The 72089-nt window shown below is 37.9% G+C and overlaps 2 protein-coding genes across 3 annotated transcripts in view; one reads left to right on the top strand and one right to left on the bottom strand.

Moving 5' to 3' along the window:
- Window positions 1-3019, top strand: part of MRPL19 (mitochondrial ribosomal protein L19) — a 7837-nt gene extending 4818 nt beyond the window's left edge. Inside the window, exons 5-6 of the mRNA XM_021699194.2 lie at window positions 2317-2498; window positions 2630-3019. Of these exons, the coding sequence (XP_021554869.1) occupies window positions 2317-2498; window positions 2630-2851 (404 nt within the window). The 3' untranslated portion in view covers window positions 2852-3019. The remainder of the gene's footprint in view (window positions 1-2316; window positions 2499-2629) is intronic.
- Window positions 3020-25159: 22140 nt separating this feature from the next.
- GCFC2 (GC-rich sequence DNA-binding factor 2) lies at window positions 25160-71602 on the bottom strand. 2 transcript variants are annotated; one of them, XM_021699053.1, is made up of 17 exons: window positions 71274-71602; window positions 67318-67443; window positions 62844-63068; window positions 61423-61520; window positions 56391-56506; window positions 51030-51216; window positions 48729-48852; window positions 47695-47776; window positions 47101-47213; window positions 45952-46151; window positions 43991-44141; window positions 39089-39210; window positions 34053-34129; window positions 31779-31845; window positions 29816-29962; window positions 26456-26580; window positions 25160-25777 (listed from the first exon to the last, which is right to left on the bottom strand). In XM_021699053.1, exons 1-17 carry the CDS (start codon window positions 71545-71547, stop codon window positions 25660-25662), a joined length of 2352 nt encoding a protein of 783 aa, XP_021554728.1. In that variant the 5' UTR covers window positions 71548-71602; the 3' UTR covers window positions 25160-25659. The 2 variants fall into 2 exon arrangements, with proteins under 2 accessions (XP_021554728.1, XP_044774454.1); XM_044918519.1 differs by having other exon boundaries at window positions 71283-71602.
- Between the last annotated feature and the right edge of the window lie 487 nt (window positions 71603-72089).

Raw genomic sequence — 72089 nt, 5'->3', positions numbered from 1 at the left:
CATGTGCTCGGGGAAGTTTGTAATAGAAAGACATGAGCACACGTGTGAATTAGACCTTAGTTTGATCTTTCTTAAAATTGAGATAATAGTAGTTTCTGCCTCCCAGGGTTGTGGTCAGCTGTGTGTGATACTATATATGAGGTACCGGACATTGAAGCCTCCAGAGATGGTCACTCCCTGTTGCCCTCCCCTCAAGTATTGTGGGGGGACAACAACAAAAAATAAAGTACTTTGACTACTGCAACCTGCCTTGACCTTCCCCCTTGATACTCCTTTCTTTGGTGGTTCTTTTCAGTCCATTGGCTTTAAATACCATCCATATGACGATAAGCCCCAAATCTGTAACTCAGGAACTGACCCTTTCCAAGTTCCAGATTTGCACATACAACTAGCTTTTTGACATTTCCAACTGGATGTCTTTTAAGCATGAAACAAGTTCGGAATAGAATTCTGTGTCCCCTCACAGTGTGTTCCTCTCTGTTTTGTCTTTCCCTTTTTTTTTTTAAAGATTTTATTTATTTATTTGACAGAGAGAGAGAGCAAGCAGGGGGAGCGGCTGGCACAGGGAGAGGGAGAAGCAGGCTTCCCATGGAGCAGGGAGCCTGATGCGGGGCTCCATCCCAGGATCCTGGGATCATGACCTGAGCTGAAGGCAGATGCTTAACTGACTGAGCCAGCCACCCAGGTGCCGCCCTCTGTTTTTTCTATGTCCAGAAACGGCCTCACTGCCCACCCATTTACTGAAACCGAAAATTTAGGAGCTATAAATACAGCTTATTAATAGCTTATAAATAGTTTGTTTATTCTCTTTCCCACATCCAGTCAATCAGTTTTTCTTGACTTAATCTCCAAAAAATATGTCCCAGTTTTGTTTCTCCATTGCCATGGCCACCACTCCCGTCCATGCCACCACCTCCCCCTGCCAGCAGCCGTGCTGTATTTCAGGTTTACTCTCCTGGCCCACTAACTTACTAGGCTCCAGCCAGAAGGACCTTTTTCTGTTTTTTCCCCAGTATGGCAAATTGGTTAAGACCCCAGGGCCTTTACATTTGCTGTCCTTTCTGCCTGGAGCTCTCTTGGCTATTTATAGTGTCCGTTTATTTATTTATTTTTTAAAGATTTTTAAATCTCTCAACCCCCCCCAATGTGGGGCTCTAACCTAAAACCCGGAGCAAGAGTCGCATGTTCTACTGACTGAGCCAGCCAGGCGCCCCTGTCACGTCAGTTTAGATCATCTTCAGAGAGGCTTTCCCTGACTCTACTACTTACATACTACTTATTCCCCAGCCACATGTCATCACTGTTTGTCTTGACTCTATGAAATTACCTGAAATTATGAATTGTAAATGAAATTATGGTGTGTTTATTGTTTGTCATCCACTAGAATGTAAGCTTTATGAGAGGAGAAGGATCTTAACCTATTTTGAGTTTGCTATAGGTACAGTTCCTAAATGCCTAGTACCTGGAACAGATGTGTAGTAAATCATGGATTAAATCCTGGTGTTTAATAGTAGATGTTAATGATGATCATATATATTTGTAGTTCTCTTGGGTTTATTTCAGGAAACCTGAGAATATGCTCTTTCCCTCTAGTGTTTGAAACTACAGAGGATATATCTTAAGCTGTTCCTAGCTTGCTTCACATGGAGAGCCCCAGCACGTTTTTGGTTTTTTTTTTTAAGATTTTATTTATTTATTTGAGAGAGAGAATGAGAGACAGAGAGTATGAGAGGGAGGAGGGTCAGAGGGAGAAGCAGACTCCCTGCCGAGCAGGGAGCCCGATGCGGGACTTGATCCCGGGACTCCAGGATCATGACCTGAGCCGAAGGCTGTCGCTCAACCAACTGAGCCACCCAGGCGCCCCCCAGCACGTTTTAAAACCCAGGCCATCCTTAAGAGGGGCTTCTAACCAAAGTTAGAACTTAAAATTTTATTTACCCTTTTTACATCATCAATCCTGTTGCCCTTAATGCAGAAGAGTAAGTTTTACTTAAGTAATTGGGAAATAAATAAGAACATGACAGAAGAATTTACTCAAACTTTCTCCAAGTTCATACTATCAGAAGTGAAGAATGTATGCCTGTTTATAGAAGACATTTTTCTTTAGACTGTCATTCTAACTCAGATTTTTTTCACTCTTAAATCTATACAGACTTTGTCTTTTGATAAACTTCATCTTAAAAATGACAAATTTATGTCACATTTCCTCTGTGCAAAACTCTATGCCAGTTCCATTATGAAGTAGTTTTTACTGTTGTATGAGGCATATGCAGACAATACGGGTTCAGATTATAAGAATATATTTTCTCTTTTTAGGTGTTGAGATTTGCTTTGAACTTTATAATCCTCGAATCCAGGAGATCCAAGTGGTGAAATTAGAGAAACGGCTGGATGATAGTTTGCTATACTTACGAGATGCCCTTCCCGAGTATAGCACTTTGGATATGAATATGAAGCCGGTAGTACATGGACCTAGCCAAGACGTTCCTGTGAATCAGGTATAAGTTGTACTTTTGGAACTGAAAGTTCTCTATACAATAAGAAAGAGTCATCTTAACGAAAGCTTTGAGAAGAATTTTTGCTTGTGACTATCAGCCTAAATTATTATTTTTTTTTATATCTTCCGTAGCTGAAAGTAAAAATGAAGCCTAAACCCTGGTCCAAACGCTGGGAACGTCCAAAATTTAATATTAAAGGCATCAGATTTGATCTCTGTTTAACTGAAGAGCAAATTAAAGAAGCTCAGAAGTGGAGTCAGCCGTGGCTTGAGTTTGATATGATGAGGGAATATGATACCTCAAAAATTGAAGCTGCAATATGGGATGAAATTGAAGCATCGAAAAAGTCCTGATTCTGAGAATCAGTTTGGTTATTTGCAGAGGAGATACTGACTCCCGGAGGATTTATTTAAAGACCAATTTAATTTCATATATGAGGACATAGTCATTAAATCAACTAAATGTTCATTAGTTTATGAGTACTGTTGTAAAAAGATAAATAAAATGAGCACACCAGTTTATTACTTTAGAGTTTAATCATTACCAAAATGCTCTTCATTGAGCCTGGATCCTGAACACAGAAGTGGTAGGATGATTTTTTAAGTTTGTGAAATAAATTATAAATACAAGAAAGTGGATGGTATGAAGAGTAGTAATAAAGTGAACATTGATGTGCCCACCTCAGGGTAAGAGGTAGAAGATTTAGTAATCTCTAAAAAGGTTAAGAAATAGAACATTTACTCAGATTTGAGTAGACCCTTGTATGTCTGCAATTACACCCTTCTCCCCTCCCTCAGATATAAGCACTATCCTGACTGTGTCAATCATTCTCTTGCATTTCTTTTAGTTTATTACGTACATATACATTCTAAAACAATGTACCTAGTTTTGGGAAATCTACTGGCAGATACAAAAGGACAACATCATTATTACGTGAAGGCTTCAGGGAGAACGTAACAGTCTTTCGGTCATAGTCTGGCTGCATTTTCCCTGAGAGCATACAAAGTCGCTTTGAGGCGGTTCATGGCCAAGGTCGTGAGTGAATCCCGCTTAAGTAGAAGGCTCACCACAGGCCATCTGGTAGGCTAGAGTGTCAGTAATTGAGGCCTGGCAGAAATGTGGTTGGAGGGAGTAGACTGCTCTATATGTTCTGGTTTTCAGCTCATGATGAATCAAACTCCAGCTCATAGGACAGGTCAAAACAATACTTCTCTAGGGTAATGTGAGTATCCTTGCTGATCCATGTAGCTGAGAATGGAGTGGAAATCTGGCATATAAGGACATGGTGAAAACCAGCCTCCGGGTAATTTGAGCTAGACTTCCCTGAGCATGTTGTTCCTCAAGTAGAAAGCGTACAGTACTAGCAGAGGTCTTGATGAGGGCAACCTGCAACCTGTCTTAAATCATGCTGTGTGTGTCTACCCTCCAGTGCTTGGCTAATTGGGGATTTGCATTCACTTCTCTCCTGTGCTGATTTATTTTCTGGATTTTTTGTTTTCCGTTTTACTGGTTACTAACTCTTTTTTGGAGCAGATCTTTTGGTAGCTTCTAGAGGAAATACGTATGGAGGTAAATCTTGAGAACTTGCATGTCATCATGTTTGATATTTTGTAGAATTCTAGGTGGGAAATAATTTTCCTTCAGGATTTTGAACACATTGCACATTGTCTTGTTTCCAGTTGTGTTGAGAAATCCAAAACTATTTTATTTCTGTTCTTTGTATGTGACTTGAAAGCTTGTAGACTATCTTGCTCCTCAAGGTAATGAAATTTCACAGTGATGGGCCTTGGCGTGGATATATATTTATCCATTATGTTGGGCATTTGATGAATCCTTTCAGTATGCTAACTTGTATCTTTCAGTTCAGGGGAATCTGTTCATTGATGATTTCTCTCTTTCCAGAGCAGTTATTTTGATGTTGGATCTCCAGGACTGGATCTCTATCCTTCCCTCCCCCAACCACATCTCTTTGTTTTTTAGCTCTTTAATTCAGTCTTCCAACTCTTCTTTGCTCTCATATTTCTAAATCTGAAGATTGCTTTTTGATTTCTGAATGTTCCTTTTCTTATATAGTGCTTTGTTCTTATTCTGTATTCTTGCCTTGGATTTGTTCCGTTACCATTGAGTATATTCATGATAATGTTTGTGTGGTGTTTTTTTTTTTTTTTTTGAAATTGTTTTTCTGCAGGATCTGTTTTCAGATTTCTTTCTGTGTGTGTGTGTGTGTGTGTGTGTGTGTTCCTGTTTTAGGCTTTTCCAGGACATTTGGCAATTCTTGGCTGTCTACTTCTGGTTGAACAGTGGACTAAAAAGCTGATTAGGAGCCTTGGACTTGTGAGAAGGGGTTGTTTTCAGGGTTGTCTGGGTGGACTTTTTTGGGGGGGGGGTCCCATCCTCCATATGAATGTCTTGGTTTGGTTAAATTCTCCAGAGTAGAGGCTTCCAGTCTCCTTCCTGGATGGTAAGGATCTGTCTGCTAGTGTTGTGGGAACCTTATGGGAGAAGAAGAATGGACTTCCTGGCATGGTACATGTATGTGGCCATCTTGTCCATCCTCCTCCCTCTTTACCAACACACTTCTGGCTTGCTACTCACAGTATCTGAAGTACAGAAAACCCTCTTTGGCCAGACAAGCCATGGTGAGGAATAGGGGAAGGGATATTAGGGATATACCCTCCAAATAGTTTTCATTAGGTTCTTATTTTAACCACTGTTAAACCCCCACTGCCGAGGTACTGGATCTGCTGACTGGACAGTTCTGAGGGGTGAATTAAGTGGATTCTCACCTTTCCCCTCTGCTGGCTTGATTGGCCTTTCTTGAGTCTGCCAATCAATCCATATGCTTTGTCAACTTTTAGAATTGTATTCTGATTGTTTCTTGTCCTGTTCTGTCCCATGGTTTTATATCTCATTTGTGTGCTTGCGGTGTTTCGTACTGCTTGTGTCTTGTCCTGTTTTCTCCTTCCTGCTTTCCCTGTGGTATATTTTAATGGTCATTTGAATAACTCATTTGACAAATTAACCTATGTAGCCCTTTTTTCAATAATAGATATCCTCTCCAAAAGAAATATTTAGGTATTAACCTTTGGGGTTCTCAACATTCAGCGCATCCTTGATCTTTTCCACAAACAGTTGTTCCGTGGCCATCTGACTGCTTTCAGAAAGCAGCGGATATACCATGTGTGTGGATTACTTGCCGAGATAGCTTCTCAGAATAAAATTTTAGCAAGAGTCTATATTTGATATTTTTCTTCTCTTTAACTTGTCAAAAGATAACCATTAAAGCCTGTTCATTTTTTACCTCGATAAACGCACTTCAACCTTGGTAGAAGAGCAGATTAATGATCCATTTCAAGATCTAAAGCTGTGTAAATATGATCCACTCATAAGTACACGTCATGCTCATAACAGCACAGCGAGTCATGGTTTTCACTCTGTAAAGTTATATATTTTTTTTTTTTTAAAGATTTTATTTATTTATTTGACAGAGACACAGCGAGAGAGGGAACACAAGCAGGGGGAGTGGGAGAGGGAGAAGCAGGCTTCCCGCAGAGCAGGGAGCCCGATGTGGGGCTCAATCCCAAGACCCTGGGATCATGACCTGAGCCGAAGGCAGACGCTTAACGACTGAGCCACCCAGGCGCCCCTGTAAAGTTATCTTTAAAGTTCTTGTGAATTTTCCTCCAGAAACAAAGCAAATCTTAATGTATTAAATGTGTATAGGATAAAAATTTTATTGTAAGATATATAACATAAAATTCGCCATTTTAACCATTTTTAGATGTACAATTTCTGTGGCATTAATTACATTCACAGTGTCGTGCAGCCATCACCACTAGCTCTAGAACTTTCTCCTCATCCCAAACAGAAACTCTGTGACCATCAAGTAATAACGCTATTTTTATCCCCCTCTCCTCCAGACTCCTGGTAAATCCCACTCAACTCTTTCTTAATTTGTCTATTCTAGATACTTCTTTTAAGTGGAATCATACAATATTTGTACTTTGTGTTTGGCTTACTTCGCTGAATATGTTTTCAAGATTGATCCATATTGTAACATACCAGAATTTCATTTCTTTTTTGGCTAAATAATATTCTGTTGTGTAATATACTTTATTTTGTTTATTCATTCACCTGTTGATGAATACTTGGGTTATTTTCACCTTTTGGTTATTGTGAGTAATGCAGTGAACGCTGACATACACATATCTCTTTGAGTGCTATTTTCATGTTCTCTTTATACTCCAGGTATATACCCTGGAATGTAATTACTGGTTCATATGTATTTAAATGTTCTTTCCAATTTCTTCTTTAACCCATTGGTGCTATTTAATTTCTACATATTTGTGAATTTTCCACTTTTCCTTTTGTTACTGATTTCAAGCATCTTTCTGCTATGGTCAGAGAAGATACTTTGTATAATTTCAATCTTTTTAAATTTACTGAAAGTTTTGTAGCCTAACATATGATCTATCCTGGAGAGTGTTCTATGTGTACTTGAGAAAAGTGTGTATTGTGTTGTTGGATGGAGTGTTTTATAAATGACTGTTAGGCCTGGTTAATTTATAGTGTTCAAGTCTTCTGTTTCCTTATTGATCTTCTCAGTGTTTTATCCATTTTTGACAGTGGAATATTGATGTTTTCAACAATTATTGTAGAACTGTCTAGTTTTCCCTTTAATTCTGTCAATGTCTGCTTCAAAGATTTTGGGGGCCTTGTTCGGTGCATAAATTATATCTTTTTGATGAATTGACATCAATATATTATATCTTGTTTCTTTTAACAATTTTGTGCTTCCAGTCTGTTTTGTCTGATATTAATAAAGCCACCTCTGCTCTTGTTGGGTTACTGTTTACGTAGAGTATCTTTCTTGGGGCGCCTGCTGGCTTAGTAGAGCATGCAACTCTTGATCTCAGGGTCCTGAGCTCAAGCCCCACACTGGGGGTAGAATTTACTGGGGGAAAAAAGGTATATATATATATATATATATATGTTTATATATATATAAGGTATATATATATAAGGTATATATATATATATACATTTATATACACACATATATGTATATATATACATCCTTTTCACTTTCAACATATTTGTGTCTTTGGTGCTATGGTGAGTTTCTTGTAGACAGCATATAGCTGGATCTTGTTTTTGTCTGCTTTTTGTTTTGACAGTCTTCTGCCTTTTGTTTGCAGAGTTTAATATGTTTACATTTAAATCAGTTAGTAAAAGGATGGACTTCTGATATTTTGTTCTTTGTTTCCTTTAAAATATACCATTTTTGTTTCTTATTTTCTCCATTACTGCCTTCTTCTGTGTTAAGTTGATTTTTTGGAGTGAACTGATTCTCTTCTCATTTCTTTATGTATATATTTGTTAAATGTTTTATCTGTAGTTACTGTGGGGATTACATTTAACATCCTAAATTTATAATAATCTAGTTTGAGTTGATACCAAGGACTTTAATAGCATATAAAATCTTCACTCCTATAAAGTTCTGTTCTCCCTTTATATTATTGATGTCACAAATTTCATCTTTCTATATTGTGTGCTCAGTAACCGATTTATAATTATTTTGTATGCATTTGTCTTTTAAATCATATAGGAGTTAAAAACAAAATACAACCCAGTATTAGCTTTTATATTTGCCCCTGAATTTACCTTTCCTGGAGTTCTTTATTTCATCAGGCAGATTCAAATTACTATCTACTGTTCTTTTATTTCTGCCTGAAGGACTCCCTTTAGCATTTCTTGTAGGGCAGGTCTCATTGCGGTGAATGCCCTTGGGTTTTGTTTATCTGGGAAAGTCTTCAATTCTCCCTCATTTTTGAAGGACAGTTCTGTCAGATACAGAATTATTGGGTGACTGTATTATTCTTTGAACATGTTAAATATGGCACCCACTGCATTCTGGCCTCTATGGTGTCGATGAGAATTGGCTGTTAATTTTATTGAGGATCTTTTGATCATGAGGAGCTGCTTCTCCTTTGCTGCTCTCAGGACTGGCACTGCCTTTGTCATTTTAGCAGTTTCATTGTACTAGGTCTTGGTGTGGGCCTCTGCCTTTATCCCACTTGGAGTTTCCATTGAGATTCTGGTATATGCAAATTCATGTCTTTCATCAAATTTTGGATGTATTTGGCCATTATTTAAATATTCTTTCTGCTCCTTCATTCTGGGACATTCATAATGCATATATTGCTGGTCTGTTTGGTGGTGTCCTACCAGTTTCTCAGGCTCTGTTCACTTTTTTTCTATTTTCTTTCTGGTCCTCAGACTTAGTCATTGTAATTGTCCTGTTTTCAAGTTTGCTGATTCTGTTTTCTTTCTGCTCCAATTAGCTTTGAACTCCACTAGTGAACTTTTAATTTCAATTATTATACTTTATAGCCTCAGAGTTTGTTTGGTTCATTTTTTTTTTTTTAAAGATTTTATTTATTTATTTGAGAGAGAGAGAGAAACAGCATGAGAGGGGAGAGGGTCAGAGGGAGAAGCAGGCTCCCCGCTGAGCTGGGAGCCCAATGTGGGACTTGATTCCAGGACTCTGGGATCATGACCTGAGCTGAAGGCAGACGCTTAACCAACTGAGCCACCCAGGTGCCCTGTTTGGTTCATTTTTATAATTTCTTTATGTTTATGGATATTCTCATTTTGTTTGTATATCCCTCTTCTGATTTCTTTCAATTGCTTGTCCATGATTCCCTTTAGCGCTTCGAGCATATTTAAGACAGTTGTTTTAAAGTTCTTGTCTATTAATTCTGATGTCTGTGCTTCTCCAGGGATGTTTTCTATTATTTTGTTTCTTTGATGGCCATACTTTCCAGTGTCTTTGAATGTCTTGTGACTTTTTTTTTGTTGAAAACTGGACATTTAAATATTATAATGTGATTCTGGAAATCAGACATTCCCTCTCCTTCCCCAGAGTTTCTTTTATTATGATTATTGGACTGTAGTCCATTTGTTTACTGATGTTTCCAAACTATTTTTGCAAAGAATTGATCCCTTATTGTGTGTGATCACCGAAGCCTATCTCTTAACTTGTGCTTAGATAGCATTTCCTTGAAAGCCAGGAGCCAGAACAGATACCTCTCCCAGTCTTTGCCAATTGTCCTCTTTTCTGTGTTGCTCCCTCAATACTTATCCAGGCTTGCACTAAGTCTAACAGCCTGAGTTGAAAGCTGAGAATATAGCTGCCATTTTCAGGACTGCTGCCACATCAAAAGGGCAAGTAAAAATGCCACAAAGCTTTCCTATCATTTTATTTTTTTCCAGTTTAATTGAAATAGAGTTGAGGGGCGCCTGGGTGGCCCAGTCGTTGGATGTCTGCCTTCGGCTCCTGGGTCATGATCCCAGGTTCCTGGGATCCAGCCCCGCATTGGGCTTCCTGCTTGGTGGGGGGCCTGCTTCTCCCTCTCCCACTCCCCCTGCTTGTGTTCCTGCTCTCACTATCTCTTTCTGTCAAATAAATAAATAAAAATCTTTAGGAAAAAAAAAAGGCCTGCTATAAAAAAAGAAATAGAGTTGACATACAGCACTATGTAAGTTTAAGGTGTACAGCATAATGATATGACTTTCATGTATTGTGAAATAATTATCACAATAAATTTAGTTAATATCAATCATTTCATACATACACCAAAAAAAAAAAAATAGGGAAAAAGTGGTTTTTTTCCTTGTGATGAGAAGTTTTACCATCTCTCAACTTTCTTTTTTTTTTTTAAATAATTTTTTTTTTAAGATTTTATTCATTTATTCATGAGAGACAGAGAGAGAGAGAGAGGCAGAGGAAGAAGCAGGCTCCCAAGGAGCAGGGAGCCTGATGCGGGACTCGATCCCAGGACGCTGGGATCATGACCTGAGCCGAAGGCAGACGTTTAACCATCTGAGCCACCCAGGCGCCCAACATCTCTCAACTTTCATATTTCAGTGTTTATAACCATTGTGTGGTACGTTATTACATCCCCAGTACTTATTTGTAACTGGAAGGTTGTACATTTGACCACCTTCATCAAATTTCCCCACCCCTCTCCACCCCCTGCCTTTGGTAACCATGAATCTGATCTCTTTATGAGTATTTGTTTTACTTCCATTTTTAAGTGAGATACAGTATTTGTCTTTCTCTGATTTTTTTTTACTTAGCATAATACTCTCAAGGTCCATCTGTATTGTCACAAATGGCAGGAAATCCTTTTCTGTGGCTGAATAATATTCTGTGTGTGATGTGAGTGTGTGTGTGTGTGTGTGTACATACATATATAACACAATTTCTTTATCCATTCATTTGCCTTGGACACTTAGTTTGTTTCCATGTCTTGGCTATTGTAAATAATGCTTCTGTAAATGTGGGGGTGCAGGAAATTCTTTGACAGCGTTTGTGTTTCCTTCAGGTATATGCCCACAAGTGGAAATGCTGGATCTTATGGTAGTTCTTCTCTAGCTTACTTTATCGGAAGAATACAGTATATATATTGTATTAAATACATGTAACATACAAAATATGTGTTGATTGACATGTTATCAGTAAGGCTTCCAGTCAATAGTAGGCTATTAAGTAAGTTACGTTTTGGGAGAGTGCAAAGTTTTATGTGGATTTTCAACTGCATAGGGGTTGGCACCCTTAACCTCTGCATTGTTAAAGGGCTATGGAGCTTTCCTGGTGTTCCAGCCAAGCTTTCTGGCCAGGTGGGATTCAGGAGCTACACTCAGCAGTGGGAAGGGCTATCAACCAGCTTCCCTGCCTGGGTAGAGTAGGAGTTTTAGCTCCAAACAGCGTCCCACGTGTTCCTGATTAGTGTTTCTACTAAGAGGGGGCCAGAAGCTACTCAGCAGTGATTGGGCCTGTGATATAGCTCCCTGCCCGGACAAAGCAGGAAAGCCAGCTCTAAGCATCCTCTCAGGTGTTTCTAGTCAGGCTGTCTGGTCAGGAGGGGCCAGGAGCTACACTCCGTGGTGTTATAAATTAGCTTCTCTGCCCTGGTGGAGCAGGGGAATTAGTTCTAAGTTTGGACAAGTAGGTTGTTTATAGTCTTGATTCAAGCCGACTTGCACCCCGAAGTCTGGCTGAGTGGTGGCACTGGCTTTGCTCTGAGGATGACCAATTCTGCCTGCTGGACTCTAGAGCCGCTGGGATATGCGACTTCCAGGTATTCTGAGCTGGCTTTTCCTGTAAGGTAAGACTGGCTGGGACTCCCAATAAGTGACCAAATGTTCTGGGGTTCGGGGAAGGCTCAGTGAAGACCTCTTGTTGGGGTGCTGCCCCAGCCGAGAGGAGGGGGCAACGTGGTGAACGTGTAGATGCTCCCCCTCTTTTAATGCAGTCTGTCTTGGTCTCTGGTGCGCGCTGGGGACGGGGGGGGGGGGGTGCGGCACCCCGCGGGCTTCAGCCTCGCGTCCATGTTCTAGGATTTTTCAGTGGTGTCTTGTCCATGAGTACTTGTTAATTCTTCTTGTGAGGAGGTGCAAAGTCTGGAATGACCTATGTTGCTATTTTAGTGACTTCTTGCCTTTATAAAGTTGCCTTTTTTTTTGATCCCATGTTTGCTTGGTTGCTATAAACGTGACTGTTTTCTAGAGTTCTGAAAAGTTGTTTTTGACCATTCCTGCTTGTTTTTTAATGTTTCTGTGGGAGGATGAGACCTTGACGCTGCCTACTCTATCATTTTGCTCAAGTGTGTGTTGTTTTTAAATCTCCCTTTAGCGTTGTGGTAGGACAATTGCTTAAAAGAAATAACTCCCTGAATCTTTTATATAATGCACAGCATTCGGACTGTTAGGTTTTTCCAATTAGAAAAAAAAATGATGTATTTAAATTTTCAGTTTTCAGGGATAGGCTAGTCTCTGACCCATTAGAAGGGCTGCCATGTTCCAGACACTGAGCAAGGCATTTCATGTCTCTTGTTCACAAAACCTTGTGAGACAGGTGCTTCTGCTCCATTTCACAAACGAGATTGCTTCAGAGAGGTAAGCAGCTTATCTAAAGTGCCACAGATAGTAGGTGGTGAGGCTAATGTTAAACCTCAGGAGTGCCTGAGTCGGAACTCTCAAAATCAGTTTTTTTTAAAAAGTCTCCAGATTATATCAGAATAGGATGAGATGGTAAGGGATGTTTTAAAAAGCTCCTGATATGATTCTAATGTACAACTAATTCTGAGAATCACTGCACTTAACATTTTGCTTCTTACAGAAAAACAGCAAAATGGAGGTGAAATTCAAGGCAGGTCATTTTGCTCTAAATTAGGCCTCTAACTAAAATGCTCGGGTCGTTTCCAATGAAGGCAGTAGAGTGACCAACTTGTCCTGGTTTGCTGGGGACTTCTCTGATTTTAGCACTGAAAGTCCTGCATCTTGAAAAACCCCTGAAGGCGCCTGGGTGGTTCAGTTGTTAAGCAACTGCCTTCGGCTCTGGTCATGGTCCCAGGGTCCTGGGATCGAGTCCCATATCGGGCTCTCTGTTCCGCGGGAAGCCTGCTTCTCCCTCTCCCACTCCCCCTGCTTGTGTTCCCTCTCTCGCTGTGTCTCTCTCTGTCAAATAAATAAATAAAATCTTTAAAAAAAAAACAACAAAAAAAAAACCCCTGAGTCCCTGGCAAACCACTATGGCTGGCCATCCTATCAGGCAGATATTTATGGAATTTAATGATCTGTATTAGTCTTTTATGATTTAAAAATCCTAGATGTTTCTGAGAATTTGAGCACAGTAGACAAGTGGTTTCCCTATGTATTTCTTTCTTTAGCTTTAAGAAGTGCCTGGCTGGTTCAGTCTAGTGCGTGTGACTCTTGATCTCAGGGTTGTAAGTTCAAGCCCCACGTTGGGTGTAGAGATTAAAAATAAAATCTTAAAAATAAGCCCAAATGTGTCTAGGAATATTCATTTTTCTATGAACAAATTCTCAGTGGTTCTTTCTTACTTAACAGAGAACTTAGTTTTTTAGAAAATTTTAAAGGGCACCCCCTAGACCAGAAGAAATACTGAGCACCATTTATTAACCATTTAGGTCCAGGTATTTAAAAAATAATACATAGGGGCACCTGGCTGGCACAGTGAGAAGAGCATGTGACTCTTGATCTCACAGTCGTGAGTTCAAGCCCCATCCATGTAGGGTGTAGAGATTACTTAAATGTTAAAAAAAAAAAAAAAAAATGCATCCTTAAATTACAATTACTAATTGGGATGTTTGTATCTGTTGGCTACTGAACAACTTATCAAACCTTGGAATCAGATTGGACACTACCACTCATTTTCTGTTCCACATGGAATTTCATGGGGTACTTGCTTTTTATCACAGTGTCAAAAGTTCAGAAATAACAGGAGTAAAACCAGTGAATCAGCAAAGTAGTAATTAGTAAAAATAGTTTGTGAACTGGGAACACTTAAGCCAAAACATGGAACGAAGCTCAGGTGTATGCTGTTATTTATTTATTTTTAAAGATTTTATTTATTTAACAGACACAGAGAGGGAACACAAGCAGGGGGAGTGGGAGAAGGAGAAGCAGGCTTCCTGCGGAGCAGGAAGCCCGATGCGGGGCTCGATCCCAGGACCCTGGGGGATCATGACCTGAGTCGAAGGCAGACGCTTAACGACTGAGCCACTCAGGCGCCCCTGTATGCTGTTATTTTTAAAGTTTATTTATTTCAGTAATGTCTACACCCATCGTGGGGCTTGAACTCACGATCCCAAGATCGAGTCGGCACACTCTTCCAACTGAATCAGCCAGGTGCCCCTCAGGTACATGTTTTTATAAACAGTTTGTATAGATAAAGCAGTGACTTTATTCTTCAGTCATTCGTTATATTAGAATTTTCTTAAATGATAGTGAATTGGTCAGTGGTGACCTTATATCAACCTGGGGAAACCGTTCAAGTTTTGCTTATGATTTCCCGAGGTGTAAACAAAAAATGGCCCAGGTCATGGCAGTCTTGCAAAATAAGCTAAATTAAGCTTTGCTTGTAGGACAAAACTGGTTTTGCCTGCTCAGGGAATTTTCAAGGCTGGTCTCCATTTGCCTTTATGAAGAGCCACCTCTGGTAACCCAGCTACCCGAATACATACTGTCTTCTAAAGTAATGTAACATGATCTAATGTTGACCCTGAACAACCTTGAGCTGGAAGCTCCAGTGGTTTGTGACTGGTGGTGAGTACTGCTCTCCTGAGTGCCCTGTGAGTTACAGCAGAGTTGGGGCATCTCAGCTCAGTTTGGGAACTGTGGGTCTATAGTTATTTAATTCTGTCTCAATACCATCTACATTTGTTATTGTACATGAAAATACTCAATTGAATAGTCAACCTTAATCCTCCTCTGACATTTAATAAAAAGCCTGGAAAACTTTATTGACATTAATTCACATTTCTCGGGACTAACTCCAGGAGCCTTGACTATTTAAGAGAATATTGTCAACATAATTCTTTGATTATTTTAGTCTTTGATTCTTTTACAGAATCTTCCTAGGGCATTTCTGGTTAGCAGATTACACTGAATCCCTAACAGGAAATCCTTCAGGGCAGTGGTTCTAAGGCATTGTTCTTGATGGAAATCTGTTCGGTTTAGGTTTGTTTCAGTAGAAAGGGCTTAAAAGCCACTAGTCTAATGGACTGTGTATGTTAAAAACAAAAATATCTCTGGATATCCCTATCCATTTTCCTCAGTTAAAGTCCACTAATGACCTTTTGAAAGTATCATGAAGAGCAATTAGTATGGTGTTCAATGGTACTCAACCCATTGATAACTGTCTGAGATTGTTCAGTATTCCAGACACTTGTCTGATCTATAAAGTATTTAAAACAATTGATGCATCACTACAACTTTCAGTAAAATACACAGATCTTAGGTTTTCCATTCAATGAGTTAAAAACAGAATACACCCATGTACCCATTATGGAAATCAAGTTATAGAGCATTTCCATCACTACCAGAAAATTCCTTGTCTATTTTCTTTTTTTTCCTTGTCTATTTTCATTCCTCCATCATTTTAGTTATGTCTGTTCTTACATTTGTTATACATTGAATCATAAGGCATGCATTCTTTTCTAACTTCTTTCATTTAATGATGTTTTGTGATTTAGTTGTTATATGCCTTGGCTCATTTCTAATGCTGAGTAGTTTTCTATTTTATGAATACACCAGTTATCCATTCTGTTTTGGGCTATTACTGAGGCTCATATCAACACTGTTATACTTACATATACTCTAATGTTTTTGTGAACATTTTTCTTTTTAAGATTTTGGTTATTTACTTGAGAGAGCGAGAGAACACACATGAATGTACAAGTCAGGGAGGGACAGAGGGAGAGGGAGAGAATCTTAAGCAGGCTCCATGCCCAGTACAGAGCCCAATGCAGGGATTAAGATTTCACGACACAGAGATCATGACCTGTGCTGAAATCAAGAGTGGGATGCTTAACTGATTGAGCCACCCAGGCACCCCAGCCTATTTTTATTTTCTTGCATAAATGCTTAGGAATGGATTTGCTGAATTGGATGGCAAATGAATGTTTAACTTTACTAAGAAACTGGTGAACAGGTGAACATATTACACTTCCAGCAGCAATGTAAGAGTGTTTCAGTGGCTTCACATTCTTGGCATTTGTGGATGTTAGTCTTTTTCAGTTATTCTAGTGGGTGTGAAATGGTGTATCATTGTGGTTTTAATTTGTACTTCTCAGAGGACCTAAGATGTTGCATAAATTTTGAATTTTGATGAAGTCTAACTTGTCCTTTTTTTTCTTTCTTGGTTAGTGCTTTCTGTGTCCAACCCAAGAAATCTTTACCTACTTCAAGATCAAAGATGAATCTTTTTTTCTACATGCTTTTTTTCTGGGTTTTACATTTAAATCCACGATTTTGTGTGTGGGGGGCGTGCACATACATAGGCACATCTGAATAGAAAAGGGTCAAGGCTTTCTATTTCATACAGATATTGTTGTTCCATCAACAGTTATACTTTCCTTTTCCCACTGAATTAACTTGGCATCTTGGTCAAAAATTGTTAATGTGGGGGCGCCTGGGTGGCTCAGTCGTTAAGCGTCTGCCTTCAGCTCAGGTCATGATCCAGGGTCCTGGGATCGAGCCCCGCATCGGGCTCCCTGCTACGCGGGAGGCCTGCTTCTCCCTCTCCCACTCCCCCTGCTTGTGTTCCCTCTCTCACTGTCCCTCTGTCAAATAAATAAATTTAAAAATCTTAAAAAAAAAATTGTTAATGTGTAGGTCTGTTTCTGTACTCTTGATTCTGATATGTTAATCTATTCTCCTAATACCAGTCTTGATTACTTAAACTTCTTTTTCTCTAAAGATTTAGTAATCTCTACACCCAATGTGGGGCTCGAGCTTACAACCTCGAGATCAAGATGGCATGCTCTTTTTTTTTTTAAATTTGTCTTTCTTTTTTTTATTATGTTAATCACCATACATTACATCATTAGTTTTTGATGTAGTGTTCCATGATTCATTGTTTGCGTATAACACCTAGTGCTCCATGCAGAACGTGCCCTCCTCAATACCCATCACCAGGCTAACCCATCCTCCCACCCCCCTCCCCTCTAGAACCCTCAGTTTGTTTTTCAGAGTCCATCGTCTCTCATGGTTCGTCTCCCCCTCTGATTTCCCCCCTTCATCCTTCCCCTCCTGCTATCTTTTTTTTTTTCTTAACATATATTGTATTATTTGTTTCAGAGGTACAGATCTGTGATTCAACAGTCTTGCACAATTCACAGTGCTCACCAAGCACATACCTTCCCAATGTCCATCACCCAGCCACCCGATCCCTCCCAACCCCCACCACTCCAGGAACCCTTGTTTCCTGAGATTAAGAATTCCTCATATCAGTGAGGTGATATGATACATGTCTTTCTCTGATTGACTTATTTTGCTTAGCATAACACTCTCCAGTTCTATCCATGTCGTTGCAAATGGCAAGATTTCATTCCTTTTGATGGCTGCATAATATTCCAGTGTGTGTGTGTGTGTGTGTGTGTATATGTATGTATATATATACATACATATATATATGTATATGTGTGTGTGTGTATATATATATATATATATATATATATATATATATATACACACACACACACCACATCTTTATCCATTCATCTGTCGATGGACATCTTGGCTCTTGCCATAGTTTGGCTATTGTGGACATTGCTGCTATAACCATCGGGGTGCATGTACCCCTTCGGATCCCTACATTTGTATCTTTGGGGTAAATACCCAATAGTGCAATTGCTGGATCATATGGTAACTCTATTTTCAACTTTTTGAAGAACCTCCATACTGTTTTCCAGAGTGGCTGCACCAGCTTGCATTCCCACCAACAGTGTAGGAGGGTTCCCCTTTCTCCGCATCCCCGCCAACATCTGTCATTTCCTGACTTGATAATTTTAGCCATTCTGACTGGTGTGAGGTGATACCTCATTGAGGTTTTGATTTGGATTTCCCTGATGCTGAGCGATGTTGAGCACTTTTTCATGTGTCTGTTGGCCATTTGGATGTCTTCTTTGGAACAATGTCTGTTCATGTCTTCTGCCCATTTCTTGATTGGATCATTTGTTCTTTGAGTGTTGAGTTTGATAAGTTCTTCACAGATTTTGGATACTAGCCCTTTATCTGATATACCATTTGCAAATATCTTCTCCCATTCTGTCAGTTGTCTTTTGGTTTTGTTGACTGTTTCCTTTGCTGTGCAAAAGCTTTTTATCTTGAAGTCCCAATAGTTCATTTTTGCCCTTGCTTCCCTTGCCTTTGGCGATGTTTCTAGGAAGAAGTTGCTGTGGCTGAGGTCGAAGAGGTTGCTGCCTGTGTTCTCCTTTAGGATTTTGATGGACTCCTGTCTCACATTCAGGTCTTTCAACCATTTGGAGTCTATTTTTGTGTGTGGTGTAAGGAAATGGTCCAGTTTCATTCTTCTGCATGTGGCTATCCAATTTTCCCAACACCATTTGTTGAAGAGACTGTCTTTTTACATTGGACATTCTTTCCTGCTTTGTCAAAGATGAGTTGACCATAGAGTTGAGGGTCCATTTCTAGGCTCTCTATTCTGTTCCATTGATCTATGTGTCTCTTTTTGTGCCAGTACCATACTGTCTTGATGATGACAGCTTTATAATAGAGCTTGAATCCGGAATTGTGATGCCGCCAGCTTTGCTTTTCTTTTTCAACATGCCTCTGGCTATTCGGGGTCTTTTCTGGTTCCATACAAATTTTAGGATTATTTGTTCCATTTCTTTGAAAAAAGTCGATGGTATTTTCATAGGGATTGCATTAAATGTGTAGATTGCTCTAGGTAGCATTGACATCTTTACGATATCTGTTCTTCCAATCCATGAGCATGGAACGTTTTTCCACTTCTTTGTGTCTTCCTCAATTTCTTTCATGAGTATTTGATAGTTTTCTGAGTACAGATTCTTTGCCTCTTTGGTTAGATTTATTCCTAGGTATCTTATGGTTTTGGGTGCAATTGTAAATGGGATCAACTCCTTAATTTCTCTTTCTTCTGTCTTGTTGTTGGTGTATAGGAATGCCACTGACTTCTGTGCATTGATTTTATATCCTGCCACTTGACTGAATTCCTGTATGAGTTCTAGCAGTTTTGGGGTGGAGTCTTTTGGGGTTTTCCACATAAAGTATCCTATCATCTGCAAAGAGTGAGAGTTTGACTTCTTTGCCGATTTGGATGCCTTTTATTTCTTTTTGTTGTCTGATTGCTGTGGCTAGGGCTTTTAGTATTATGTTGAATAGCAGTGGTGATAGTGGACATCCCTGCCGTGTTCCTGACCTTAGGGGGAAAGCTCTGTTTTTCCCCACTGAGAACGATATTTGCTGTAGGTTTTTCATAGATGGCTTTTATGATATTGAGATATGTACGCTCTATGTCTATATTCTGAAGAGTTTTGATCAAGAAAGGATGCTGTACTTTGTCAAATGCTTTTTCTGCATCTATTGGGAGGATCATATGATTCTTGTTCTTTCTTTTATTAATGTATTGTATCACATTGATTGATTTGCAGATGTTGAACTAACCTTGCAGCCCAGGGATAAATCCCACTTGGTCATGGTGAATAATCCTTTTAATGTACTGTTGGATCCTAGTGGCTAGTATTTTGGTGAGAATTTTTGCATCCATGTTCATCAGGGATATTGGCCCGTAATTCTCCTTTTTGATGGGGTCTTTGTCTGATTTGGGGATCAAATGGTGGCCTCATAAAATGAGTTTGGAAGTTTTCCTTCCATTTCTATTTTTTGGAAGAGTTTCAGAAGAATAGGTATTAATTCTTCTTTAAATGTTTGGTAGAATTCCCCTGGGAAGCCATCTGGCCCTGGGCTTTTGTTTTTTGGGAGATTTTTGATGACTGCTTCAATTTCCTTAGTGGTTATAGGTCTGTTCAGGTTTTCTATTTCTTCCTGGTTCAGTTTTGGTAGTAGATACATCTCTAGGAATGCATCCATTTCTTCCAGATTATCTAATTTGCTGGCATAGAGTTGCTCATAATATGTTCTTATAATTGTTTGTATTTCTTTGGTGTTGATTGTGATCTCTCATTCATGATTTTGTTGATTTGGGTCATTTTTCTTTTTGATAAGTCTGGCCAGGGGTTTATCAATCTTATTAATTCTTTCAAAGAACCAGCTCCTAGTTTCGTTGATCTATTCTACTGTTCTTTTGGTTTCTATTTCATTGATTTCTGCTGATCTTTATTCTCTTCTCCTGCTGGGTTTAGGCTTTATTTGCTGTTCTTTCTCCAGCTCCTTTAGGTGTAGGGTTAGGTTGTGTATTTGAGACCTTTCTTGTTTCTTGAGAAAGGCTTGTATTGCTATATACTTTCCTCCTAGGACTGCCTTTGCTGTATTCCAAAGACTTTCCTCCTAGGACTGCCTTTGCTGTATTCCAAAGATTTTGAACAGTTGTTTTCATTTTCATTGGTTTCCATGAATTTTTTTAATTCTTAATTTCCTGGTTGACCCATTCATTCTTTAGTAGGATGCTCTTTAGCCTCCATGTATTTGAGTTCTTTCTGACTTTCTTCTTGTGATTGAGTTCTAGTTTCAAAGCATTGTGGTCCGAAAATATGCAGGGAATGATCCCAATCTTTTGGTACCGGTTGAGACCTGATTTGTGACCTAGGATGTGATCGATTCTGGAGAATGTTCCATGGGCACTAGAGAAGAATGTGTATTCTCTTGCTTTGGGATGGAATGTTCTGAATATATCTGTGAAGTCCATTTGGTCCAGTGTGTCATTTAAGGTCTTTATTTCCTTGTTGGTCTTTTGCTTAGATGATCTGTCCATTTCAGTGAGGGGGGTGTTACAGTCCCCCACTATTATTGTATTGTTGTCAATGTGTTTCTTTGCTTTTGTTATTTATTGCCTTATATAATTGGCTGCTCCCATGTTAGGGGTATAGATATTTACAATTGCTAGATCTTCTTGTTGGATAGACCCTTTCAGTAGGATATAGTGTCCTTCCTCATCTCTTATTATAGTCTTTGGTTTAAAATCTAATTTGTCTGATATAAGCATTGCCACCCCAGCTTTCTTTTGGTGTCCATTAGCATGGTAAATGGTTTTCTACCCCTTCACTTTCAATCTGGGGGTGTCTTTGAGTCTAAAATGAGTTGCAGACAGCATATCGATGGATAAAAAAACAAGACCCAATCTGATAGCCTGTGTCTTTTGATTGGGGCATTTAGCCCATTTACATTCAGGGTAACTATTGAAAGATAGGAATTTAGTGCCATTGTATTGCCTGTAAGGTGACTGTTACTGTATATTGTCTCTGTTCCTTTCTGGTCTATGTTGCTTTTAGGGTCTCTCTTTGCTTAGAGGACCCCTTTCAAGATTTCTTGTAGGGCTGGTTTTGTTTGCAAATTCCTTTAGTTTTTGTCCTGGAAGCTTTTTATCTCTCCATTTTCAATGACAGCCTAGCTGGATATAGTATTCTTGGCTACGTATTTTTCTCCTTTAGTGCTCTGAGTATATCATGCCAGTCCTTTCTGGCCTGCCAGGTCTCTGGATAGGTCTGTTGCCAATCTAATGTTTCTACCATTGTAGGTTACAGATCTCTTCTCCTGAGCTGCTTTCAGGATTTTCTCTTTGTCTCTGAGACTTGTAAATTTTACTATTAAATGTCAGGGTGTTGACCTATTTTTATTGATTTTTGAGAGGGGTTCTCTGTGCCTCCTGGATTTTCATGCCTGTTTCCTTCCCCAAGTTAGGGAAGTTCTCTGCTATAACTTGCTGCAATATACCTTCTGCCCCTCTCTTCTTCTTCTGGGATCCCAATTATTATAATGTTGTTTTGTCTTATGGTATAGCTTATCTCTCAAATTCTGCCCTCGTGATCCAGTAGCTGTTTCTCTTTTTCTCAGCTTTATTTTCCATCATTTGGTATTCTGTATCACTGTCTCTTCTGCCTCATTTATCCTAGCAGTCAGAGCCTCCACTTTTGATTGCACCTTATTAATAGCATTTTTTATTTCGACTTGGTTAGATTTTTGCTCTTTTATTTCTCCAGAAAGGATTTCTCTAGTATCTTCTATGCCTATTTCAAGCCCAGCTAGTATTTTTAAAATCATCATTCTGAACTCTAGTTCCGACATCTTACTAAAGTCCGTATTGATTAGGTCCCTGGCATTCGGTAGTGCCTCTTGTTCTTTTTTTTGAGGTGAGTTTTTCCGTCTTGTCATTTTGTCCAGAGAAGAACAGATGAATGAGAGAACAAAATGCTAACAGGGTAACAGTGACCCCAGAAAAATATACACTAAACAAATCAGAAGAGACCTGAAACCAGGGGAAAAGAGAAGGAAAGAAAAAAGAAGAAAGAAAAAAAAATATTAAATATGATCAGGCTGGGGAACAGATCAGTGCCACACACTAGGTTTTGGGTGTATTTTGGTCTGTTAGAAGAAACTGCCTCCCAAAATTTTAAAGAAAAACTTGTATATACAAAAATAAGGGTAAATATGATGAAGGGATGGAATATGACTGTAAAGATGAAAATTATAAAAGATTTTATAAAAGGAATTGATAAGTTGGTTGAAGAAAGAAATTAAAAAAAAAGAATGTGATCAGGCAGGAGACTAGAACAAAGCCATACACTAGAGATTTAGGGTATATCTTGGTCTGTTAGAAGAAAGTGTATCCCAAAATTTTAAAGAGAGAACAACTTATATATATGCCAAAAATAAGGTTAACTGTAATGAAGGGATAGAATGACTCTAAAAATGAAAAAGATTTTTAAAAAGGACTGATAAGATATTGGTTGAAAAAGGGAAAAAATAGAAAAAGGAAAAAAATTAAAAAGATTAACTTTGAAAGACAAAAGAATCATGGGAAAAAAGCCATGAATTCCCCTGGTGCTGGCATTCTACCATTCTCATTGACCGGTAAACTTGGTGTTGGCTGGCTGTTCTTGCTGATCTTCTGGGGGAGGGGGCCTGTTGCCGTGGTTCTCAAATGTCTTTGCCAGAGGCAGGGGCCCTTGCCGGTCCGGGCTAAGTCATCTGCTCAGGTTTGCTCTGGGGAGCTTTTGTTCCCTGCAAACTTTCTGTACAGCTTTGGAGGACGGGTGTGAAAATGGCGGCCTCCCAATCTCTGTCCTGGAGGAGCCGAGAACTCGGGGCCCCACACCTCAGTGAGCCCCCAGAGAAAAGCAGTCAATCACTCCCATCTCCCCAGTCTCCAGCCACACTCCGTGCTCACCTGGCCTGTGACCGAGCATTTCTATCTCTGGCACCCAACCCCTTGTGGAGTCTCCAAACCCAGCAGATCCCTGCGGTGTGCTCCCACGCTGCTCCTCCCAGGGAAGGAAGGGGAGTCTCCCTGGATCTGCTGGAAGAGCAGTGGCCTGACTGTGCCGTGGATCATGGTTTATGGCAGCCCCCAGCTGAGAGCCCACTCCTCGGCTCCGTCTCTGCAGCCGGCTTCCCCGCTCTGATACCTGGGAGCTCTGCCACACTCAGGCACCCCCTGTCTTTCTGTGACCCTGAGGGTCCTGAGACCACACTGTCTCAGCGAGGGTTCCACCCCCTGCTTAGCCACTGGAGCGACGTCCCTCAGTGGAGCAGACTTCTAGAAGTTCCGATTTTGTGCTCCGTGGCTCTATCACTTGCCAGTAGTGGCTGATGGAGGCTCCCTCCCCCCACCGTCTATCTTCCCCAATATTGCCTCGGATTCACTTCTTCGCACATCCTACCTTCCAGAAAGTGGTCGCTTTTCTGTTCAGAGTTGCTATTTTTTTCTTCAATCTCCTGTTGAGTTTGTAGGTATTCAGAATGGTTTGATCCCTATATAGCTGAATTCTTGGGACCAGACAAAGTTAGGTCTCCTACTCCTCCGCCATCTTGCTCCTCCTCTCACATGTTTTTGAATATCCTCGATTAGAGTATATGATGGATAAAAATCCTGAGATTCAAACTCCAAGTATAATGAAGCCCAGTATAATGAAATGTAGTTAAACTACTGGGAGTTTAATTCAATTTGTAGTTTTGAAAGCAGGTTCTAATATTTTCCATTCTACGAAAAGAGCAATCTCTCTGCCCAAATTAAAAATGTAGGGAACACATCCAACACATCTTTAATTAAAAATGCAAAAGTCTTACGGAAATTTCCAAATACACATTTTAATAAAAATTAGAAATTTCATATGCAATAAAAATCTGTCATTTATGTTAACACACACATATATTTGTGTAAGTAGAGAAAAGGCCTGAAAGGATAACATTAAAATGAAAACAGCAGTTACCTCTGGGACAGCAACTGTGAAGGAATGCTAAATGTCTCTCAGTAACAGTCTGAATTTTCTAGAAGAGATTCTATTCCTATATAATATGTGTAAAAGAAAATTTAAACTGTTCCTACTAGTGAATCACAAGTCTTCACTGCAGTAGAAATAACACATCAACCTGTTAAAATATACACAGCTCGAAAACTAGAGATGATAATGGCAGAAGCCACATGCTCAAATCAAATTTTTCCTGATTATCTTTGGGGCAATAATTTACAAAAAAAATTTTCAGGGTTGCTCTTGAGTTATTTAACAAATAGATTTAAGAAAAGATTTCTCAAAATGAGCATTTACTAGTAATTTTTTCAACTTCTTTTCAATTACACAAATATTTTACCAGGAAGTTTATCACATGTTCTGAGTATTTAAAATACCTGTTTCCTGTCTAAGCCTAACCCCCCCCATGACAAAACCCTAACAAAAGTAGTTAAGTACCTAACAAGTACTGCCTTAGCACACTAAAAACATCATACACAAAATTAAAATAAAAATGGCAATGAGGAAACTATAACATAGGATAGGCAAAACATCAATATCTTTAAAATATAAAGTTCTGACAAATCCATAAGATGAATGGATTATTTAAAAAAGCATTACAAATAGCCAAAAAAAACAAGTACTTACTCTCCAATAGCCAAAATTAATAATTAAAATAAGATTTTTTTACATCTAAATTTGCATTTAGTTAAAATGGTAATACCTATGCTGGGGGCGGTTTTCACTGGCCTCTGTTACACTTGTGTTGGCACAATATATTGGTGCAGATTTTTTTTTTTGGAAAGATTTTGTCAGAGCACAAGGAGGGGGAGCAGCTGGGAGAGGGAGAGGGAGAAACAGGCTCCCCGCTGAGCAGGGAGCCCAATTTGGGGCTCGATCCCAGGACCCTGGGATCATGACCTGAGCCGAAGGAAGATGCTTAACTGACTGAGCCACCCAGGTGTTCCTGGTACAGATTTCTGAAGGACAATTTGACAATCAGTAGTTATCAAAAGTCTTAAAATGCTTTTACTCAGTTAATACTTAGCAAATAATTCATTCCAATTAAGATTTCCACTTTAACTTATTTGTAAACAGTTAAAATGAAAAGAACTAACAGGTATTTTTATGGTGCAGTTCAGAAGATTCACCAAAGCCCAAACAGCAAGATTTCTCCAATTTCTCTCTTCAGCTGGAAACGTGAAAAGAATCAAAGGGAGTAAATTAAACTCTTAGTGCTCCCGTGTGCTTAACTGCTGCAACCACCACAGGGGGGCAGCCTTCATGATACCAGAAGGTAAGAAGGGAATGGAGGGATGGAGTCCTGCTCCACCCGGCCCCCAAACAAAGGAGGCAAGTGTCACTATATTAAAATCTCATGTTCGTACTTTCCTATAGTTTCTTCAAACTTCTTTAATTACTGATTTCAGATGGTCTAGGTGATACTCTTCTATGAAGGATTCTGCTTGATTCAAAGCTTTTATTTTCACCAGAATAGGAATTATTTCTTTGACTTCATCCCTGAAAAACAAGTTTGAGAGCCTAGTGAATCATTAGTTGTTAATCTGAAACAAAAATTTTAAACCCATATCTAAAATTATTCAGATATCTTTTCCATACAGTGTTCAAATATAGGTTATTAGGGGATGTATGCTGGCAAATTTTAATGTGAATGACTGTAAAAAGCAGTTAAAATCTATCATCAGAAAACTGAGTTACAGTGTGGGGCTATCAGCTTGGTGGGAGCCTCTGTGGGAACATTTACCTACAGAAATGCTACAAATCTGTGCTTTTTATTTAAAAAATTTTTAAACTTTTGGAGAAGTGGTTTACCAGAACATTACTGTACATTTAGTGGTGTTAAGCCCCTAAACATTTGGTGCTGTTAATGAAACATCCAAAACAGATTCTAGTTATTGATGGGAAACGGCAGGCTGCAGACCTGTACTTGACACCTGCTGAGATTTTAAAATGCTTATTTTGGAAGAGATTTACATTTAAAAATATGAACTATTAGGCATGAGGTGTGAGTATAAAGTAGTGATTCCAAAGCCTGCACATAAAAATATCTACTAATTCTAGAGTGGTAGTCTCCACAGACTTTTAAAAATAGAATAAAAGTACAAATCTAAAAATTGCTGAGTGTAAAACAGAATCGTTGAACTGTGCGCTTATGGAGATACAAATATGCAAAATTACCTGAATTCACTTCTAGATAATTTATGTGCACATTGCAACAAAAACTGGATGAAGTTTTCTAGCTGGGGAATAGACGTTCTCATGGCAGAGTTTTGGAACCATTTTTCTGGTAAATATGCTGCTATCTGTTAATTAAAACACACGGTCAGTTTTTAATAACAGTTACCTAAGGCCTTTTGCTAACATCAGTCCATCTCATTTAATCCTTTAGTTATGGTAGAATAAATTTTGAGAATTTTCCTTTGTCAAAGTTTATACTTCTTAAAAAAATTGTATTTTAATGCCAAGAGCTTAAAATAGACTATTCTTTATGATTACTCTCTAGGGGTATTTGTAATACTATACTATTTGTAATTCCTATACTCTATTCCTAAGCCATTAAATCTGTACAAATGCCATTTACAACTAAACACCAGAAATGCCTAGACACAGTCAACATAAATATAAAATACATTTTAGTATTATTTCATACTAAGAAATTGAGTGACCTAGCATATGATCTACATAAACAAATTATAGTTAAGGAATCCAGTAGAGGATTGTGAGATACACAGAATAAAAAAAATTATGGTTTTGATCCTTTAATACATTGCTTTAAATGTTCATGGCAGCATAGAGAGTCTGTTACATTCAATTTTTCTTTTGGGGGGGGAAAGCACCAACACCATTATGCTAAAGGTAAAACATGATTTTGGGGTAAGTTTTGGTAAAAACAAACAACGAAAAAAAACAAAACTTCCTCATAGCAGAAGAATAAAAGGAAAGAGAATGGGAGGAAGAAAAAACCTGAGATCACACTATGCAAAGAAATTCTTGGACAAATAGGTTATCCTACAGTTATTATCAAGATCAGTATTTATAAAAGTAAAAAGTTGGGAAAAATACACCACATACATTATAAAGTATGTTAAATGAAAGTTCTGGAATGTACTCTTTCAAAAACACAGTTGAGGAAAAAAGATTTATCCTATTCCTTAATCACCTTTTTCAGTTACAGAAAAAATGCAGACACACTGACTGCCTAGGGTAGAAATACTTATTTGTACATGCTTTTCTCTTGCTCTGTATCACATAACTCAATAAAATTTTCACAGAACTACCTAGCTTTCCCATAAATGATCACAGGATTTAAAGCCACACTGTCTTGGCATGGTTTTTTTTTTTTTTCCTTAAAGATTTATATTCATTTGAGAGACAGCATGTGTGTGTATGGGGGGGGGGGGCATGCAGAGGGAAAGAACCCCAAGCAGGCTCCTTGCTCAGCAGGGAGCCTGAGGCAGGGCTCTATCTCAGGACCCTGAGATCATGACCTGAGCCACCCAGGTGCTCCTTGGCATGGCCTTCTAGCCACAAGCTGTGGAGAGAATGTCCTGCTACTTTTCTACTTCTGATAGTAGACTCATGGTCAAAGGGGACTAAACTGAACCTGAAATACACAGCATGGACGATGAATTCAATTTTGGGGGGAAAATGTAATTTAAAACTATGTGATATAAAGACCATAGCCCAAAAAATCATGGCGGGTTAGGAATTGCTATCTAATGTCTTATGTTGTTTTTAAATTTATAAATATTTTTCCATACTCTTAAAAATGACTTATCTGCTGAATAGACAATGGATGGTTTTTGGATATTTAGGTTGTTTCCAACTCTCTATTATAAATAATGCTACAATAATATTCTTTGTACTAAAACTCTGATAAAGAAACAAGCCCCAAATAGTCCTTTGCTCCTTACAACAGCAAACCCAAGACTTTAACTGCAGTTTCAACTCATCCCGGGAATGTCACTTTTTAACAGTCAATCCCCAAATTTCTGGATGGGCGCTATAGTGAGGTCATCTGCATGACAAAAACCATGCCATTCTCTCCCCAGGAAGACCTTGTCCTGGCCTGAAATAATCCTTTTCTTTTGCTAATAGCTTTCTTGTCTCACCCTCTTTCTTAGGAAAGCCTTCCATTTTGTACAACTCCTGAGAGTATCTCTCTACTTGCTAGATGGAATGCTGCCTGATTCACAGATCCATCTCAAATTTACTCCACTGAATTTTTTTTTAAAACAAATCTACATGTGCATCTCTGATTTTTAACTTAGCAATTTTACTTCAAGGAATTTATCCTAAGTCAAGGGGTATGAACTTTAAAGGTTTGTAGCCATCATGCCAAAAGTCTCTAGAGTTCTATCCCTCATTCCAACAGCAAAGAGTGTTTCTCAGAACCTCAGCACCACCCATTCTAGGTGCCCCTGAAATAATGTGCTATTGTTTCCTCATTATGACAAGAATTAGGGGGGAAAAAAAAAAACTGGCCAGCATAACAGGTAAAATAATATCCTTACTATATTATTTTGCATTTCTCGGATTAGTACTGTTAACCTTTTCCACATGTTTAGAAATTATTTTTACATATTTTTTTGGTGAATTTCCTGTTGCATGTCTTTTGTCCATTTTTAATTGGAATATCTCTTTACTATAAAGAGCTTTTTAAAAAGATGGATTGTAATCCTTGTATGGCTTATAACTTTTCTCAGTTTTCAACTCCCTTTCCTTTAAACTTTTCATTATAGAAAATTTCAGACCAACACGAGAAGGAGTAAGTATGGTAACCACAATGAACCTATCCTCCAGGTTTAACAATTTTTTTTTTAAGATTTTTAAAAAATTTATTCGACAGAGAGAGAGAGGGAACACAAGCAGGGGGAGTGGGAGAGGGAGAAGCAGGCTTCCCACCGAGCAGGGAGCTGTATGCGGGGCTCGATCCCAGGACCCTGAGATCATGACCTGAGCTGAAGGCAGATGCTTAACGACTGAGCCAACCAGGTGCCCCTGATCACATAATCTTGATACCTTTTAAATATTTTTTCATTCACTGAAGTTTTCTACTTTCATCAAATTGCTTGCTTTATCATTTCGTTTCTTGCTTTTAAGTTCAAAAGGACTCCCTTACCATCAGATACATTTATCCTCTTAGTACAGTATTTTATGGTTTCATTTTTATATTTTATCTGAAATTTATACTGGTATTTAGTGAAAGTTGAGGATTTAACTTTCTTTTTATAAAGAGTTAACCAGTTGGCCCAGCTCCATTTATTAAATAATTTTTCTTTTCCCTGGTGATAATTCAAATCAGTATACTAATTCTTAAATACTGAGGGGGTTGGTTGCTTTTGGGTTTCTCGTTTATTAAGTTGACTTAGTACCAGTTTTAATTATTCTGTTAAAAATAGATTTTAAACTTTTTTAAGTAATCTCTACACCCAATGTCATGACCCTGAGATCAAGAGTCACATGCTCTACTAAGACAGCCAGGTGCCCCACAAAACAGATTTTAATAATTTTAAAAAATGATAAAATTACACTGACCTGGTCGCACTTTTTAACAACATCTGGCCCAGGTATGGCATTAAGAAGAGCTATAATAAGGTAACGATTTAGCAGCTTCCCTAGGCCTAGTTCTTGCAAGGTGTCATCTGGGAGGAGTCCATTCCAAAGAAGAATATTGTGGAAGAGCTAAAATAAAGTATCAAGTGAGTATGTAGCTGTTTCTCTAAAGGAAAACTGTAGTAGTCTCCAACAAACATAAAATGTTGGTCAAACTATTTATTTGACAGAGACACAGCACAAGCTGTGGGAGAGGGAGAAGCAGGCTTCCCGCGGTGCAGGGAGCCAGATGCGGGGCTCGATCCCAGGACCCTGGGATCATGACCTGAGCCGAAGGCAGCCGCTTAACAACTGAGCCACCCAGGCAGGCACCCCTGGTCAAACTATTTTAAACTCATTAGTAGAAGTATTAATTTTACAATCAATAGAAAACATTTCTAAACAAATAATTCTTTCCAACCTCCATATATTTGCTCATCCTATTTTTTTAGGACTATCACCCTCAAATAACTTCACTGGCGCCTTTCCAGATCAATAATAATCCTCCTCAATTCATACTCCCAGAGACTGGGGCCATCAGGTGCAAGACCACAGGACCCAAGGACTCATGAAGGACTGCTGTTAAAGCCAGTGCCACTATTACTAATGTGTGATCCTGAGAAACCGTTACTGCTCTGATATAGAAGATTAAAAAATATAAGCTATTCTAATAAAATATTGGTTGCCCTTCCTTCCTCTAAATCCATACCTTTCTGTGAATTTTATGGTGTTTTCCATTTTCTTTCCAGCACTATATTTATTACTCTACCATGCAATGCTTTTTTATGTTGCTCCCTCTTCCTGGAAAGTGTTTTCCCTGACTCAACTACATAACAAATATGGATTCACCCTATTAAAAAAACTAAGTTTGCTGAGGTCACCCAAGACCTAATTGTCAAATCCAGTAAACATTTTCAGTCCTTCTCCTAATTCCCTTGGGTGGCATTTAATACTTTGTCCTCACTCTTAAAAACCTTTTGCTTAGTTTCCATAATGCCACCCTCTTGTGACCACTCTGAGTTTCACAATAAATTCTAATGCTTCTTTGAAGACTTCACTTTCTCTGTCTGCCTCTTATGTCAGTGTTTCCCAAGGTTGTGTTCTTAGCCTTCTTCTCATGCTTCATCCCATCTCCTCAGAGGTTGTTATTCATGACCATGGCTCCAAATACTGCCTACATGTGGCTGACTCCCAAATCTCCAACTCCGATCTATCTCCTACAATTCAGACTCTTGTATCTATATTTTTCCCCATAGATATCTTCAATTCACCATCTGAAACAGACCTTTATCTTTCCTTCAAAGCTCTTCTTCCTGTATCCCCTCCAAAGCCCTCAAAGAATGTCACTGTAAGTTACCAAGTTGCCAAAGTCAGAAACTTGGCTAGTACCCTAGTCTTCATATGCAATTATCATTTAGTCATCAAATCCTTTCAGTGCTCCATCCTAAGTATCTTCTGAACCCAACTTTTTACCATCCCTCCCTATTACCACTGACTCTGCAACGACTTCATCCTTTATCTTTTAGACTAGGAGTTGGCCAACTATGGCTTGTGGGTTAAATCTAGCTTGCTGCCTGGTTTTGCAGAGCCGGTAAACTAAGAATGGTTTTTATATTTTGAAATGATTGGGAAAAAAAAAAAGTAAAAGGGTATTTTGTAACATGTCAAAGTTAGGACACTGAAATTTCAGTGTCCATAAGTAAAGTTTTACCAAAGCACAGCCATGCTCATTTGTTTACATATTGTTTATAACTGCTTTTACACTATAAAGGCCGAGAGCTGAACAGTTCAACAGACATTCAAAGCAGAAAATATTTACTATCTGGTCCTTTACAGAAGTTTGATAATCTCTGCTCTACAGTATACTAGATTTAAAATAAAAATAATTTGGTAGTTTTTTACTTACCTTTACACCTGACCAGAACTGCCTTTCTTGGAACTTGGAATGTGGTGATGTTTTGTTTTCTACAGTCCTAATTTGAAACCGAGACAGGACAAAATGCAAACTGTTAATCTTTCAGAACCAGAGTTTAAAAAACTCAGTGTTTTTTTAAACCAACAAATTAAACCTTAACACATTAACAGAATGTAAATGGAGTGCTCTGATGATATCAAAATTACAATTCCATGTATACTTTGATCCAACAACCCCATTTCTGAGCATGCCTTCTGGAGGTATACCTGCACATGTACCAATGGCGGGTCTATAAAATTATTCACAGCACTGCTGGTAATGGTTTACCACTCACATGCTCACCAGTTACACTACATTATATGAAGGCATATTATGCAGCTTAAAGAATGAGGAAACTACTCTGGTGATGACATGATCTCAAAGATGTACTAAGTCAAAGTAAGGTACGAGACAATGGTTACAAATGCACTTCCTCTGCTATAGAACGGGGGAGGGGGGAGAAATAAGATTATAGCATATATAAGTAATTCTAATTGCATGAGGAAATTATGGAAAGGTAAAATTACTAACAGTGATTATTATGGCATGCACGTACGTATGTGGAGGAGGAAGGGCAAAAACTGGATGGAGGGCAGGAGTGGGAGGGAGGAAGACCCCATTTTAAATATAAATTAAAAAATACATACTCATACTTTTGAACCATATGAATAGATTTCTTACTTAAACATTCTACAACAAGCCTTAACAGGGCATAATTTTTACATGTAGGTATCTCTTCACAATTTCAATTAGCCAGAAAGCTTAGAAGTTCCTTTCTTTTCTCTCCACAAAAGCTCTTCGATCCTGTGAACACTCACTGGATAGCTTCAGTTCATGATCCACTACTATAAACTGATGCCTTCTTAGCAAATGTATAAATATGCATCAAATACCACTTGCTTCATGATACTGTATATAGAATCCTGAAGATTCCACCAAAACTACTAGAACTGATAGGTGAATTCAGTAGTCACAAAATACAAAATAAATATACAGAAATTTGTTGCATTTCTACACACTAATAATGAAGTGGCAAAAAGAGAAATTAAGAAAACAATCCCATTTATAACTGTACTAAAAAGAATAAAATATCTAGAAATAAACTTAACCAAGGAGGTAAAAGACCTATACTCTGCAAACTATAAAACATGGATGAAAGAAACTGAAAACACAAAACACATGGAAAGTTAATTCCATTCTCGTGGATTGGCAGATCCAATACTGTTAAAATGTCCACACTACCCAAAGCAATCTAAAGATTTAATGCAATCCCTATCAAAATACCAACAGCATTTTTCATAGAACTAGAATAATACTAAAATTTGCATGGAACAACAGAAAACTCCAAATAGTCAAACCAATCACGAGAAAGAACAAAACTGGAGGTATCACAATTCCAGATCTCAAAATATACTACAAAGCTGTAGTCAGAACAGTATGATACTGGCACAAAAACAGACACACAGATCAATGGAAGAGAATAAAGAACTAGAAATAAACCCATACTTATATGGTCAATTGATTCTACATTAAAAAAAGGCAAGAATACTCAAAGGGGAAAAGACAGTCTCTTCAACAAATGGTGCTGGAAAACTGGACCACTTTCTCATGCCATAGATAAGAATAAGCTCAAATTGGATTAAAGACCTAAATGTGAGACCTTAAACCTAAGAATCCTAGAAGAGAGCACAGGCAGTAATTTTTTTTGGCAACAGCTGCAGCAACGTTTTTCATCTAGAAAAATGTCTCCCCAGGCAAGGAAAACAAAAACAAAAAAACCCCCTACTTGTTTCCTAAAGTAAATCCACAATTCACAGACAGTTTCTAGCTTTCTGTGCCAGGCACTGTTCTGAGCACGCTCTTCATCTTCACAATGTCCTGTGAGGTAGGCATTAATACCTCACTTTACATAGAAAGACACTGATGCACACAAAGGCCCAAAGTCAAATATCTAGTAATGGTAAATCTGGGCTCCAGTGTATGGATTTAACCATTCTGTGATGCCCCCTGCTATGTTCTTAACATAAAAAAACTGATGTCCAAGTGTGCTAGGTATCATACATGGCATATAAAAAGTGAGAAATATTTGGTTGAAATCCAATTTGCACCTTAATAGGTGTATGTATGTTTGAGAGAACACTTAATATAGTTTCTTTTGTATTACATTCTTAATTCTGTGTTACATGATTAGCTATTTCATATAATCTAGAAATCAACAGCTCTTACCTCTTTGGATACAGAGGAATAAAAACATCATCTTCTATTGCTTTCTTCATTCTCACAACAACGGATTTAAGTAAATCCTATTACACAAAAATGTAAAAGCATCAGTGATGGCCACAGGTAGAAGTCTATTTACCATTTTAAAAGTATAGTACAAATTTGTATACACAGAATCAGGTGTTAAAATAACTATCAATTAGGTACAAGAGAACTTTATTCACCCATATTGGTGCACACAGCTGTAGCTAGTGCATTCTCATTGCTGTATAGCATATTCTGTCACATGAATACTAATGATGGGACATTCAGGTGGTTTCCAGTTTGGGGGCTATATTACACACAATATTGTATAAAAGTTCTTATACGTGTCTTTTAATATACACAGCCCTACATTTCTAATGGATATACACACAAGAATGTAATTGCTGGAATTTAGTTTATGTATATACATTCACCTTTGTACATGATGCCAAATTGTTTTCTGAAGCAGTGATATCCCATTTACATTTCCACCAGCCATGTATGAGAAATCCTGCTTCCCTACACCTTTACTAATACGTGGTATCCTTTTATTTTTTAATGTTTACAATTCCTGGGGTATATAGTCACACTTTATTATGTTTTTGTTTTTATTTTCCTGTTGAGTAATGTGATGATGAGCATCCACTCATATTCTTTTTAAGATTTATTTATTTCAGAGAGAGAGCATGCATGTGGGCGGGGGGGAGGGGCAGAAGGAGAGGGAGAGGAGCAGACTCCCCGCTGAGCATGGAGCCTGAGATCATGACCTGAGCCAAAATCAAGAGTTGGATGCTTAACCGACTGAGCCACCCAGGGGCTCTGAGTATCCACTCATATTCTTGTCATTTGGATATGCCATTTTGCTAAGTACCTAATTAAAAGCTGCTTGTTTATGTATTTTTTAAAAATCAGATTCTCTTTCTTACTGATTTGTAGAAGTCTTTTATATACTCTAGCTATGGGTCCTTTGTTGGTTTATCAATGTCCTTTGATGTAGTAGTAAATTCACTTTGGCACATTCATTTTAATGTTTGTGAATCAAAAATTGGGAACAACCAGGCGCCTGGGTGGCTCAGTCGTTAAGCATCTGCCTTTGGCTCAGGTCATGATCCTAGGGTCCTGGGATCGAGCCCCGCATCGGGCTCCCTGCTCCGTGGGAAGACTGCTTCTCCCTCTCCCACTCCCCCTGCTTGTGTTCCCTCTCTCGCTGTCTCTCTCTCTGTCAAATAAATAAAATCTTAAAAAAAAAAATTGGGAACAACCAAAATATTCGATCACAGAGTATTTTCAAGACATATAATATCATCCATTGCAAGAAACTATTACTTAGGTAAAGTTTATAAAGACTGTAGTAAGAAATAAAATTAAATATTTAATGAGATAATGTTAAGGGAAAGAAGTAGGATACAAATGTACATGTCCACTAGGATTATAACTTTGAAGTAAAAGGCTGGATAAAAATATCCTACAATGGTATCAAGTCCTTGTACGAGGATGAAAAGATAAGGGGAATTTAAAATTTTTTTCATGTATTACCAAAATTTCTAATATTACTCTTATTCTTAAAAAGGAATCCATATTTGAAAAATAAAAATGCCACAAAATACACTAGAATAGTTTTCAAGTCGGTAAAAATGTGTAGCACAAATTAAGCTCTCAAAAGCCCATACTGGCCAAATTACTCATAAATGTAGAATTCAACCAAATGTATTTTTTTTCACAAAAAGTATATCTAACTGAAGTCCTGTTTCTTTTTCCACTTAAATATCAAGGACATATTCCTCCAGTGGCCACATATCACTATTTAATGTTAAAAACAAAAATTCAATTTTTTTTTACCCCATTTCTAAAATATTTTCAATTATTTTAAAAGAATAAAGATCATTTTTCTAGGCATTATCTCCACAAAGTAGTATCTGAACTTATGGAGATTACTGAGTTTGTGTTTGTACTAGACAGTTATGTTTTGATTTTTTTCTAATTAAATTACATCATTGTAATTGAATGCTAGCCTTGACAAGTATTTCCATATTGTTTAAATTTTTGTTTCTTAAAAACAGTTCTCTAAAAAAATGCTATAAAGGACATTATTGAGTCAAATGATGGAAGTGGAATATGGATGGCAGATTAAGTATCATGAAGTTTACTGAAAATGATAAGTGTCCCATGGTTATATAACAGACTATCTTTATTCTGAGCAAATATGCAATTTACTCTCAAAGTGTTCAGGAGAAACAAACTGTGTATATATATAATGGGACAGCGGATAATAAAGCAAAATGGGGCAAAATGTTAATGACAGGTCAATCTGGGTAAATGGCCTATGAGTATGCTATTTTTATTCATGAGAGTTTTCTCTAAGTTTGACATTATTTCCAAAAATTTGTTTAAAACAAATTCATATATTTTAAAACTCTGAGCTCATTAACTTTTTCAAGTTTTCAAATACATTATTTGGTGTGGGGGAAAAAAAAGGTCTCCAAACAGTAAAGTTTTAACAAATACACAAACACACAAAAGCAAAGCTGCTCTGCTGTAGTCAGCACCTCCCCTCACTCTCCCTTGAGGGCCTCAACATCTGCCCAAGCCACCCAGGATTATCTCCGTGGATATACAGAGCAGTGTAAAAACTACTAGCTAAAGCTTCTAAGAGTCTTTTCAGTGCTATTTTAAAGAATGTATACTTGTGTGTGTGTGTACAGGGGTGTGTAAGATTTTATGTGAAAAAAGTTGTTGATAGAAGAAATCTGAAAACTAGCAATCTAAATACTTGATAACATTTTCACATTTCCACTAACTGGTCAACCAACTTATGCTTAAAAACATGTAGTGATAGGGAATCATGATCTCCTGAGGCCGCCCATAACTTTGGGTAGTTATTAACTATTAGATTTCAGTTAACAATGAGAAACAAACTTTTCTATACCTTCCACTCCTTGGTCCTAATTACTTCTTAAGATCATACAGAACAAAACTAATCTCCCTTCCACATGACAATTCTTCAGATTCTAAGACTGGTATTTCACTTTTCTACATTTTCTCTTTCCCATACCATCTTAAACACTTTCCATTTAATACACTTACACCCAGAATTAAATGTAACATACCCAGGGCAGTCTTTATTCTGTTGGAGGAAGGTGAAGAATGCCCTCTTCCCCGTCACAGTTGCTATATGTTCAAATCCTTTACCTTCCATTAGGTCCCAGCTCAAATGTCACCTTGAACATTTCACAGTATTTTATCTGGGCTGCTCAGGTGGGGGGTGGGTGGGAAGGTGGGGAGGCAATGTGGTCCGTGACATGAGCTGAGGCTTTAAAATAAGATTAAGGTTGGGACGCCTGGGTGGCTCAGTCGTTAAGCATCTGCCTTCGGCTCAGGTCATGATCCCAGAGTCCTGGGATCGAGCCCCACATCGGGCTCCCTCCTCTGCAGGGAGCCTGCTTCTCCCTCACCCTCTGCTTGCCTCTCTGCCTACTTGCGCTCTCCCTCTCTGTCAAATAAATAAAGAAAATCTTAAAAAAAAAAATAAAATAAGATTAAGGTTCAAATCCTAGTTCTAATTCAAGGTATTACTATGAACAAATATCTGAGACTCAGTCTCTTCATCTGTAAAATGAAGCTATCACCCATTTTTTAATAGAGCTGCTAGAACTAAGATGACATAGTAACAAGACCTAACAGAGTACCAAGTACTTAGCAGAAATTAAGTAAGTGTTCCTTGTCTTCCCCCACTTCTCACTTCCTATTTTAAATAACATTTTTTTTTCCCTTTTTAATGTAGGCTTCACACCTAGTGTGGAGCCCAATGTGGGGCTTGAACTCATGACCCTGAGGTCAAGACCTGAGCGAAGATCAAGAGTTGGAGCTTAACTGACTGAGCCACCCAGGCGCCCCTTAAATAACAATTTATGTACATCTTATTTCTTTTTAGATTACATGCTTCTTGAAGACGGAATCATGCTGGTTTCCCTCTTCTCCCTCTTATTTCTTACAGCTTCCCTCCTTCATAATTCCCAGTGCTAAAATTTAATGGTGTTGGTAATATGAACGCGACACGTCTCCTCGCTTCTCAATCACCTTGCTTACAATCTCTCTCAATTTCCTTAAAGGTCAACATATAACTGGTTTACTGATTTAACTGTATGAATATATGACATTCTCATCAACAAACAGAATGATAAAAAAGAGTACCACAATAAAAGTAAGGTTTAACAAACTGTCACCAAAGCCTCTAAAAGGTCTCTCCTTATGTCTTATGTTGGATAAAACTCAATTCTAAATCATGGTAAGATGAAAATCTATCCTACTGAACTTTTTTTAAGGATTTTTTTTTTTTTTTAATTTTAAGTATAATCTACACCCCAATGTGGGGCTTGAATTCATGACTCCAAGATCAAGACTCACATGCTCTACTGAGCCAGCCAGGTGCCCCATATTCACTGAACTTTGAATCCTTAAAGAGATTACTGCTCTTAACTTTGGCAGATTACAAATAACTAGTTCATATAATGAATGTTAATCTAATTTTAAAATCATTGTTAAAGCAAAGCCACACTACTAGATTTTTGCCAAAAGAAAATAATTTTTTTCCTCTTAGAAGGAACCAATTTGCACAATGCATTTATGCCTATTCATCTCTGCAGGGCCAATGTATATTCACAAACCTGAAAAATGGCTGGCTGGACCACGAGAACAAAAACCAGACCACTGAACAGAGAGGAATAAACTAATAAAAATCAAAATAATAATCTGGGTCTTATTACATGTATGTGTATCCTACAATTAATAATGACTGTCAATCCCTGTTAGAATGTTCATAAACATAAAGGTATATTCTTTCATCTTATTATTATAAAGAAGAAATGGTCAATCCTAGTTTCTATAAATCAGAAGTAAATCTATTTTTTCCCAAATTGTTTTTTGGTAATTACTTCTTTTGCATCTTCTGGAAACAAAGATTTAGAACAAAAGTACATTAACCTATAAATAAGAAGTTTTTTAACTCTAGAAATTATTACCTGTTTGCCTTTACTAACTTCATTTGCACAAGTGGAAAGTTCTTCAAGAATCACTCTGCAGTGTGTTATTAAACTTGTAGTCTGTGAGGTCGACAAGGGATCCCAAATGAATTCTACAAAGTCTGAAACAAAAGTTTCAGTAGTGTACAATTTACTTACTAGATTGCTTTGCTTTTCATGTATAAACAACCGAGGCCTTTAGCAAAGACTTCCATCCTATGAGATTTAAAATCCATGCCGATCATTACCATTATGTATTTGCATACATCCTCAATTTCCTTGTCCTTTTTGGGCTCTGTTGAACTTGTCTAACTCAACCACAGCTCTAGTTAAATCCACCTGTCACCGAGTCTGTGCTCCAACCATATGGCTAAAACATGGCTGGAAAAAAATACACTTTAAATTTATCACTGTGAAACTCCAGTGAGCCCTTCATGCTGCCTAGCAATCATGTTTTCCTGGCCCATTCCCCCTCCCTCTCATCCAGATGATCATTTCCTGTCCTTTTCTTCCTCCTTGCTTTCTCAGTTAATGGACTTGACTCCTCTAGACAACTATTTACCTTTTATTGTCTCTTCCCATGCTCTCACCCTCATGCTAATATTTCCTCAACTGATGAGAAAACAGAAGAAAAGTTCTATAAGCAACTACTGCAGAATCTACACACCTACCTACAACTATGCCCACATACTCGTCTTCCATTCTTTTATTTTATTTTATTTTATTTTATTTATTTATTTGACAGAGAGAGAGGCAGCGAGAGAGGGAACACAAGCAAGGGGAGTGTGAGAGGGAGAAGCAGGCTTCCCGCGGAGCAGGGAGCCCGACGCGGGGCTCGATCCCAGGACCCTGGGATCACGACCTGAGCCGAAGGCAGACGCTTAACAACTGAGCCACCCAGGCGCCCCGCTTGTCTTCCATTCTTATGGATGAAGCACCCAAGCTCCTCACTTTGTGCAAAAGGTCTCAACCCCTTTGGCTTACTGGAAGATCCTGTTCCCAGAATTCTGCCCTCTTAACTTCGGTATTGCCATCACTTCTACTGGATCTTTCCCAACAGCCTACAATTAGTCTCTTATACTGAAAATAATCCCTCCCTTGACCCTTCTTTCCCTCTAGTACTGCCTTATTTCTTTCCTTCACTTTACAACAAAATTCAAAAAACCGTTGAAACTATCTGATTTCTTTCCTATTAACTCTTGAATTCATTTCAATTAGGCCTTATCTCCAACCATTCTACCTAAACTATTCTTACCATTGCAGATCACCTTCACATTGCAAAACCTAATGGTTGATTCTAGTCCCCATCTGATTTATCAGCAACAATTGGAACAGTTGATCATTCCCCTAACAAACATTTCTTTTCTTGGCATCCAGGATAGCATTCCTGGTTTCCCACCTATCTCTGTGGTCTCCTTTGCTGGCTGCCTGTCATCTCCTTGATTCATAAATGCTGGAGTACCTCAGGACTCAAGTCACTTACCTTCTCTTTCCTGTCTACATTTATACCCTTAGTATTTAAGGTCAGTTTTGTGGCTCTAAATGTCATTTACGTGCTGATAAATTCCAAATTTATGTCTGCTACTTGGCCCTCTCCTTTAGACTCATATATTCAACAACCTAGTTGACATCTCTACTTGGATGACAGGCATTGCAAACTCAACATTTGTCAAACTGAGCTCCTGATAACACCCCCTTACCCTAACCATGCTCCTTTCAGTCTCATTCACTTCAGGAAATGGCAACTCTGTCCTTCCAAATGCTCAGGCCCAAACCCATGCAGTCACTCTTGATTCCTCTCTCTCTTGCTCCAAACAACCAGTCCATTAGAAAATTCTGTTAGTGCTATGTTTAAAATGTATGCGGAATTCAACCACTTTTCAGCACTTCCACTTTTAACACCCTAGCCCAAGCCAGTATCATCTGTTGCTTGGATTACTGCCAAGTCTTCCTAAGTGGTCTGCATACAGTTCATTCTCAACACAGTAACCACAGTGATTCTGCTAAAATGTTAGGCAGACCAATTACTTCTCACTCTTTGACTTACAATAAAAAGTGAAGTCCTTATGAATGATTATAAGGATCCATATAATGTAGACCCTGTCATTTTTTTTTTTTTTTTAAAGATTTTTATTTTGGAGAGAGGGAGCGAGAGAGAGAGAGAGAAAATCTCAAGCAGACTCCACACTGAGTGCAAAGCCCAATGCAGAGCTCAATCCCATGACCCTGATACTATATCGTGAGCTGAAACCAAGAGTTGGACGCTTAACTGACTGAGCCACCCAGGTGACCGAGCTCTTACCATCTTGTTAACCAATTCCTGTTCTCTGCCCATCCTCATTCCACTATAGCTACAATGGCCTATGTGCTGTTTTTCAAGCAAATCAGGCTGGCTCCTGCCTTGCTATTTCCACTGCATTGGATTCTGTTTCCCCAGATATTCTTATGGCCCACTTCTTCCTTTCAGAATCTACTCAATTGTAACCTTCTCAGGAACACCTTTTCTGGCCATTCCATTTTAAATTGCACTCCTCTTTGATTATCTGTATCCCTTTCTCTTACTTTTTCATCTCAGCCCTCATAACTAACATTTTCTAGATTTTATTATCTTTTTCACAGAATGTAAGCTCCAGGAGGGAAGGGATTATTATTTTGTTCACTACTGTATATGCTGAGTCAACAAAAGTGCCTGACACAGGGTAGACCCTTGTAAAATACAAGTTAAATAATAGAAAAAATGAAATAGGTTTAAAAAAAAAAAAAGACAACAGTGATTTCTCAAGCATCTAGAAGGTTAGGTTTCTTTTCTTTTTTTTTTAAAGATTTTATTTATTTGAGAGAGAGAGAGCACGAGAGAACACAAGCAGGGGGAGTGGCAGAGGGAGAGGGAGAAGCAGGCTCCCTGCTTAGCAGGGCTCGATCCCAGGACCCCAGTATCATGACCTGAGCTGAAGGCAGATGCTTAACCGACTGAGCCACCCAGGAGCCCCTAGAAGGTTTTTAATAACCTTAGAAATATTTGGTCAACTAATACTGAGAGCCTACTATGTGCCTAGTGTTCAATACAAGAGACAGAGCAATGAATAAGATTAGGTAGGTAGCTGCCTTTGAACAACTTTGTCTAAGGGCAAATACATTTATATAAGCAATTATAATTCAGTGTGTTGGTGTTACCAGAAGTATGAGTTCAGAGTGCTACAGGAACCCAGAGAAGTATGCGTGAACCAGTTCCTAAAAGTGATGTCTATACTGAGTCCTGAAAGATGAAGAGGAATTAGCCAGGCAGAAGAGGTGGGGCTAGGAGGTTTGTCAAACGGATGGAACATAGAAGATACAAAGGCCTAGGAAGAATATAGCTGAAATGCGGAAATGAGGAAAAGAAGAAATAGAGCTTAGCAAGAGATGGGGCTGGAGAATTACTAAGCAGAGAGTGATTCTGAAAGGCCAAGAAAGCCATGTTAAAGAGTTTAGGCTTCATCCCAAGGACAGTTAAGAATAATGAAAGGGTTTTAAGTGAGGTATGATAGTACCAGACTCACATTTTAGACGAATTACTTTGGTTGTAGTATAGAAAATACATTAGAAAATGGGAAAAAAACAAACAAACAAACCCAAACCAGATGTGGCCATTGCTTATATAAGTAAGAAAGATGGAGGAGTGAATGACTCGAAAATCCTGGTTTGAATACATGGGTAGATGGAGATGTCACTTTCTAGATAAAGAATATAAGAGCAGCAGATCTGCAGCAAAGATGGTAAGTATGATGACACTTGTGGACTGCGAGGTGCCTGTTGGACATCCAAGTGGATGTACTTGGAAGGTACTTTGATAAGAGAGATCTGGACTTCCTCCGGTACTTTTGGATTTAAAATTATGTAGAGCAGCACTATCTGAAGTAACTTTCTGAATGATGGAAAACACACATTATATCTGTACTATCTAATAGCCATGAGCTACATATGTATGACTATTAAGTATTTAAAATGTCATTAGTGTGACTGAGCAATTGAATTTTAATTTTACTTAGTTGAAAATTTTAATAATCACATTTAGCTAGTGGTTACTACACTGAACAACACAGACATAGACAGCACTAAAGGAGAGCATGAAATTACCCATGGGGCTCATGAAGAGTACAAGAGGGTCCAGGATAGACCTTGAGAATAAATATATAGTATTAAATTCTCATAATTCTACTTATTTGAGGGACTGTTTAATTTTAAGTGATGTATTTGGAGTTTTTAGAAGAGTACTTAAATGAGGCATACATATTCTGTGCTATCATTAACAGAGCTAGGTAAAAGTAGTAACTTTCTAATAAAACCATGACTGTACTGCAAGATACACTGAGAAAAATCTTTAAAGTTTAGTTAAATTGGCTAACAAGTAATACAAAGGTGGTTGCTTCACCTTTTAAGAGTTCTGCAGTCTTTGCTATCAGAATCTGTTCTCAGGGACATGGTGAATCAGATCCTTATCAAGTACAATTTCAGATGAAACAAGTCCTCAGACTGAAGCACAAACAAGCATCAATGCTAAGTGCAGATGTGGGGAAGATGTAGTAAGGTTTTTCAAAGAAAGAAATGAAAAGAAACGGGGAGAAGTCAAGGGAAAGAAATCCTACTGTAGTAGGAATGAAAGTATGCCACTAATAAATGACTTAGGTGTTATAGAAGCAACACCAGTGTCACAAATGCTAGCAGTCTGGTAGCTGATCACTTGTGCAAAGAAGCACTTTTTAATCACCTTCAATTATGACATCTACTGATTTTTACTGCATTTTACATTTCCCTGTGTTCAGAAACTTCTGAAAAAAAAATCTGTGAATGTAACAGAAATTGATGATCTTAGACTCTGCCAGAGAATAATTTAATTTTACCAAGATTACAAAGCAGTAGTACCTGTAAGTCGAGGAATAAGTGTTTTGTTGATGACGGTAGACAAGATTTTCTTATCAGAACTATCTTCCTTCTTTGAATCTTCCATACTGCTAGCCATAAATTCTTCTATAGATGTGAACCACGGCATCTGTTTTAAACCTATGGCATCAAACTTATAAATAAAATTATCAAAATTATCAATACATTCTTAAACATTATTTTAAAAGTTCTATTTTTCAGTAATCACTGGAACTTTTCTGAGAATCAAAAAAGAACAATTCCATATTTTAACCCCTTGTATTTAGCACTAGACCACCAAGACTAGGCAGGATGACATGACTAAGACATGATGTCTAAACAGTATGACAAGAAACTACATTCTATCCATCATTCATACGACAAATACTCCAAAAATGCCCACTATGTTCAGAACCTACCACACTTTACTTTCATACATTTGTAAGAATAGCACTTAAAATAACCATGGAATTTGTTTATAAAAATTCATTTACCTCATGCAAAATTCATTTCTGGTTCTCTCAATTCTCATAGGGACAAATGTGTATTTTACAGGTGGTTTAGCTTAACAGGCAAGTGGCAGATGGCCAATTACTATTTGTTGAATGAATGAACATATCAGCTTGAGTGGTTAACAACTAGGCTGCTGTCCAACCAACTACTAATTTTCTTAGAGATCAGCTTAGTTCCTGTACTATGAAGACTGCCTGGACCTGAACCTAACACAGCAACAGGCATGCATGACTAGGACAGAGAAAGATAAAAGGACATGGCTCTGTCTCCTTTATTCTGTTAAATCTTTACCTTTGGTTCTCCTCTATTCCTTCGATTTCATTTTCTCATTTGTTTCCTTACTAGACATATCCACATGGATATTCCACTATCAGTAAAACTTCTTCAAAATCTTTTTCCCTCCTGGAAATCCCCATTCCTATTAATGGAACTACCACTGTTCTAACAACCCAGAATCAAAACATCGGGGCCACCTTTCGATGTGATGATGTGTCAGTTATTCTCAGTATTTTACTAATTCTTCCTTTTATTTTAATTCCAATATAGTTAACATACAGTTGTGTTAGTTTCGGGTGTACAGTGTAGTGATTCAACACCCCATTCATCACCCAGTGCTCATCAGGACAAGTGCACAGCTTAATCCTCATTGCCTATTTCACCCATTCCCCCGTCCCCCTCCCCTCTGGTAACCATCAGTTTGTTCTCCATGGTTACGAGTCTGTTTCTTGGTGTTTCCCTCTCTCTCTCTAATCAACACTTTCTTTCTCTCTCCTTTGTCACTACCATTCTATGTGAGGAATTCACTACCTTGGACTTGGGGTTCAGCAGTAGCCTTTCAGTATTATATCCACCTCTTATCTCCCTTCCCTCCAAGCTAGCTTGCTGCTAGGGCTTCCTAAAACATTACTTTCATAATGCTACTCCTCCCATTATTTACCAAAATAAGTTCCTATCTCTTAATTTAGGATCTGAATCTCTATACAGTCTCTAGCTCCTGAACTACGATTTCTCCTTATGCCCCTTTACAAAAAAAGTTTGTCTCCTGTTTATCTTCAAGACCCTTCCAATCCTCATTTCAACTCCCCCTCCTCAATGCAGCTTTCCAAACCAAATTATTACCAATATATCATCTCCAACTTCAGAACTCTTGGTACCTATGCTGAATTTCCTCAGACTAAAATTCTTAAAATACTACCTTTACGTTTTTAAATCATTTAAAAATATTAAACTTATCATAGAAGAAGCTATAAAACAAAAAAAAAGTGTTTCCTTGACAGATATTTAGTGCTATTCAGGCTTAAAAATAAAGGGGGAACCAAAAATAAAAAAGATGAATGCAAACTATTACCCCAAGACACTAATTATCAAATCCAACTCTATGTATTTTAAAGCTAACCTGATAACAAGGGCATTTAAATAATGAACATGACAGAATTATTTCTTTTATATACCTTAAGAGGATTCCAATCAATCAACTGAACTCGGATTAGGGGATTTAAAAGCTTCGGTATCCACAAACTAATGAAAGCTTCATAATAAGAATCAGGATACTTTTCTCGCCATTGTTGAAATTTCAACAAAATATGCTGGATATTACAAAAATCATCATGTACATCTTCAAAAATCTTCTTATGATCCTGTAAAATGTCACCTGTAAACAAAATGAGTCTCTGTATATAATACATTTTAAGTTTGTGAACTTTGTTTCCTATAAACAGTCACGTACAAAGATGTATATAATCAACTGAGCTGAAAACTTTCCTTCGATATGAACATATAAATTAGTTTTTATTAAAAAAAAATCACTTTAATAACAATATTGACACTAACAAATTCCACCACTTACTGAGTTCCTGCTATGTCAGCATCACAACTACAGCAGGTGTCACTACCCTATTTACAGACAAAAAACAAGCAAACAAGCAACATGAGATTCAGGGAGATCAATGGATCTGCCTAAGATCACACAGAATACAGCCCTTCTTCAAACCCATCTATTTGACTGTAAGGCCCACATTCTTTCAAATATACAATATTTTACCTTCTCATATCACTAAAAATTTAAAGTAACCTCTACCAACAATGTGGGGCTCGAACTCACAATCCTGAGATCAAGAGTTGCATGCTCTAGCGACTGAGCCAGCCAGGCACCCCTAAATTTAAGTTTTCAATTAAAAATGATGATATAGAAAGTATGTAGTAGAGAAACAAAATAAAAAATGTCCATGGTTCCTTTACAAAAGATGAGGAAGGCTGAGGAGAAAAAAACTATAAAGATGCAGAATACTCACAATGTTCCTCCATTTTATCCCATTTTTTCAGAGGAAGAAAAAGGTTTTTTTGTTTTGTTTTGTTTTGAGTAAACTCTAATCCCAAAGTGGGGGCTCAAACTCATGACCCCAAGATCAAGAGTCACATACTTTACTGACTGAGCCAGATAGGTGCCCCAAGAAAAGTCTAAAAAGGGGAGAAAAATGTGTTCCTTTTTTCCTAAATTTTCCCAACAATTTTATATAGCTTATGTATTTAAAGGGGGGAAAGCACTGCGAAGCATTTCCTACCATTTCAAATTAAGACATATTAGAAACTTGGTAACTGACCTTGGGTTTTTTGGAAGTCATTCATGTCTGCTGAAGACAGTTCATCATCACTAGATGTCCCTTCCTGATGATCACAATTCCCAGAAAGTGCCCTAGCTTGTCTTCTTCGTGACCTATGTTTTGCAATAAACCGAAAGCAAATGAAAAACGAACAGTTCCTGCTGAAAAGAAATGCTTTAAAACAAAAAGCTGGACTCATCAATGCCCAGAATATACACCACAGAATTTTATGCTAATATTTTTGGCATTTCAGCTTGATTAATCTGAATTGGTGGTTCTCCCTCTTTTTCTTACAGAACATTCCCATGGGCTACCCAGACTTTAAAGAGGTGGTAACAATATAATAATGACTGGCTGTAGTTACAAGCAATTCCTAGACCAATAAATGCCATCTTACCCATTCCTTTTGACTGACCTAATACACCAGTATCTTTAAACCCTGGGGGTGAGGACTGTTTAACTCAATTTTGGTTTTACATCATTCTCACAAATTAATGTTCAGTTATGGTTAATTATACCATACGGGTTAACTATATTTAAGTAGTGAAAAATACTTGCTCAATGATGCTTTAAGTCTTCAGTTTATATAGCTACCTTCGAGATTCAATCTCTTCTAAAATCCATTGAGTTTTTTCATCTATAGCCAAGCTTTCATTTGTTGATGTCTCAGCTCTGCCTGTTAATGAATAAAATTGATTTCATTCTTAAAAGAAATAAAGAGAGACACTATTAACCCAAAATTGTATTTTGGGTGTATATACATATAGGTATATATAAATACACTATTATGCTTAAATTGCATATTTCATCATGCATTGAAATTTCAATGTTAACTCCCTATCACAATATTAATAGGCATTGAGCTTGCTAGCCTGATACCTTGGCTGGTGAATACAGTTCAGCACTTGAGAATACTAACAAAAACCTACCAAGTTTCTTTTTCTCATATTCTTATTCAGTAGTTTTCACCAGTTTTTTTTCTGTACCTGAATTGCTAGAATTATTTGCATTACCAATATGTTATTTATATTATTTTCTACTTTAGTATGTACCATAATTTATAACCAACTATAGGTCACGTGTTTGAGAGTCATTTTGCTTTAATCAGCTATTTGGTTATGATCTCATCTCTTTCACTATTCCCTGGACTGCACTTTAATCAACGGAAGGCATCTCTGAAAATACAAAACCAGTGAGAAAACTAAAAGGTAGCATCCAAATCTTATTTGAGATCTCACAGATGATTCTCTCCTGAAACCCACCAAAACATCTCTAACCTTCATAAATAATCTGTGGGAGGGCCATGAAATCTTTATTAAGTTAGATTTCTGACACAGCCTATAGGTTTATGTCAACTCGTCTCAAAACAGTCATTATCTGACCATATATCCTGTCTCAAAAACTAAATGATTAGAAGTTATAATTTTTATTTTTACTTTTGTCTTAGATGGAATTCAGGACATTTTGAAGCCCTAACTCTAAATATTTTGAAGTTTTTGAAAAGGGGTGAAAGGTTAGTGGGAAGTTATGCAAAAAGCATTTTTTATACAGGCATAAAAATATTTTATTCTCCAGCTAATTGTCAGCTTAATGAATAATAAATTATATTGAACATGAAAAACACTAACGTGATAACTGCTGTAAATACGTTGATTCATGTTTTAATTCGTCTTGCCTGCGTTTCACAAAGGTCATGGCTTGTTTTAAAAGGAGTGCATGCATGGATGATTCTGTTTCTTGGATGCTGATAATCTGAAATACATATATAAGTAACATTTTGCAGGTCATCAATAATGAATTACAAAAAGTAATACATTCTTATATAAAGAAACATTTTCAATACTACCACATTTTAATTAAAAAAATATTGTGAGATACAGATGTGGCTGCCAATGCTTTTAATACTGATAAAACCAGAAAATCAACTTACTGTACTAAAACAGCTATAAATATCATAAATAATGAAAGCAAATGGGCTGGAGTCAGGAATATGGATAAAAATGGATAGATAAGAAATAGGATTCTTTATTTGAGATAGGAGAAGGAGAAAATGAGCGGTGCAGCTATTTTTCACAAGCCGAGGGGGCAAACTGTAAGAGCACACTTGACGAAACTGATAAATTTGAAAAAATGGAGAATGGAAGAGACCTACCCAGACAGGTAGAAAAGCTGTGAAGCAGAAATGAATGATTATTTAAAATCGGTGTTCTTACATTTCTTGGGCAACAATTCCCCCCCACTCCAATGATGTTCCATAATAGTTGCCATGGGTACATCAATGTGTCGGCCAAGAAATGTTAACAGTGTCATTCTTCAAGGATCAGTGAAGAAAGTTGTATTGCAATAAATACTTCAGAAAGTAACTACCAAGGGACAGTAAAAAGTAGTCAACTTGAAACAACAGGAGAGAAAAAATCCAATTGTTTGGTAACATTTTAAATGTAAATAAAAAGCAACGAAGAAAGTAGAGTGTATTTTTAAAAATGATTCATCTACTTAAAAGGAAAAAAATGTCAACTCAACACCCTAATGTAAGGACTTAGTATGTATAAAACAAAAACAGAAATTATAAAGGGAAAGAATGATTCACAGATTTGATTAACACAAAAATTTCAAAACATCAGGATGTCAAAAAAACCACTGCAAATCAAAAGACGAACCGAAGTTTATCTACATCAAGTAGGATAAAATATTTAAAAATTTTAAGCAGTAAGAAATTTTCACCATATAAGGAAAAAAAGAAAGGAAAAGGAAAAATCCCCACTATGAACTAAAAAGGTAACAGGGCAAAGAAGACAATTCGCAAGAAAAAAGACTACATGTGTTAATAAAACAAAGGGTTGTTTCAGATCAAAATAAATATGTAAAACGAAATCAGAAAGGAAGACAAACCATGAGAGACTCTTAACCACAGGGAAAAAACTGAGGGTTGCTGAAGGGGGTGGGGGATGGGGGGTAACTGGCTGATGGACATTAAGGAAGGCATGTGATGTAATGAGCACTGGGTATAAGACTGATGAATCACTGAACTCTACCTCTGAAACTAATAATACACTATATGTTAGTTGAATTTAAATTTTAAAAAAGGAAAAAAAATGAGAAAAAAACAGTATGTAAAAACAAAAACCATTTTTTAAATGAAATAAGCTAAAAAAAAAAAGCGATACAATCCTGGTGAATAATTAAACAATGTTTCATAAGTCTTAAAGATATTTAGACACTGACTTAATAATTCCCCTTCTAGGAATTTTTTTTTTTTTTAAGATTTTATTTATTTATTTGACAGAGAGAGAGAGAGAGAGAGAGAGCGCGCGCACCACAAGCAGGGGGGGAGGCAGGCAGAGGCAGAGGGAGAAGCAGGCTCCCCGCAGAGCAGGGAGCCTGATGTGGGGCTCGGTCCCAGGACCCTGGGATCACGACCCAAGCCGAAGGCAGTTGCTTAACCAACTGAGCCACCCAGGTGCCCTCTAGGAATTTTTCTTAAACGGATGGAATTTTAACATAAAAATTTATATACAAAACTTTCTAATACCAAAATAACTGCAAAAAACCTAACTGTCCAACATTAAGGGGGTACCTAATGTCGCAGTATGTCAAAAATGTATAAGAAAACCCTAGAGGAAAGTATTTAGTTGTAGGATTTACTTTTAAGAAATCTCATGGTAAGGGGATTTTTTTTTTTTTTAAAGATTTTATTTTATTTATTTGAGAGAGAGAGAATGAAAGACAGAGAGCATGAGAGGGAGGAGAGTCAGAGGGAGGAGCAGACTCCCCGCTGAGTAGGGAGCCCGATGCGGGACTCGATCCCGGGACTCCAGGATCATGACCTGAGCCGAAGGCAGTCGCTTAACCAACCGAGCCACCCAGGCGCCCCATGGTAAGGGGATTTCTTTATAAAAAAGGAAATACTGTGTTTATAACCATGTTACCTTTTCATTAAGACAGTCAATTAAATTTTCCACATAAATTTTCATGCTTTTATAGAATTTAAAATTTAGAGCTGGATTTGATGAATTCTCTAGGTTCTGGATGGTACTCTTTGAACTCTTGACATCTTGTATATATTTTTCATATTCCCTCAGGTGTGAGCGGTGAGTATCCTGTAGCAATGTTAATCTATAAATAAACAAAATAAAGAAAAATGAAAACTAAAAACTGCTTTGTTTTTCCAACTTTTATTTCTACTACAGTAAATAGCAGTCTAATGAAATTTTTTCAAAGCTACCTTACAGAGACCACCAACGAAACTGACAATCCTATAAACCTGGGTTTATGAGACTTGCTGTGCAAAGGGGAGCGCCACAATGAAAAGAGATCTCAAAGGAAAAAGCAGGAGAGGACACTTACAGGTTTTTAGGTTGTCGAGCTAATCAGAAGGTAATTTTAGAAAGTTAGTAAGTGTGGATTGATCAGAATTGGTTTCTAGAACAATCCTAGGTCTTATATTTGAAATTCGGGAATCCATCTGGAGTTACTGTTAGATCAGTCTGTGGTCTTTCTTGGAATATTTGAATAAGCTGGTATTAAAACCATCTGAGCATGTTATGATTTGGCATAATCTGTTCTGTGACTCAATGGTTTTATCTGTCATTAGAATTCGATGTTCTTTGAGGCATATTTCATTTCCTGTTTTTGCTGTAGCCCCCATACGCTTCTCTATTGATAAGACAGCCTTTTTTTTTCAACCCTTGTGAATACCACATATATCAACTGATGTAACATGAAAAAAAAGTGTCAAATATAATTCAATGTTTGTTTATTTTTTAAAACACAGTTCTCTCTCCATACACCTGCCGGTAGAGGAGTAAGAAACCTATTTCTTTAAAAATATCTGGAAGGTATTTCCCACTAATATTCGACACTGTGAGTACATTATATTTAGAGAATTAACTACAAATGAAATAACAAGTTTGTAGTACGTGGTCTTGAACTGAACTTTTTTTCAAAAATTCAACTCCTCCAGCTAATGTGCTGTACACTGAAAAGTCATTAGTATTCTATAATTCATGCAAGACAACGGTCTTCAACACAATTTCAAAAAAGCCAAAAAACCAAAAACCCCCAAATCCTGAGTTACATGCAATTTAAAAAAAAAAAATTTTTTTTTTTTAAGGATTTTATTTATTTATTTGACAGAGAGAGACATAGTGAGAGAGAGAACACAAGCAGGGGGAGTGGGAGAGGGAGAAGCAGGCTTCCCGCTGAGCAGGGAGCCCAATGCGGGGCTCGATCCTAGGACCCTGGGATCATGCCCTGAGCCGAAGGCAGACGCTTAACGACTGAGCCACCCAGGCGCCCCTATATGCAATTTTTGATGCAATAAGTGTAATTCTAGCTCTTTTCTTCCAATTAAGGAAGGACTATCAGAAGGAGAGTAAATAATAGTGAGGTTATTACAAAAATAGTCTTGAATCAAGGCAATCATCACCATTTAATACCACTACTGAAAAACAATGACCTATAACACAGCTTGGCAAACTTTTCCTATAAAGGTCAAGAGAGTCACTATTTTAGGGTTTGGAGCTACATGGTTGCTATTGCTACTACTCAATTCTGTGATGTAGCACTAAAACAGCCAAAGACAATACATAAATGCGTAAGTATGGCTGTGTGCCAATAAAACTTTATTTACAAAAATACGCAGTGGGCTGGCAGTTTGCTAACTCCCCACAATATAGATAGCCTAAAACTAAAACTAGTACATCTAAAAATTTTTATATTTCACTATACAATGCTATAAAATGTCCTTTTCTATGTCAAACCATTTAAATCAGCAACCATGACCAGTATCTCTTAACTGCAATATGATTGCGGAATGAACCTACTTTAAAGCTGATTTATACAAAAGATATGGGGGAAGAAAATTTGGAACCTATTACTGTGTATTAGAAAAAAAAATTCCTAAGTATTAAAAAAAAAAAAGCAATGAAAATGTTCTTTATGAACATCATCATTCCATTGTGTTTGGAAAAGATACTTGGTGTGACTTCAATCTTACATATGTTTAGACTTTTCTGTTACCTCACATTTGATCCTTCTTGAAGAGTATTCCATGTGTGCTTGAAAAGAATGTACATTCTGCTGCTGTTGGGTGGAATGTTCTATATGTCTGGTTAGGTCCATTTTGTTCAAGATCACGGTTTCCTCATTGATTTTCTGTTTGGATGTTCTATCCATTATAGAAAGCGGAATACTGAAGTCTTGTACTATTATTGCATTGCTATTTCTCTCTTCAGCTGTCGATATTTGCTTTATATAGGTGCTGTAATGTTAGATGCAAATTTATAATTGTTTACGGCTATAATTCCTGATAAATTGATCTCTTTATATACCATAGGGTCATTCTCTGTCTCTTGTAATAGTTCTTAACTATGCCACTACTGCTCTTTAGTTTACTATTTGCATGGAATATATTTTTCAATCCTTTCACTTTCAGTCTATATGTATCCTTAAATCTAAATGAGTCTCTTGCAGACAGCATGTAGCTGGATCCTAAATTTTTTATCCATTCAGCCGCTCTATGTCTTTTGATTGTACAGTTTAATCTTTTTATATTTAAAGTAATATTAATACAGAAGGACTTGCTATTGCCATTTTGTAAATTGTTTTCTGTCTTGTAGTCATTTCTGCCTTTTATTCTCTTGCTACCTTAGTGTTTTGTTGATTCTTTATAGGGACATGCCCTCAGTCTTTTCTCATTTTCTTTTGTGTATCTTCTATAGGTTCTGTGCGCGCGCGCGCGTGTGTGTGTACACCATAGGGATTACAAAAAACATCTTACATTTCTAATCTATTCTGAGCTGGAAACAACTTCAATCACATACAAAAAACTGTAACACTGTTACTGAATACAAAATTTTTAAATGTAATTTGTGACATCAATTAAAAAAAATGGAGGACATATGAAGGAATAAGTACAGTTTTTTGTATGTGTTTATTTTTTAAATTCTATACCTGAACTAAAAGTGATTTTCACATCACCCTTACAGTAGTACATGAGTATCTATTTGTCTACATATGTATGTTTACCAGACAGCTTTATATTTTGTTTTCATATGCTTCATGTTATCGGCTGGCCTCCTTTCAACTGGAAGGACTTTTTTTAATATTTTATTTATTTATTTGAGAGAGAGAATGAGATAGAGAGAGAGCATGAGAGGGGGGAGGGTCAGAGGGAGAAACAGACTCCCTACTGAGCAGGGAGCCCGATGCGGGACTCGATCCCGGGACTCCAGGATCATGACCTGAGCCGAAGGCAGTCGCTTAACCAACTGACCACCCAGGTGCCCCTTGAAGGACTTTTAATAGCAATTTTTGTAAGGCAGGTCAATGGTAATGAACACCCTCAGCTTTTATTTATCTGAGATCTTTATTTCTCCTTCATTTTTTGAAGGAGAATTTTATTGGTTATTAAGTCTTGGCTGGGAGTTTCTTTCAGCACTTTGTATATACCATCCTACTCCTTCTGGCCTATAAGGTTTCTGTTGACAAATCTAATAATCTTATGAGGCTCCCTAGTATCTGATGAGGTGCTTTGTCTCGTTGCTTTCAAAATTCTCTTTCTGCCTTTTGAAAGTTCATGTGTCTCAGTGTGAGCTTCTCTGGGTTCAATCTTCTTGTAATCTTTTATGCTTGAAAGTGGATGTCCACTTCCTTCCTCAGATTGGTAAATTTTTGGCCATGATATCTTCAGATTAAGCTCCCTGCCCCACCCTCTTCTCCTACTTGGATTTCCATTAATGTATACGTTGTTCTGCTTGACGTATCCTGTAAGTCCCTTAGGCTTTCTTCACTTTTCTTCATTTTTTCCTTTTTGTTCCTCTGACTTGATAATTTCAAATGACCAGTCTTTGAGGTCACTGCTTCTTTCTTCTGCTTGATATCAAATAGGTTGCTGATCTCCTCTAGTGAAGTTTTCTTTTCTGTTCACTTACTGTATTGCTGAGCTCCAGAATCTCTGGTTCTTTTTTATAGTTTCTTTTTGTTGGTATTTTCACTTTGTTCATGTATTGTTTCCCTGATTTTGTTTAGTTGTGTGTGTTCTCTTGTAGCACTTTCAGCTTCTATCAGATTATTCTGAATTGTTTTTCAAGTAATTCATAGATATGTTTCTTTAAGGTTGGTTCTGGAGATTTATTTTGCTCCTTTGGTTGGGCCAGGTTTTCCTGTTTATGTCTCCTGTTATTTTTTGTTGTTGTCTTATGCATTTGAAAATGCACTTAAGGGAAATAGTTTCATACGGGGAAGGAACATCACCAGCCAGCCTGTCTAGAGACCTGGGGGGCAAGGGGAGGTCTCCTCAAATCTTTCATGGGGGATGTATCTTCTCTGGGCTTCTATATGAAATTTCCCTATTAGAGAGGGTGTTTCTTTTTTAAGGCATTCATAGTCTCTTGCTCCCTCTGCTGTTTGTCTGCAGTAGGCAGGCTTTCTGGCTCTGCAACAACTGAGCTTTTGCTCTTTGTGGTCCCCAGTAAACCAAGGTATGACAGTTCCCCATTACAGCTCTGAGACAGACGAGGTAGAAACAGTCCCTCAGGCAGTCCCTCCAAAAGCCAAAACGTTGGAGGTCTGTTCCACTCTTTTTTTTTCCCCTCTCAGTGGAGAAGCTGTGAGTTGGGCTTTTTCTCTCTCACAAGCAGTGCAGGCTTTCAAGAGTGGTTGATGCAGATGAAATGAAATGGCTTTGGTGACAGACATTAAGGAGGGCATGTGATGTAATGAGCACTAGGCATTATATAAGACTGATGAATCACTGACCTCTACCTCTGAGATTAACACATTATATGTTAATTGAATTTAAATTAAAAAAAAGAAATGAAATGGATTCTTACCCATTTCAGTGTGGCTATTCTTGGCTTTGAGCTAACTGGTTTCTGGAATTCTCAAAAAGGCTTTTTAGACTGTATATTAAGTTGGTATCTCTAAGGGGAAATGAAGTCTGGGGCTTCCTACTATGTCATCTTCCTGACATCACTCCCAACTTATTATTTTTTAAAAGTTAAAGGCTATTTAACAATGCAGATGAAGGCTTATAAAAATATTAAGAAAAAAGGCAGAATTTGATATTTATTGATTTTAACCATGTAGCATGTATCTATTATAAAGACTAAAAAGACACATACAGAAAAGAAAATCAGTTGTGCTAGTGTGGTAACAAAGGTGGTGCTATTTTTTTTCCTACAAATCTGTTTAATACTAATATTTGTACTTAATTAAGAAGAACACAGTGCTTTTTTTCACTATTAAATGTCTAGGACAAATGTATTTTAAAATCAGTATTTACTTACCTAGTATTTAATTGCTTCTTTATAATTTCTAAATTTACTGGTGGTAATGAAATCGAAGTATCAAACTTCTTTACTGTTTGAAGTTCACTGCTGTAGGAAAGATCTAGGCCTGGTCCCTAAAAATATGAAAATTTGTATTGTTTTAAAAGACTCATTAATCTTATAAAGATGAATAACATGAAAGCAGACTGGGTATTCCAATGTCTCACCAGCTCAAAATTCCGTGCCTTTGACGATTTTTATAGTTACAATAAAATGTTTTTATAATTCTTAGTTTTAAGATACAGAACTTTAGGGGCACTGGGGTGGCTCAGTCAGTTAAGCGTCCGACTCTTGATTTCAGCACAGGTCATGAGGATTGAGCCCTGCATTGGGCCGCTGGGCTCAGGGCAGTGTCTGCTTACGATTCTCTCCCTCTGCCCTACTGCCCCCCACTACCCCCCACCTCCCGCTCACACTCTCTCAAAAATAAAAAAATAACAAAATAAAAAATATATATATCTTTTGCATGCAAGAGGCAAATTACAAAATCTTACTTTTCACAAAAGCTTGCTTCTCAGTGTTTTTAAAGCTAGTTTTGTTTATGATCTAATGTACTCTCAGAAGATTATGTTTTCCATGATAGGAGTATCCACCTAACTCCTCTAGTCAAAGAAAAGTAAATGGAAGTCTTTTGGAGGGTTTCGGGATAAAGCTTTTAGTTCTGTTTAAGCTACTGTTGTTATCTGGGTTGTCTATTACTAATCGAGGACCATGTTCTAGTTAGTACACCTTATAACATTTTGTATTACTATCCTCTGACTAATCATAGCTTATCACCATCATACTTAACATGTTGAAAGAGTTCTAAGAGCGTGTTTTAGATAAGGATACGCAAAGAAGTGGACCAGATATTAAGCCAAATCACTGGCTTAACTATCCTTGTATTTACCACAAGGCATCATTTCTCATGCTAATTCTTAACCAATCCTCTCATCCAGCTCTAATCACTCCTGCAAATCCTCAAATTAGTCAGATTATTTCACATCTTATGTCTTTACATCCTGATATATTGTCTCAAATCCCTTACATTATAAACATCTTTCAAAGACCCATCCAAATATGATCAACTTTTGTAGAGGCTTTTCCAAATCTCCCTATCACCTATAAAACTGACCACTCCCTTGCTCCTATGTGCTATCTCAGGACCCGGTATAGGTTCTGTCAAAGAATCTGTAAGATTTCACTACAATTACTTTAGCTGTCTCTCCCATATACAGATTGTACATTCTAGTGTTTATCATTATTAAGTGGTGTAGGGGCTGAATGGCGACCCCAAAAAGTAAGTCCATGTCCTAATCTCCCAAACCTGTGAATATTACTTTACGTGGCCAAAGATGTGATTAAGGATTTGGAGAGAAGGAGTTTATCCTGGATTATCCAGGATGAGTCCTAAATGCAATACATATATCCTCATAAGAGAGGTAGAGGGAGTTCTGGGGCGCAAAAAAGGTGATGCGAATATGGAGCAGAGAGAGAGGTGGCTACATCCCAACAGCTACCACAAGCTGGAAGAGTCAAGGAACAGATTATCCTCTAGAGCTTTTGGAAGGAGTGCAGACTTACTAACACCTGGATTTTCGACTTCTGACCTCCAGAAATGTGAGAAAATAAATTTTTTTAAAAAAGATTTTATTTATTTGAGAGAGAGAGAGAGACAGCAAGAGCGGGAACACAAGCAGGGGGAGTGGAAGAGGGAGAAGCAGGCTTCCCACTGAGCAAGGAGCCCGACGTGGGGCTTGATCCCAGGACTCTGGGATCATGACCTGAGCCGAAGGCAGATGCTTAACGACTGAGCCACCCAAGCGCCCCTAAATTTCTGTTGTTTTAAGCCACAACGTTTGTGGTTATTTGTTACAATAGTCACAGGAAACTAACACAGTAGCATGTGGTAGATCTTCAATAAAGGAACCTGTAAATATACTCACAGTTAATAATAAAAAATGTAAATCAAATAGCTTGAGATTCCATTTTTTGGTGCAACTAATCTTGCATCTAAGCTGGCAAGACTGTAATGAAACATTCCCATAATATCAATGGCATTACAGATTGTTCTAAATTTTCTTTAGAAAGCAATAGGGAAAAGTGTAGTAAATGCCATAAAAATGTTCATGTCCTTTATTGGTAACACCACACTTGGCCACTATCCTAAGATAACATACGTCTGAACAAAAGAAAGAAAAGAAAAAAAGGCAAGCAAATATTTACCAACCTTATTATTTCTTTTAAAGTTTTAAGTAATCTCCACACCCAACATGGGGCTCAAACTCACAACCTTGAGATCAAGAGTCATATGCTCTACTCACTGTGCCAGCCAGGTGCCCCTTCTATTTCTTTTTTCTTTTCTTTTTTTTTTTTAAAGATTTTATTTATTTATTTGAGAGAGAGAATGAGAGAGAGAGCACATGAGAGGGGGGAGGGTCAGAGGGAGAAGCAGACTCCCTGCTCGGCAGGAAGCCTACTTCTCCCTCTCCCACTCCCCCTGCTTGTGTTCCCTCTCTCGCTGTCTCTCTGTCAAATAAATAAATAAAATCTTAAAAAAAAAAAATAGAAAAAAAGATTCAGATTGTTAATAACTTAAAATGTTTGCCAAAAGGAAGAATGGCTAAAAAATTATGATTCACTGACTCTAATAAATATTATGCAATTAAAAAAATTAGTTATTATGATAACTATGTATAGAAATAGGGGAAAATATTTATAACAGGTCAAGCAAAAAAACCCAGAATTTGAAACTGTATGCATACTGTAGTTCCCAAACTACGTGCCAAGGCATCCCGGTGAACTCAAAGGAGTGCTATAAAATATTTTAAATATACATTTTAAATATAGGTATTTTAAATATTTTAGGGGAATACATATTCATCATTTGTTGGACTACTAGTTTTTACTAGTTCACAGTTGCAACATTAGATTGTGCTACAGTCCTCTGATGAAGTCTTATTAGTGACGGTGGGTTCTTGGTGGACATAACGAAAAAAAAGTAGTGACTGAAAATCAATTTGGAAAGGAGGTGAGAATGACAGTGAATAATCTGATTCCAAGGTCTGCGATATCATGCAGTGCCTAAGAGGTGCATCCCATTAATAAGTAATTGTGGTTATTTAAAAATGAAATAGGGGCGCCTGGGTGGCTCAGTTGGTTAAGCGACTGCCTTCGGCTCAGGTCATGATCCTGGAGTCCCGGGATCGAGTCCCGCATCGGGCTCCCTGCTCGGCGAGGAGCCTGCTTCTCCCTCTGACCCTACCCCCTCTCATGTGCTCTCTCTCTCTCATTCTCTCTGTCTCAAATAAATAAATAAAATCTTAAAAAAAAAAAAAATGAAATAGATTTTTTCTTAATTTATCTATGTGTTTTCCAAAAGCTACTAAGTTATTAGGACATAAACATTATTAAATTCTTTGACCCTAAATACTTCATAAATAGAACTCTTTGGTACTTCTTTTCGCCTGGGGGAACCAGGATAAAGTTACTGACACTGAGGGCTCCATGAATGGGAAGTCTGGGAACTTCTAATATATACTATGACTGCAATTAAACAAATACTTAAAAAGGAATTATGCAAACTTGAGCAGTCAGAGTAAGGACTATGACATGTTTTTTCTCAAAGTTATTTTTTTCATGCTGTTTAGCTATACTGACTTTACTAAAAAGAGGAGGGGGGTCCTACATCTATTATTTTTACATCATAAAAATAGCCCTCTAAACCATTTCTCTGGTCAGAGATTTCTAAATGTTGTTAAAACCAAAGGCTTATCTTTACTTAGCTTTTTAGTTTTAATGACGTAGAGATCTTAACAATACTTTTCTTACCTAAAAGAGCATATAATCTTTCAAAGCATTCTTGTTAAACAGATTAAAAAAATAAGACCTTTATATTTGATTATTATATAATTTATAAGTGCTTCGATTTAAATTATGATTTTGAGCCTATAGCCAGCTACTCATGTAGTTAACATTATCTTCCCATTTTACTGATGAGAGAACAGATTTAGAAAATGAAATAATTTGGGGTGCCTGGGTGGAACAGTCAGATGAATGTCTGACTCCTGGTTTCACCTCAAGGTTGGGAGATCAAGCCCTATATCGGCCTCCATGCTCAGCCTGGAGTCAGATTGAGATTCTCTCCCTCTCCCTTTCCAACCATCCCCAGTCCCTGCTCAGGCATGTGTGTGCTCTAAAATAAATAAATCTTTAAAAAAAAAAAAAAGATTAAATAATTTGCTCAAAGTTGCACAAATATTTATTGAGCACTCACAGTATTAGACACGGAGGGATAAACACTGAATAGTCAGTAATTCTTGACCTCATGAAGCATATATTTTAGTGGTACGGCCAGAACCCAAATCTAGGACTTTTGACCTCAAGAACAGTATTTTTTAATTAGTTTTGTTTTAAATCTATTTATTTGTTTAAACTTTACATTTACACACCTATGTCACAGTTACTATAAAATTAAAGACAAAATATGGTCCCCTCAAGTGGACTGTAAAATGTGGAAGGTGTTTAAAAGGAAAAGAACATAAGGTATAGTACGTTGAACAGTGGCCTCACAAAAGTTATGTCTATGTCCTAACCCCCAGAACCTGTGAATATGACCTTATTTGGAAAAAGGGTCTTTGTGGTTTTAATTAAGTGAAATATCGCAAGATGAGAAATCTTGGATTATTCAGGTGGGCCCTAAGCCCACTGAGAAGTATTCTTATAAAATAAGACTACAGGCACAGAGAAGGCCATATACAGAAGGAGACAGAGAGAGGGGTTATGCAGTCACAAAGCAAGGAACACCTGGAGTGACCAGAATTTGGAAGGCAAGAAAAGATTCTCCCTTAGGGCTTTCAAAGGGAACACAGCCCTGCTAACACCCTGCTTTTGGACTTCTAGCCTCCACACCTGGGAGAGAATAATGTGTCTTGTTTTAAGCCATCAAGTTTGTGATAATTTGTTATAGCAGCCACAGAAAATTAATACAAATGGTATAAACAATTACTACCTCTGTGATTTTAACTGCTTTCCTCATTTGCTGCTGTTCCCAAATATCTTGATTTTCATCTTCCTGACCTTCTTCACTTGTTTCTTCATTTCTGGGTGCTAGGAATAAAAAAAAAAAAAAATTCATGAATAGTCCATATTTTTCCATTCTAAAAGCACCAGCTAACATTTTTGGGGGGGGCTTATGACTTGCTGGCTTAGCAGCTTTACACGTGTTAACTTATTCTTCACCATAATTCTAGGAAGAAAGCACTATTATCACTCTTTTTTTTTATAATGAGGAAACTCCTATCAGGAGGTTAAATAATTTGTCTGAGGAATGTGCTGAAGCCAAGTCTTGAATCTGGGAATCTGTACTCATCACCAAACTGTCCCACTGAAAATACTACAGTTTCACACATGGGAAAAAAAAAACTTGGAAAAATGAAACATTTGGTATTCCTTATCAGAGATTATAAATTCTACCTTAGAATCTAAATATTGAGGGGCGCCTGGGTGGCTCGTCTGCCTTTGGCTCGCGTCATGATCCCAGTGTCCTGGGATTGAGCCCCGCATCAGGCTCCCTGCTCAGTGGGAAGCCTGCCTCTCCCTCTTCCACTCCTCCTGCTTGTGTTCCCTCTCTTGCTGTGTCTCTGTCAAATAAATAAAATCTTAAAAAAAAAAAAAGAATCTAAATATTGAAAAATAATTTCTGGGTTATAAGGAAACCAAAAGTCTCATTCTGAAAAATTATTATTTGAAGTAACAAAAGTTTTGGTAAAACATATTGTTTATAAATGTGAAATGTAAAAATAGTCCTTTGAGACCTAAGGATTATCAGTAGAGGAAATATTTTATTAGAGCAGGGGAGATTTTAATGACAGCTAAAATCCCTGTAGATGCTTCCATGTTAAAAAAATCTTTATAGGGCGCCTGGGTGGCTCAGTTGGTTAAGCGACTGCCTTCGGCTCAGGTCATGATCCTGGAGTCCCTGGATCGAGTCCCGCATCGGGCTCCCTGCTCGGCAGGGAGTCTGCTTCTCCCTCTGACCCTCCCCCCTCTCATGTGCTCTCTCTCTCATTCTCTCTCTCTCAAATAAATAAATAAAAAATCTTAAAAAAAAAAAAAATCTTTATAAAGGTGAGAATGAAAATTTTCAATATCAAAAATAAGACTGTACAATTTTTTTAAATCTGTCAAAAAAGATCAAGTGGAGGTCAGATAATAGTAAATGTTATTACACATTATTTGATAATAATATTTTAACAGCCATGTCTTTCAGAGCCTATGATGTCATTGACCAAATTGGTATTAAATAAAAACCAACTTCTAACACTTTAAAGTATGAGACACTACATTATGTTTTTATGGAGATTCTAACATATTATATTCAAGTGAAAAATCCCTTAATATTAATATATTGTAAATAAATTAAGTAAGTACTTGTTTCTTCAGCCATTCTTTGTTTAAGGGTTTGAGGCTTTGGGGTAAATGGTATTCTCTTTTCATGGTCGTCAGGCTCACTCTCAGAATCTTCATCACTGTTTTTCTTCATCCCAGTGATGGTAGAGGTATGTTTTACATCCAAAGAGATATAGTCATCTTGGGCCCTGGCCAATTCACGTTTTCTGCGGGCTGCCTGAATAAAAGCTGAATCAGGGATATTTACTGAAAGAAACAAAGAGGAAGACAATGAAAAACACCAACAGAAATACATATCCTCATTATTTAAATAAAATAAAAAAGCAGTGTCTTTCCAATTTTTTTCATATTCTGATACGAATGTAACTGCACAGCTCAAAATCTACATAAGAAAATTACTTTTATAGATTAAATATAAATTAGAAAATGAACCTAATCTAGAAGTATCAGAAAATATACTGATATCACTTCAATTTATCTTTTAGCTCTCTTATTCATCAGCTGTTGTTGCTGGCTTTTAGTTGAGGACTCTTTCTCATTTCTAGAAGCTCTGAGATTGTGAGGTTTGGGATGTCGAGACTGCTGAGCATGGAGCTGCTTAGTCAGTCAGAACTGTAGAGGTTAGAATGATGGGGGATAGGCCAGTCTGACTCACAAAGAGGGAGAGGATGCCCCTTCCCTTAAGGCATTCAGGCATATAGGGAGTGAGAAAGAGACTAAAACCAGCACACAGCTAAGTCAGCCTCCAAGGTCCTGTGGTGATTTCCACATGAATAAACATAAGAAGTTAAAAAGCGTAAAGAAAATAATCAGGTTCATTAACTAGGTGAAAAATATTTAAGTGACATCTTTTAGTACAGCCTTGTTTTAGTTTTTCTTTATAGAGTATAAACCATATTAATGGGTACTCTTCCAATTCAAAACAAGTTTCTTCATGCATGATCTAAGTTGAAATTGATCTTTACTTTCTGGAAAAAAAATAGTTTCTTAAGCAAAATACCAAGGTAAACAAAATGGTAAAAGAAATTTTCACTATTTCAAGCACTTCAAAATGTTAATTAGGGATGTTAAGTTACCAAGGCTCAAGTAAAAGGTTCTAAACTTAACCATAAACTGTTCCAAATTCTTTGAGAAATAAAAAGATGTCCTATGCCTAGAGATGTGGAAATGTTCCAACTCTTGAAACAAAAAAAAAGAAATATAGAAATTATGGACCAATATGCTTGACATTGGTGCTAAGGAAAACAAGTGCTTGAATTATGAAACAGTAACAGGTGATCACTAAAAACCAACATATGTTCACTAAGAACAAGGAATATCAGGGGTGTCTGGATGGCTCAATAGGCTAAATGGCCAACTCTTGGTTTCAGCTCAGGTCGTGATCTCAGGGTCATGATATTGAGCCTGCACTGGGCTCTGTGCTCAGCACAGAGTCTGCTTGAGATTCTCTCCTTTTCCCTCTCCCTCTCCCCACACCAGTGTGAGCTCAAATAAATAAATAAAATCTTAAAAAAAAAAAATAAGGAATATCAAATCAAGTGACTTACTTTTTATAGACCAGTACTAATATATAGGTTAGTATCAGGGAAATGATGCAGGTCAGATGTTTCTTCATCCTCCCAAAGAATTTAACAGTTGCATGTTTTCCTTGTAGATAATGTTAAAATTTGTGGGGGAAAATCACATATTGCACAGGATTCTTAACTGGTTGAATAATTACTCCAAAAAAAAAAAAAATGTTGATTATGAAGCATTGTAAGGATCTGCTAAGGGCTCTGTGGTTCGTCTTGCTTGGTTTAATGATCTTAATGTGATGTGAACGAAGATAAAAAGACATGTCCTTAAAGCTGGGACAGCTAAATATAACCTAAAGCAGAATTAAGACTCAAAACCTTCACAGCAGGTTACACTAGCATTTTTTTTTTTTTTTTTTAGGATTTTATTTATTTATTTGACAGAGAGAGACACAGCGAGAGGAAAAACAAGCAGGGGGAGTGGGAAAGGGAGAAGCAGGCTTCCCGCTGAGCAGGGAGCCTGATGCAGGGCTCGATCCCAGGACCCTGGGATCATGACCTGAGCCGAAGGCAGACGCTTAACAACTGAGCCACCCAGGCGCCCCAACACTAACATATCTTGATGCTTGTTGCACATTACAGTCACCTGGGAAGCTTGATAATCTACTGGTACCTAAGCCCCCCATCCCAGAGATTCAGATTCAGTTGATCTGAGGTGGAGCTGAGCAGCACTATGTTTTTATAGACCTCTAGGAAATTTTAATGTAAAATCAGGACTAAGATGATACACTTAGGTTCATATACTCAAGTGTATGAATACAAAAGCAGAAATACTGGAAGTGTAGGAAGTGTAAGTGATTCATCTGCAAATGACTTGATGGGGTTTAATAAATCACAGGCACCAGACTGACTAGTAAAGTACTAGTGCTACATAAAGCTAACAATAAAGAAAAAAGAGTTCAAGAGAAGAGTTATTATCCTGTCCTGTCTATACCCAACATTTAGCTCACAGCAGATACTGGCCAAACATGGAATGAATTAATAACGTTAGCATATTGCTTTATAATATAAACATGCAGATTTATAAGCTAAATAATTTTCACATACATCATCTTATCTAAGGAGTACAGGTTAACATCATGCCCCATGTGTAACATGCTGTATCTGCAACATCTCAAGGCAGATATTCCACTACTGGATCATTCTAATAGTTCCATTGTTTGAACAAAAAAACAAATGCACTCCTTCATCCACAAACCAATCCCCAAACTTCTCACATTCCTTCATCTTTTCTTCTCCAGAAGAAAGAAAAACAGGACAAATTTTCAACTTTTAGTGTTTCTGAAATGAGCTCTGGGGAGGGACAATTCTTCACTGTGTTGAACTGCCCTGTTCTCTGAGACATGTATCATTCTTGCCTCCAGGGCACTACATGCCAGCAACGCCTCTATCATGACAATAATTAAAAACTATCCCACGCATTGGCAAACAATGTCTTCTCTCCTTAGATGTGCAATGCTGCCAACACTTTACAACTACTGGCTTATACTGTCTAATCCACCATTTTCTAAAGCAGCACTGTACAATACAGTGACTGCTAGCCATATGTGACCATTTAAATTCAGCCAAATTAAAATTCCAGTTCCTTAGCTGCACTAGCCAGCCACATTTCAAGAGCTCTACAGCCACATGTGGCTAGGGGCTAATATACTGGACAATGAAGATATACAACTTTTATATCATCGCAGAAAGTTCTATTGGACAGCACTGTATCTCCAGTCTAGACAAGACAATCACTCATCTACCAGGCTTCAATTCTTAATACTGGTTTCATCATTAAGTATTTCTATACCTCGTGAACTTGCATAAGAAAAAAATTACAAGAGCTACTGGTTCTTGTTATTTAATAAGTTAATAAAGCACTTTCACTATATTACAAGTCTTTTTTTTTTTTTTTTAAGATTTTATCTGAGAGAGAGAGATTCATGGGAAGGGGGGGAAGCGTAGAGGGAGAAGCAGACTCCCCGCTGAGCAGGGAGCCTGATGCAGGACTTGATCCCAGGACCGAAGGCAGACGCATGACTGACTGAGCCACCTAGGTGTCCTATTTCCAGTCTTTAAAAATGTATTTAAACAATTACATTTCAATTTAATTTGTTTCTTTTATAAAGCTACATTTATTTTCTCAGAAGGGGTCTCAGACTTCATGAGACTGACAAGAGTCCAAAGCACAAAACAAGTTACAAACCCCTGAGCTTGAGTAACAGGCCAGAGAAATACTTTCAGCTTTCACAAATTAGCTGTCACAACCTCTAAACTCTGTCACTGTAATGCAAAAGCAGCCACAGACAATATATAATTGAATGAGAATGGCTGTGTTTTAATAAAGATTTATTTGCAAAAGCATGGGATGGGTCACATTTGACTCACAAGTGGTAATTTGCCAACCACTGAACTGGATTATCTAAAACACAAAAATGGTCATGCCATGTATTTGCATAAAATTCTCCCAAACTCTATACTGTCTGGCTCCAATTTATCTGTTTTTGTTGTTCCTCCTTCTTAAACTCCAACCAAATATTTTCATTTCAACAACTATTTTTAGTTCTCTGCATATGCTATGTTAACTTCCCTAGAGTTTTACATTTGCTATATCCTATACCAGAATCATCCTCGGTAACAAATTGTTACCATCCGTCAGATACTGGCATGAATCACCCAGTACAGCACAGTGGTTAAGAACACAGGTTCTGGAGCAGACTGCCTGGGTCTGAATCCTAGCTCTGCCTCTTACAAGCTGTCTGACCTTGCACATGTCACGTAATGGAAAACAGCAGTTAATTTTGGCACTTTGACAATCATTGGTAATGACTTACTTGCTTCATACTTCACTATAGCTGTGTTATCAATAATAAGAATCACTGGTATAGAAAATACTGATATTAGAAATAAAATTAATCAAAATTACAGAATTTACTAACCTATTGATGAAAATTCTTCTTCCAAAGAGCTAGAGTTGTTGGATGATGAACCCTGATCATCCTTACTTTCTGAGGAATGAGGTGTTTCACGCTCTTCATCTGTTGAAAGATCAACCACTCTGGATTCTAACAGGACATTTTTTGAATACAACAAGAAAGAGTCAAGATAGTGGAATTAATAACTGAAATTCTACACAACACATAGCATTATACATGTACAGTGTTTTAATTTTTCTCCATGTATTTAAAGTATATATACAGATCTTTCTCTGTTTCCCTTCTTTCTGAAACCAATGGATGATCTAATAAATGTATAGATCTACTTATCTAATAAAATATTCTCTTAAAAGATGCAATGAGAAAAGGGAAGGGAACAGTAGAGAAAAAAAAGCATCAAAAAGTGAAGGAAAATTTAAAACAAAAAAGAAAAACAGTGGTAGTAAGTTCAAAATGAAAAAAAAAACTGGATGTACACTTACTATATGCTAGGCACACTTAAATCTGTTTTGTAAGGTCTATTTCACACAATTACAGAATTTCATAATTCTATAAAGTAAATGCTATTATTGATGGGAACATTAGGGATTGGAGAAGCTAAATAACATGTCCAGTGTCACAAAGTTACTAAGTGGAGAAGCAGGGTTTTCAATCTAATTTTATTCACCTCCGAAATTTAGACTCTATGTCATATTTCAATGGCTGGTGGCAAGTAGTACTGTAATGAGCACTGTGGTCTCCATTAAATAATGGATCTCTTTGTTTCCACTATGTGATTTTGGGAAGGAAAGTCTGTCCATAATCTATTAAGCAAAGATAACATTAAGAGATAACACCCATAAGGGTGTTGTGAGAATTGAATGAACAAAATGTGAAAGAATTCATGGTATTATTGACAAGAAAGGACTAGTTAGTTTATAATTATTTTGTATTTTTTATGAACAACTTTAAAACTTAAGATTACATAAACAGTACTCTTTACCTTAAAAATGTCCCTTAATAGACCTATATAGAATTTTAAAAATCTGAAGATCAAAACTTAGAACACAAAGTAATATAACTACAGATTATATCTTTCTTTGCTACTAGTTATGACAACTCCTACCTGCTGTCAAAGTGGATTAATACCACAGCCGTGGTTCTCAAGAGCATCCGCCATCAACCCCTGGAAATCCCTAGGACCCTTTCACAGGGTATGTGAGTTCAAAACTACTTTCATCACAATATTATGTTATTTGCCCTTTTCAGTCTGTTGCTATTTACATAATGAGGCAAAAGCAGTGGTTGGTAAAACCCCTGGCTTCTTCGTATGAATCAAGACAGTGACAGCCATTGTATTCATCACCATGCATTGCCAGGAAAAACAAAAAAAAAAAGTTGTACTTACCATCCTTAATGAAGCAATAAAAAGTTATTAACTTTATTAAATCTTGACCTTTGAGTACACATCTTTTAAATATTCTGTGGGACAAAATGGAAGTGTGTATAAAATACTTCTGGAGCATACTGAAACACAATGGTTGCCTCACTGAAAAGCATTTGTATGATGAGTTACAAGTGGAGCTAGCCACTGTCTTCAAGGAGCAACACTGTTTTACTTGAAAGAATGACTGACAAACTCTAGTTATTCCCACATGTATACCTGACAAATTTTCTCAAAAATGAGCAAAGGTGGGGGCGCCTGGGTGGCTCAGTTGGTTAAGCGACTGCCTTCAGCTCAGGTCATGATCCTGGAGTCCCGGGATCGAGTCCCGCATCGGGCTCCCTGCTCGGCAAGGAGCCTGCTTCTCCCTCTGACCCTCCCCCCTCTCATGTGCTCTCTGTCTCTCTCATTCTCTCTGTCTCAAATAAATAAAATCTTAAAAAAAAAAAAAAAAAAAGAGCAAAGGTGTGCCTATCACTTCAAGAATTTTGGAAAACTTACATCCTGCTCTGTGAACTTAATATCTTTCAGTCACTTAACGACTGATGATTATCAGAAGTAACGCAGTGACATTAACAGATTTTTTTTTTGATATTATATAATAAAATGTACCAACATTTGCAAACTCAGTGAACCAATACTTTCCAATCTGTTGGAAACTTTCCAACATGTAACTTTCCAAATGTTACCAATCATGCATGGGTAAAAGATTCATTGAGGTGCAAAACAGACCAATGGATTTTAATGTAATGGAGTATAAAAAAACTGACAGGTATGGTTTCAGCTGCCATGTTGCAAACTACCTTTAAGAAGCTACTATTTGTTGGGGCGCCTGGGTGGCTCAGTCGTTAAGCGCCTGCCTTCGGCTCAGGTCATGATCTCAGGGTCCTGGGATCGAGCCCCGCATTGGGCTCCCTGTCCGCAGGGAGCCTGCTTCTCCCTCTCCCACTCCCCCTGCTTGTGTTCCCTCTCTCACTGTGTCTCTCTCTGTCAAATAAATAAATAAAATCTTTAAAAAAAAAAAAAAAAGAAGCTACTATTTGTTGATCTTTGTTGTAATAGCAAAGCAGAACACACTGAATGATCTAAAAAGGCTATCAGGTATTCCCATTACACCACATACATACCTGTGGTTTTCTTTTCATATTTCAAATGAAACAACGTATCACAAGAGACTGAATGTGGAAGCTGCTTTGAGAAGTCAGCTGTCTTCCATGAAGCCAGACATTAAAGATTTGCAAATAGAAAACAATGTCACTCTATTTTCTGGAAAAGTTTTTTTTCCCCCTCCAAAAATGTTACTTATCCTTACATGTAATGGTTTAATTTAGAAAAAAGTGAATAAAAATTTATCTTAATTTCTAACATGGTAAATATCAATAGATATAATACACAGAAACAAAAGCTCTCTGGGATACCCTTATAAAGGGGATACTAAGACCAAAAAGTTTTGAGAACCACTCTTTTAGAATGCAAGCAAAAAGGCAATTCCTGGGGGCGCCTTGGTGGCTGAGTCGATTAAGTGGCTGCCTTACGCTCAGGTCATGATTTCGGGGTCCTGGGATAGAGTCCGCATGGGGCTCCCTGCTGGGGGGGCCTGCTTCTCCCTCTGCCCGCCCCCTCTCCCCCCGCCTCGTGCTCTGTAACAAAATCTTAAAAAAAAAAAGGCTACTCCTGGCCTCACTTCTCCCTATTAAGGTTTGACCAGGTGACTTCCATAGAGTAGAAAAATATAAAAAGTCATCAAAGCTTTAGACAAACAGAAGGTCATAATTAAGAAATCACCAAAATCACTTGTACTAAAAATAGTGGGGGAGAAATTTTTTTTTTTACCTGAATACTAACCGAAAACCGCATTTTTATTAAGCTCCAATTCAAACTAGAACACGTTTTATGTAAACAACTTTAGGCTGCTTAAATTCTGTATTTAAAAACGAAAGGGTACTTCAAAACTATTACATTGTACTTAACGCCATTATTGGTACAGTCTACAGCGTCGTCAACCCATTGTGTTACTCAGGGACAGAGAGCGTTATTCTAATCTCCGTTCTTGCAAATAACTGATGAAAAACAAAACAAGCAAAAGAAAACGTCCCATGTGTCTGTCACCTAGATTCTTCTAATGTATTATTTTGGTTAAGTGTTTTCTATAAAAATAACTGGAGCTGTTTCCAAAAGTACATAAAACTTTCCCCTACCTAAAAGTATCAGGAATTTTTTTTTTAAACTTCTGTGACGATTCAGGTTCTTCACAAACGGCAAGTACTGCACTAAAGCTACAACTCGTGAGAGTTCACCTGATGGTGCAAACACAGACGAGCCACAAACCATACAGGATTCTTTCTGGTCTTCCCCCCTCACCCCCCACCACGAACTTGCGGGCTGCGGGCGAGTGCTCGAAGGCGGGCTGTCTTGTTTATTGTCGCCGCGACTGCTCTCGGTCAGCAGCGGGCCACAGGCACCTCCGGAGAACCCCGGGGGCCTCTTCCCCCCACCGCACCTCGCTTCACCTCCGGCGGACCCCGCCCTGCCTCACCTGGGACGCCCGAGCCGCCTTCAGCGCGCGGAGCCGCTCCCGCGGCGCGCCGGGAACTTGCCCACACCCGGCCCCGGCCCCGAGGGCCCCGGCCCCGAACACGCCCGGCCGTCACTTCCACGCGACCCCTTCCAGAGGGCGGCCCTTCCTCCGTAAGGCCCGGGGCCGCCTGCTCCTCCGGCGCCCCGGGTTCAGAAGACGGCTCTTCGGCGCCGTCGCTGTCACTAGAGTGGGCTCGGCGCTGCCGGAAAGTCCTCTTCGGCCTGTGAGCCATGGCCGAGGCCCCAGCGCCTCGCGCACGTCCTCTTCCGTCACACGCCAGACGAGTCCCCGGCGTCCACCCCGGGGCGCGCTCCCGCCTATACGGTCTTACGACCGTCTGCGCGCGCCCGTTTCGCGCGCCAACCGCGCCCCCTTCGCCCTGCGCATGCGTGCTCTGTCCCTTTCGTTCTGGTCTATGGAGTTGTGTTTCAGGGCTGGGGCTTGGAGATGCTAAGTGTTCTCTTTCCGAGGCCAGGTTGTGCAGGTGGCGATTCGTTGTGGAGAGAGTCCGGCAGACTCCTGAAGCTGAGTGCCACGGAGAGCATCACTGGTTCTCCTTGTGCAAACCCTATCTAGGAATCAGGCACTATACCTACATCCTAGACTGGAACCCGATCTGCTGTCTTCTACTTTCTGAAGAGAGTAAAATTCTCTCCAACCAAGAATTAAACAAAAAATCAGAAGAGTGTGTGTGTTTGGGGAGGTTGCTTCTGAAAGCTAAAGAGTAAAATCTACACATAAATATGATCGATGCACAAGTAAGCAAAAACCAAA

This window comes from Neomonachus schauinslandi, chromosome 10 (assembly GCF_002201575.2).
Source record: "Neomonachus schauinslandi chromosome 10, ASM220157v2, whole genome shotgun sequence".
Lineage (NCBI taxonomy): Eukaryota > Metazoa > Chordata > Mammalia > Carnivora > Phocidae > Neomonachus > Neomonachus schauinslandi.
Note: the sequence above shows the minus strand (reverse complement) of the source record. Positions and strands in the feature narration are given on the sequence as shown.

Coding starts and splice junctions, on each gene's coding strand:
- GCFC2 (XM_021699053.1), bottom strand. CDS start 71,547: ATGGCTCACAGGCCGAAGAGGACTTTCCGGCAGCGCCGAGCCCACTCT. Junction 51,217..56,390: donor AAGAAGCAATTAAATACTAG/GTAAGTAAATAC, acceptor GTTTATTTATAG/ATTAACATTGCTACAGGATA. Junction 26,581..29,815: donor TTGTTAAAAAGTGCGACCAG/GTCAGTGTAATT, acceptor TTTAATTAACAG/ATAGCAGCATATTTACCAGA.